The sequence below is a fragment of the Rattus norvegicus genome, chromosome 17 (genome assembly GCF_021556685.1).
Source record: "Rattus norvegicus strain SHRSP/BbbUtx chromosome 17, alternate assembly SHRSP_T2T, whole genome shotgun sequence".
NCBI lineage: Eukaryota > Metazoa > Chordata > Mammalia > Rodentia > Muridae > Rattus > Rattus norvegicus.
The window spans coordinates 20,969,755-21,041,843 of record NC_141550.1 but is presented as its reverse complement, the minus strand read 5'-3'; the positions used below and the strand labels follow the sequence as shown (position 1 = coordinate 21,041,843).

General features: G+C 44.4%; 1 protein-coding gene across 1 annotated transcript; it reads left to right on the top strand.

Annotated features, from left to right (window-relative positions):
• Positions 1-15,252: 15,252 nt before the first annotated feature.
• On the top strand, positions 15,253-71,056 carry Rnf182 (ring finger protein 182). The gene is given in 2 exon segments (NM_001109117.3): positions 15,253-15,342; positions 63,473-71,056. A coding segment is annotated over 1 exon segment (744 nt). The 5' UTR covers positions 15,253-15,342; positions 63,473-63,681; the 3' UTR covers positions 64,426-71,056.
• The last annotated feature ends 1,033 nt before the right edge of the window (positions 71,057-72,089 follow it).

Below are 72,089 nucleotides of genomic sequence, written 5' to 3'. Positions count from 1 at the left end.
GGGCTTTGAATGTGTTCCCAGGTCCCCTAAGGCTGTTAAGGCTTTCTTCTCCTTGTTATTCCAATCTGCATTTACTCTTATTGGAGTCAGAGCCAAAAAAAAAAAAAAAGTCTCCAGTGCTGGGGTGTTCAGTGGTGAAGCCCAAGAAAGGAAAGATATTCCCAACAACAGAAGTGCTCATGAGTAACTAGAGGTCCTGGGAAAGCAAGCTCGAATTGCAACAGTGTTGAATGGCTGCCTTCAAAGCAACTGGGCAAGTTAACTTTCATACCATGTGTGACAAACTGGCACTTTCTTGATTTGTCTTCGCCCCAGATCCCACCCAACCAACTATATTCCCCACTCAGTCTAGAAAGACAAAACCATCCTTGGGAGTGTGCGCACTTCAGTTTGACAGTTCCACAGAGGGTTGACACGGGACCCTAATGGCATTCATACCTAGAATGAGGCTCCATGCTTGGGGCAGGGTGGGATTCTGGGAAAAGACATCAAATTCCATGTGCCAGAGGTATTCATTATTGGTCTGCACATGTATTACTGTAGCATAGATTGTGATGTTGCGAACTTTACAGGAGAGAGGCAGATGTATGTGTTATGGGAGACACCAGACGAGAGAGTTTTGGTTTCACCCAAAGGAAGTTTGGGTTTTGAGGTAATCTTTGAAAGGTAGGTAGTGTTTGAACTTCGGGAAGCTGGAGAGAGAGGACTCTCCAAACAGCATGGTCACGTCACCAGAAGGGAACTCTGTGCTTCTCTTTAGTCTAGACATGAGGATGCTACAGTGGCTGGTGGAGTGGGGGAACATGCTAGCACCAGGTTTAAAGGGAAAGATCTGGCTGAGGTTGTCGATAAGCAGCAATGGCAAGTATGGGGGCATTACGAAGAGTCTGAAGTGTTTGAAACGGGGCTCTAGGAAGATCAAATCTACCAATCAGCACAGACAAAGAAATGGTGTGACCAGTTGAGAAGGTATCGTGATATCTCATGTTAAATGAAGTCCTTACTAGGGGTGTAGGTCTGTTTTCTATTGCTATGACACACACTGGAGATAAATCAGTTTACAGGTATAACTGCTTACCTCATGGCTGGGGTGTAGGAAAGAGATGAAGAGGACAGTTTGGGCTTCACCACTCCCTTGAAGGGCAAGCTCTCAGTCACCATAAGACCTTTTATTAAACTCTGTCCCTTAAAGGTCCTACACCTTGAAATTATACCCAGCTGGAGGCCACACACATGGGTAGGCCTTGCAGGGGAGGGGCATGAACATCCATATCCAAATGGGACTAGGGATAGAGACATGAACCCTAAATGTACAAAAGGAGACTGGGAACCTAAATGCAAAGGTAGGAGTTGGTGGGAAGTAGGAAATGGCAGGAATAAGGAGGAAGACAAAAGTGTCTTCCTCCTCTCCTCCGAAAGGGTTAAGGGAATCGTTGCCCTGACTGCCTTCCAGTTAACTGAGTTACTCAAAGTCCCTTGTGGCTCCAAGCTCCCAGTGGGGTGACACAGCAGGCATCTTTGGAGGATGGGGTGGCGGGGGATGGGGGAACAGTGCAGCTCTCAAGATGCTGTCATGGAGAAGGCAGACAATGGCGTGGGTCTTGGCAATCCTGGATACCTCCATGGGAACCTGGACCAGGACCAACAGCCTTTTAACTTCCAAGATGCTTCATTACTAATCACACACTGCTTTAATATTGCTTGGCTCTGTCCAGTGCCAGCTTATAAAGATGGTCACAGAGCATGCGCAAAAGGGCGCGCGCGCGTGTGTGTGTGTGTGTGTGTGTGTGTGTGTGTGTGTAGGGTTTCCTCAGGGACCAAGTCCTCGATCCTTAGCTGCAAGGATGAGGGACCTCTGAGGCCAGCATGGGTTAATACTGAAAGACTCTGGGGCAGAGGGGGTTGGGGGAACTTGAACCAGGAGGAAATAAAGTTGGACTCTTGGATGACCAAGAGAAAACTAGTTTTCCGGGGCTAAATTTTGCTCTCCTGACTTGTAATCTTGCTAAGGAGCATGCGTTTTTCTCACAGGACTCTATGAGCTCTGGATTTTGTAGTGTCTCAGGATTGTTTCCTGCCTCCATAAATGCCCTGGCTCCTGGCCCTGTGGAACAAAGCTCTCAGAACCTGATCTGCTGATTCTGTCTCTCAGCGTTTTACAGCTATCGCTCCCTCTATCTGGAAAGAGCTCTGCCATTGTTCCCTCAGGACCAAAGGGACTACTCCCTCCTGGGTGCTTCTCTGGGGCCCAAGCATGAGCTGACTGCCACAGAGCACTGTGCCTGTAGGTTGTCACTGGCTGCTACTTCTGCAGATCACCAGGGCTTGGGCTAGATTTTACTCATGTCTAAATTTCTGGTCTAGCCCATGGTTGCATATGGAGGGGAGAAGGAATAACATCTTTTAGTAAGCTGCTGTGAGCCAAGGGAAGCTCTTCCTTTTCATGATCTGTTCTCTCCTTTGGAGAGACTGACACAGTGACCCACTTGTTGGCCTTCATCTGCTGACTTAGATTCATGGACCTCTTCTGGCACCACTCTTTCTTCAGTAAGGAAAAGACGCCACTCAAAGGAGACGGAAGGACGACAAAGTTGTCAGGGTATTATTTTCTCTCAGCCAAGAGAAGGAAATGAAGGAAAACTGCTGCTCGTGACCTAGTCCCGGGGACGGTCTTTGCTCTGTTTCGTCCCCAGGAGGCTGGCTACCAGGGGCCCACTAGGTGCTGCTCTAGAACGTAAGAGATCCACATGAGGAAGGCCAGGTGAGTCTCTGTGGTCCAGGAACTCATACTCCAAGGGGCTGGGGACATGGACAGTATATAGGTGAGCAAGTGATAATTGCAGGATATTAGAAACAACCCAGAGGGTCGTGTGATCGCAAGAAACGGGGTGCCAATGCTGTCTTTGAGAAAGTATTGTTAGAAGGAAGAATGGAGAGGCACAGGGAGGTCGGTCTTGTGAGCCACAAGATCATACCAAGTTAAGAAGAATGGGGACTGGGTGACTGAGGAAGAAGTGCTTTTGATGGGCTCTGTATGGGCTGGTTTTGTGTGACAACTTGACACAAGCTGCAGTTATCACAGAGAAAGGAGCTTCATTTGAGGAAAAGTCTCCATGAGACCCAACTGTAAGGCATTTTCTCAATTAGTGATCAATGGGGGAGGGCCCAGCCCACTGTGGGTGGTGCCGTCCCTGGGCTGGTGGTCCTGGGTTCTATAAGAAAGCAGGCTGAGCAAGCCAGAAGCAAGCCAGTAAGCAGCACCCCTCCATGGCCTCTGCATCAGCTCCTGCTTCCTGACCTGCTTGAGTTCCAGTCCTGACTTCCTTTGGTGATGAACAGCAATGTGGAAGTGTAAGCTGAATAAACCCTTTCCTCCCCAACTTGCTTCTTGGTCATGATGTTTGTGCAGGAATAGCAACCCTGACTAAGACAGGCTCCGAGAACAGAAAGTAAGCCCCTGTAGGATGCATACAGGCTCTGGAGCTCTTGAGTTAGTTCTTGTAACTGTTTATCTTCCTTGCTTATGGATTGGTTGGCATAACAGGTTACCTCAGCTGTGTGTGCTAGGACACCACCGCTCTGCTCTCGCTCTCTCCATTTCGACCCTCCGAGGTAAGCCTCTTGTCTTGGGAGTGATGACCTAATTAGCGCTCTCTCTTCTTTCTTAACACAGTATCCTCATGACAGGACAGAGCCTGGATGGGGCTCTCAGTACTTTGCCCTTCCACCGCCCTGCCCCTCCCTGCTTCTCCCCCCACCCCTCAAGTCTTGGAAGAAGTTACTCACGAAGAGCCCTCTGCTCAGAGCGGGAGTGTTTCTTTAATCTTCTCATTCATCTTAACCCCCAACCCCACCAGCCCACTACCACCAACCCACCGCCATTCCTTACTTGATCTGAGGAATGATTTCATGGGTTTTTCTATTTTAACTGGCTGTTACAGACTCATTGCTTTTAAAAGGACTTTTAAAACTTGCTAGTGGAGGGATGGCCTCTGCTCTGGTGTGGATGTGTCCCCCACAAAGTTCTTTATTTATCAATAAAACAGTGTTGAGATGTTGGGTGCATAGGAAGTGATTAGGCCATAAGGGCTCTACTCCCAGAAATGCCTTAATGTTACTATTCTGAGAAGTGGGCTCCTAGTAGGAAGATGACTTTAGCCCTGTTTTGTTCTGCCTTTTACCATAGGAAAATGAGTAATCATCATCCTCCTCTTTCCCCTCTTCCTCCTCTCCCTCCTCCTCCTCCTCAAAAGATATGGGCTCTTAACCTTGGACTTTCCAGTTTCTAGAAGTGTAAGAAAGAAATCTATTCTTGACAAATCACCCAGTCTTAGACATTGTGTTATGGTGGAATGAAAGGAACTAGGGTATGGTAGGAAATGTTATATCTTGAGTTTGGAAATATAAAGCGAGAGTTCTACTGATGGCATCCTTTGGTTTTGTGAGAAAAGCACTCTCCTAAGCCACCGTCAGTCTGCTCTCTGTGAAGGTTTTCTGGAGGGTTAGCTTGGCTGGATGTAGAATCACGTGGGAGCCAAACCTCTGGCTGTGGAGAGGATCAGCTAAAGAGCAGAGACCTCCTATGGGCGTGGTGGCGCTGTTCCGTGGGTAAGGGACAGAATAAAAAGGGGAAAAGAAGCAGAGTTTCATCTTTCCTTTCTGAGCTCCCACGTGACCAGCAGCTTCATGGTCCCACTGCCCTGCCTTCCCCACCAAGATAGACAGCTCCTTTGGATTGTCAGTCAAAATAAACATTTTCGTCACAAAGTTGCTTTCTTTGTCAGACATTTTGTCATGGTTAAAAGAAAAGTAACTTATCCATGCTGGCTAGCGCATGCTCTGCCTGACAGGCTGGAGGCAGCCCCACTCTAGGTTGGAGGTGGCCCCAGGCAGCACAGTAGTCCTGGATCCGAGACATCAGGCTGCAGTTAACAGGTGTATGTATGGCTACTTCTTGTGGCCAGCGCCCATCTATCAAAGCAAGGTACACCATCACGTGGATGGCGAGACGTCAGTGGGAAACGTTGCATGTCTTTCTCTTCTTTATGTTGAGCATAAGGAACCTGTCTGGTTACAACACCCTCAGCTTGCTTTTGATGGTGAAGAATGTGCTCTTCAGATCTAGTCACCTAGAAGGCCTTTGAACTAGTTTTTACTACTGTAACCATGCATATAACACGTGACTCTTCTTTGATACCTGCTCTGGCCTCTTACCCCAATGGTATTATGACCTTAGGGACGCATGGGATCTTCTGATCAATATGTTTTATGAAAATGCTACTGGCCTCAACGCTCCTCATTTAATAGATGAGGGAATGAGCTAATTTGTGGCTGTGTGAGGATCAATAAGTGAACGACTTAAATAGCTAATATTGGAAGCAGTTCACATCCTGGCACGCTTTTGCAGGAGGATGAGGTAAAGCTGTGAGTGTGAGAATGTTGGGCGCTGTATTAATTACTTTTCGGTGGCTGTGTCTAAATGCCTGGCAGAGATGTCTTAAGGAAAGAAAGACTTATTTTGTTCCTGGCTTCAGAGACTTTAGCCTGTGGTGACTCTGTCCTAATGAGTTGGAACAGAACAACACAGCAGCAAGAACAAAGGGTAGAGAAACATCTACCCTTCCTTAGGGACAGGAAGCAGGGATCAGGAAGCAGAACAGGATGGTGTAACCTTCAAAGTCCGCCCCACTCTTCTCATGAGTGACCTACTTCCCTACACGGGGAGACACACGGTTGGGCTCCTCCTTAAACAGTGCCACCATCTGAGGACCAAATATTAGTAGCACAGCCTGTGAAGGGGCATTTGCTAGTCAAACTGTGAGCCGCCCAGAGAGGTGGCGAGCAATGGTCTGTGTTTCACTTACCACTGAACAGGATAGAACTAAGTAAACACCATTTTTCCAGCCCTAACACCTAAAGTTGATTTGTTGCCAACAAAATCTACTTGAACGAGATTAAAGCACACCAAAACTTTACCTCAACGAGTTCTTATCAATAGCAAATTAGTAATTTGGCTGTGCTTTACCGTATTGACTCTTGTCGTGGGAAGCTCTTGGCAGAGAATTACAAAGTATTTATTTACCTTTTTTTAACTTTGTTTCCATACCGTTCCCCCCACTGGCAAGTGTTGTGTCTGTGCTTTTAAGTAGGCTGCATAATAAACTCGAGGGGTAAGGAAGGATGAGTAGGACTCTGCTTCTCCGTCTGCTTTACTTTTATTTTCTCTTCAGAGTCTTTAGGGTCTGTGCTCCTCCAGTCAGCAACAAGGCTTCTCACACTATTATAAGCCAGACAGCTCCAAGGTTCAGTGTTTAGCCAGTATTGATTATTATCTAGTATTGATTATTATCCAATTCTGTCATCCTATCTGGTTTAGCAGAAGAGATATTTCAGAGCCTAACTCATCCTTTTTTGGAGTGGGTTGCGGAGAGAGGGGATATTTTCAGCTGTATAATTTTTTGTGAGACTGTTCAGCACTGATGAAAAGGCTGGCTGTCTCTTTCAGCTCTCTTCCTCCCTCCTTCCCTCCGTCCACACTCGCCTGTGCATATGGACATAGAGGTCAGAGGTTAACTTCCGGTGTCTTCCTCAGTCACTCTCTGCCTTATTTTTTAAGACAGGGTCTCTCACTGAACCTGGAGTCCCTGTTTTCACCAGGCTGGCAGGCCAGTGAGTCCCCTGGACCCGCCTTTCTCTGAACACCTCTCCCCACCCAGCCCTGGGATTAGTGGCATACACTGCCATGCTCAGTTTTTCCATAGGTGCCGGAGATCCGAACTCAGATCTTCATATTACTCAGCGAGTCCTCATCCACCGAGCCCTCGTCTAAATTCTTCTTCGTTGCCAAAGAGGCAAGGGTATCCCAGAGTCAACGCATCATACAGAGAACGCAGGTCAAGTCAGGCAAAATTCTTGTTCTTCAGCCTGTTTCTTTTTTCTTTATTTTTCCTGGAAAATCGCTAAGATGGGGGGGGGGTGCTAAGAATGTTAATGGGGCGCCTCTTTGTGGCATTTGAAACAAATTTGAAATGAATTGCTCTCTGCCGTTTTAGGTTGTTGAGGTCAAGAGGCTGACTGGTCCCTTTTGGTGAGGATGTCCACACCCCTTGGGAACGGTGTGTGAAGGCACGACTTTCCCTTTACTTGCCAGGACACGAGGGTTAATATTTGCTTCTTAATGTCTGTTCTTTAGGGCAGCCAGAGAGGACTCTCTAAGTTCTGAATTTCCAACTTTTTAAGTGTTAAACGCTTCCTCACTCTCCCTGCCAGCCCCCACTTCTCAGATGAATTAAAAAAAAATGACAGAAGAAAGCAAACGTGAAGGCCTAGATGAATATTTTAGGATAAGATTTAAGATAAAGACAAGTGTTTTAAAAATGCATTTTGGATGGGCTGGAGAGATGGCTCAGCGGTTAAGAGCATTGACTGCTCTTCCAGAGGTCCTGAGTTCAAATCCCAGTGATCACATGATGGCTCACAACCATCTGTAATGGGATCTGGTGTGTCTGAAGACAGCTACAGTGTACTTGTATACAAATAAACAAATCTTTTAAAAAAATGCGTTTTGGATGCGTTCACATCACCTCGTTAAAAATGTCAGAACGAGGCTGGAAGGCAGGCGTTCAAATAGCGTTCACTAAGGTAGCTCCTGTGTTTTTCACCGCTTTGTCCAAAATATAGAGCTCAATGAACCATGTTTGGACTCAAACTTTCAAATAATTTAAAGATTTATTTTTAAAAGATAGTTTTTCTTTTAGTTTTTTTAAAATTGTGCATAAATTGGTATACATAGGTAGGTGGGTGGGTGTGTGCGCTTCTCTGTGTGCAGGTGTCACAGGATACATGTGAAGGTTAGAGGACAGATTGTGGGAGTCTGTTCTGCTATGTGGGATCCAGGGATCTGACTCAGGCCATCAGGCTTTGCCAGCTGAGCCTTTTTGCAAACCTCTCTTTTCATTTTTGGTTTTGTCAGGAACTAAAAGCGAACACATGTTTTTGGTTTTTTGTTTTGTTTTTTCTTTCTTCCCCTTTTGTCAAATCTGTGCTGTGAAGTCATTTAGAGTCTGGCAAGTCTGCTGTGCGGATGTTGTGACCTTGGACATGGGAAACAATAAATATGGCTTATAATTGAGGGAAAAAAATAAGGATTTTTGGTAGACAAAATCTACATTGTTGTCCAGGAAGATTCTTGTAAAAATGCTTCAGTGGGGAGGCTCCCCTGATTTTGCCTGTTGGAGGTTTTATGAGAAAACACTGTTTGCAAGGCACTGAAGGTGTCAGATGTGTTTTGTTAAATCTGGAAAGGTTAATATTTATCAGGATGAAATTACCATGATGCTTTTCTGGTAATTGAAAATCTGGTTTATTTTGCCCTCTCAGAATGAATCAAAATATTTGTTTAGTGTTTTTGGACAAATTTATATCCAGTTTGTGGCGGGGGTGTGTGTGTGTGAGAGGGAAGAGTTAAAATTTGATGGCTCTAAAAATCTAGAACGGCAGTGCTCAACTTGTGAATTGTGGCCATTTGACAGACCTCTGGCTCCAAAAATATTTATGTTACAATTCATAACAGTAGCAAAGCTCCAGTTATGAAATAGCGGTGAAATAATTTTATGGTGGGGGGGGTCACCAGAATATGAAGAACTGTATTAGAGGGTCGCAGTGTTGGGAAGGTTGGGAACCACTGGTCACACTGCTCCACTAGCCAGAACTGAAGGCTGATGAAATCCGAGAGAGTGGTAACAGAGAGTACAAACAAAAACACAGAAACAGAAATCATTCTGCTTCACAATCCTTGGAGGGTAATGCTCAGGGCCTCTATTCAGCAGCCCATGGGCACTCCTCCACCTCATTATGTGTCCTATTTATAGGCGCTAAGTTCAGATCAAATAATCTGACATTCGTGTCGTGGCTGAAATTTTTCTAAGATCTAAGTGCCTGAGCAAAATCTTATGATAGATTTCTAATAAAGAGGAATTGTTTACTTTAAGTTATCCTTTGTAAGTTGAGGAATATTAACGAGGTACTTTTATTTATTTTGTTTTAAATTTTCTGGTAGCACATCTCACTCCGTGTATAGCCTAGGCTGGCTTGATCTCACTTTGTACCCCAAGGCTGGCCTCGAAGTTGTGGCAACCTCCTGCCTCAGCCTCCCAAGGCCAGCTTTTTTAAGTGAAGATTAAGATCTGCAGAGTAGTGGTGGCACACATTGTCCCAACCCGTGGGAACAGCAACAGAGATCCTGGAGACAGGAGTGGAATGATTGAGACAAGAGGCTCGAGAAATAGAGACAAGACAGTATTCTGATCAAGTCTCATTTAACCAAGCAAAAAGCACTTGCTTATTAGCAGAAAAATCAGACAACACCACAAACTGGTTGTCAGGGTAACGATAAACATATGTCACATAAAAAACCAATGGCATAAGTTTTGATTTCCCAAAAAACTTCTTACCTACAATAAGTTTCAATTTTCTGAAGTCTCTCACTAAGAATAGAGTGAAACTCATTCTTGTGTAGAAGCAAGCGACCAGAAAGCCTCCAGTATTCTTGGCTGGTGGTAACCCTAACATATGCTACTTGGAAACAAGGGCCCTTTCTAGCTCAGGCCAGACAACACATGTTTCGATTCCAGCACTTGGGAGTCAGAGGGCAGAGGGCAGAGGGCAGAGGGCAGAGGGCAGAGGGCAGAGGGCAGAGGGCAGAGGCAAGAGGCAAGAGGCAAGAGGCAAGAGGCAGAGGCAAGAGGCAGAGGGCAGAGGGCAGAGGGCAGAGGGCAGAGGCAAGAGGCAAGAGGCAAGAGGCAAGAGGCAAGAGGCAAGAGGCAAGAGGCAAGAGGCAGAGGCAAGAGGCAGAGGCAGAGGCAGAGGCAGAGGCAGAGGCAGAGGCAGAGGCAGAGCTCTGTGAATTTGAGTCCAGGTCTACAGAGAGAGTTTCAGGACAGCTAGGCCTACACAGATAAATCCTGTCTCAAAAAAAAAAAAAAAAAAAAAACAAAAACAAACAAAAAAAACCAGCTGACTTTTGAGTTCTTAATTATATTTTACTTATAAGCATGAATTTTTAAATGCTGTCCAATATGCCACATAGAAAATATTTAAAATTTTAGTAAGCATGTTTGAAATAAAAAAGAGAAACAGATGTTATAATCTTTTAACACAATTAATATATTCATTATTAATTTTATTAATATATTTATTAACATACCAATATAAACATATTTTATTAACATGTGGATGAATTATATAAAAATTAATTAATATATCAATATAATCAGTATTATATTGATTATAATATATTAATTGTATATATCTAAAATATTATTTCAATATGTAATCCATATAAACATTATTAATGACACAGTGCTTTAAAAAATCTTACTGTTCCAAGTTTTGAACACTTGGCATTTTTCACTTTCTTAGCATGTCAGTTTGGAGTAGCTAGTGGCTAGCTCACACGCCCGGCTAGTGTGTGCTGTAACCGAACTGTTAAACTTCAGAGGATCATTTCCGGAGTGGGAATTTATTACTTACTCTCATTGAAAAAAAAATCATGTGACTATGAAAGGCCAGTTGTGTTGGTTGCATTTGTCGGAAGGAATGGAGCTGGTGGAATGAATGTACACATATTGGAATGTGTATATTAAAAAGGGATTTGTTAGAGTGGCTTATGGGATGTGTTCTGAGTAGCTAACAATGGCTGTCTCACTAGAGAGGATGAGGATCCTGCGGTTGTTCTGTCCTGGAGGCTGACTACCTTAGGAGTCCTAGTCTGGTGCTGAAGGCTGGAGGGTTTCAAGAGAACTGCTGACCTTTAGTCTCTAATGGGATCCCAAAGAAGTGTGTTCTTACATCAATGAAGGAGTGTCTTAGCAACAAGAGAGCTGGACGCGAGAATGAGGGCAAACACGCAAAAGGCAACGTTTCCTTTTACCATGCCCCTTTAATTCAGCTGCTACCAGAGGGTACAGCCCACATTTAAGGTGGGTTTTCCTGCTTCAGATAAGCAAGAAAATCTCTCACAGGCGGTCCCTACTGCTAGTGCTTTAGTTGATTCCAGATATGGTCAAGTTGATAACCAGTGGTGGCTGTCACGGCACACATAGACACACATCATATCACTTTAAAGATTTATTTATATCTCTGTGTGTGCTTGTGTGTGTGTGCTCGTGTGTGTGTGTGTGTGTGTGTGTGTGTGTATGGATGCTGTGTGTGTATGTGTATGCCCACAGAGGTCAGAATAGAGTAGTAGGCTCCTTGGAACTGGAGTTGCAGGTGGTTGTCAGATGTGGGAGGCAGGAATTGAACTTGGGTCCTCTGGAAGAGCGGCAAGTGCTCTTAACCTCTGAGCCATCTCTCTAGCCCTGTGGCAAGTGCTCTTAACCATTTGCTGTCTTTCCAATTCCACAGAATGATTTTAACGTCCTATTATAGTACTTTCATTTTCGGGTTAGATAACTGGGTGAGAGCTACCCTTTAATCTGTTCCCATGACCCACCCAGCAGGAACCAGGGCACAGTGTGGAAGGATGAATTTTTCACAACTTTTTAATTTGATCAGAAGGATGAAATGGAAACGGAGCTTGAAAAGGAGCTAAGCCTCCCAGTTAAATATGAATGTCTAGGCCAAAGGTTCTTAAGCCATACATTGTGATCCTGTGCCTGAAGGTGAGGGTCACAATAAAAGGTTTTGGAATACCAGTGACAAAAAAATTAATTCCAAAGGAAGCGCTGAGTGGATCCAAAGTGTTGCTGGTGGCACCTGCTCACGCTACATCCCAAGATGTCACTGCAGCCTTGGTGCACTTTGTTCTGTTCATGTCACCCTATGCACGGAACCAGCAAACACTGCCTAGCTTGGATTCGAAACGATCACATGCTATGAACAATGCTCTCTGCTCCACTAACAACATAACGATTTCACTACCGGAGACCGAGGCTTCAGATAATTTCCTGATGTCATTCCTTAGCACATGAGTATAGAATAAAGCGTATGTTTGGGTTGTATCCCGCTAGAGTGTTTGCTTTTAGAACTGTCCTTTGATATTTGATATCCGTAAAAAGAAAATTGGAGTGAATTTTGTCTGGGGAGTAAGAGAGAATCAATGTCCAGGCATTAATGACGTGACTTTAGACATACATCTGCCATACTTTAGTATTATGTGTTGATGAGAAGTGGTGTTCTCAGTACTGATAATTATAAAATCAAAATATCACTCAACTCTGAGCCACATTAAAGATGTCCTGTCTCGCAGTATTCAGCCATGATTTAATTCTTCATGAAAAAAAAAGCACATTCACCTCAAGAGTATACAGCTTTGCTTTTGTCTCCCATAAAAGGTAAAATCGCAAATGTTAAAGAATTATTTTTGAAAATGAGTTGCAATTTATCATTAGTAAATGCTTGATTAATTTGTATTCATTTCTCATCTATCTGATATGGCTCATGTGAAAATGTCTTGAGGGTCACTAATGGGAAGGGAAACTCAGGCCGGAAGAATCTCTCATATCTGAAGGCAGAACCAGGCTCCTCAGAAAGTAGGGAGCCAGTGCAGAGTTTTCTAAACGCCTGCCTGATATTTGAAGGTAGGATCGCCCCCTTAGTTACTCTTTTTTCTTCTGTATTTAATCTCCAACCAAGGCAATATTGCATAGGCCCATGAATGCTCAGTGTCCAATCAAGATATTATATTGGCCCGTTAATGTCTTTGATATTTATAAATTCATAAAGAATCTCTGGTGTTAGTTCTTTGAATATGAATGCTCGTTTAGAAAAACCATCACTAAGAATCTGCATTGCTGACTTAAAGTTATATGATTATCATTGATGTGTTATGGTAGCTCTAGTTCCTTTCGCTCCTCTAGTTATTAGGGAACTACTTCCGTCCCCTTTTCCTGTTCTTGTGCCCTCCTTTCCTCCCTGTCTCCCTTGTTTCCTCTTTCACCTCTTTCCCTTGTCTTTCTTAGCTCATTTTGTATCACTATAACAATATATCCGAGGCCGGCAACTTTATAAAGGAAAGAGGTTTATTCGGGGGCCCAAGGTTTTGCCAAGCATAGTGCTGGCACGAGCCTCTGCAAGAGCATGCGCACAAGAGAGATTACCTGCTATTGTGAGAGAGGAAGCATGAGAGGGGAGGGGCCAGCCTCACTTTTTTATTCAAATTAATCCGCTCCTCTTTACCCTATTCCGGAAGCACTAATCTCTCTGTGAAGGGCAGTTAAGACCCACTCACCTCTCAGGCTTCACCGCTTAAAGGTCCTGAAATCTCTCAATGCTATTACATTGTAGACCAAGTGGTCTTCATGGAGGTGGGGAAGGGGGTGGGGGTGGGGGTGGAGGTGGGGAACCTTACCCAAACCACAGCACTCTCTATTCTAGATAGCTATGGAGCAACTTTGTACAGGCTAGGATCACGCTACGCACATATTTTTCTTTGAGGTTTTTGATGATGGAAAAGAGACCGATAGTCACTTACAGTAAAAACAGCAACTGCAATACAATCTCACATCCACTATGGCGCCGGAGTGCAGGGTCCACAGCGTCGTTCTTACAACAGGAAATTGAATATGTATTTATTGTATGTTTTACTATTTATTATGGCTACATAGTATCGCACAGTGCAACTGTACCACATTTATTTAACCAGATCACTGTTGGTCCGTATACACTTTGTCTTAAATTTTGGTTGGTAGGAAAGTGGGGGAATGTTACAATGTTTCCGTGTAAGCTGGGAGAAACATACAGGTACTTTGAGTTGTGATACATGTCTCCAAATGACTTAATGGCTTGTCAGAAAGATTTCGTTCTTTTGACTTCATCTGGAAGCGCTGATCTTTTTATTGAAAAAAAAAAAAAAAAAGGAGGCAACCTTCCTTAGGAATGAAATGTTTTTATTTTAGGACATAAAATGGACCTTCCGTTTCCATTAGTTAATACACGGGGACTCCTCTATTGGTAATATTGATTTTTTTTTTTTTTTGCTTTGTTTTTCAGTAGTGTCATTGTTTTGGTGTGTTCTCAGACAGCTAGTGAGCCCAGAAAGCAATAGCCCTCCAGGGGTCAGTATGTTATTGGGACTTCTTTGGCGACTGACAAATACCAGGAAAGTCAGTGGCCTGCTCACTGAGGTCCAAAGGAAGACACTGCAGAATTTTGATTTAATCACTGAACTTTCAAGAAAACATAGCATAGAGGGGTGACTCACCCAGGGGATCTGCCCTCCAGCTCTGTCCTTTAAAGGAAGCATGACCCAAGGCTTGCTGGTATTTTTCCCTCCTTCTCCAAAAATTTCCTCGGGAGAGGATGCCTAGACTGCCAAGGGAGCCTAGCTGCTTTCCTAAGGGTCAAGGTCTGCAGTACATGGCCAGTCCCAGTCGGTGGCACTGTCACTTGGTGTCGGGGTAGGTGTTTTAGCAGTTGTAATCAGTCCCTAAGCAGTGTGGCAGTGTTTCACATTCACACTGCAGCCTGTGTGTGAAAGTTGTTGTTTAACATCCTGTGTTTATAATCAGGAGTCAAGGCCCCCTTTCCCTTCCTATGGAAGCCCCGGGTCAGACAGGTGCCTGGCTTGATTGGATTGGCGGGAGACCAGAAATGCCACATTGGCAAAGGTTGCTGGCAGGGGTGGTGGTGGTGGTAGGGGTAGGAGAGAGGGAGGGGAAGGGGGGTGGGGAGGAGGAGGGAAGGAGGAGGAGGAGGAGGGGCAGCATCCTCTCTCAGAAGCTTAGGGTCTGCTGCAGCAGCCGCAACAGGGGCACTGAGTACTAGTTGCTCAATAGTTTATCACTTTGCATTGCCCTTTCTTCTCCATTAAGTGAATTTCCGTTTCGAGGGCAGAGCTTCATAGGAGAAAGGTGTGGTGGCGATGGGAACCTCAGGGCTTTCGAAGGTCCAGAGTGAGAAAGCAAAGCCGTGCCTGCACTGCAATAAGATCTGGCTCTGGGCTCAGGGCTCTCTGGAGCCTTCCTGTTCTCTCTGGCAAGGGACTCTGAGACCCGGGAGTGTCTACACTGGAGGTGGCTCGGGGTGTTGGGGGGTGGGGTCCTTGTCTTCTGGGTACTGCCCAACTGCTGAGAAGGGCGTAGGTCTCGGGGCTGGCGGGGTCCCGGACCGCGGTGCCTTAGGGGTTCAAGCTCCCGGCCGGCCCAGGCACTGGCGGTTGCCATGGTGACGTAGGGTCGGCTGTGTGCCGTAGAGACAAAGCGGCCCGCCCGCCCGCGGCTCTCGAGCTCCTCCTCCTCCACCGCGCCTCCCTCAATCGCCGGCGCCGCCGCCGGAGTGGCTCTCGGTCCTCCCATCGATCCTCCGGTCCGTCCTCCCGCGGCCCCCGCCGCCGCTGGTCAGGTAAGGCGCGCGCCAGTACGCGCGACCCAGGAAGGGTCCCCGGAGCGCGGGGTCCAGCCGCTGTGGGGATGCACCGAACGCCCTGCGGGGCTACCCTGATGCCAACCCACCGTCACGGCCTCCCGGAGCCCCGCGAGCCCAGCACCCCCGGCAAACTTCGGGCCGCGCGCCGGGCTGCGGAGCAGAGCCCTCTACACCGCCTGATCTGTCCGGACCAAGTTGAGGGGCGGGCCGAGCCATACCCACCTGCCGGGTATCTCTCTTTTTCCTTCCACCTCTCTCCTTCGCCTTTAGGAGGAAAAGAAGGAAACAGAATTACCCTAGGACTTTCGTGTTTCATGGTTAATTCCTTACAGAATAGGATAGGAGGTGTAAGGAGCAAATGAGAGATTTTTTCTTTTTCTTTTTTTTTTAATTTAAGACAAATCTTTGAAAAGTCAGCTCCTTCTGACGCTTGTGGTCCACGCATTTAGAAGTGGTGTCTGAAGTTCCTCTGGGTTTTGGATCTGAATCTGGAACTGCATGGTGGGAGAGAGAGCCCAGATTTCTCATCTAGCCTTTCCAGAGCTGTTAGCTGGACCAATACCTTCTGGAGGAGATACTTGGCACAGATATCCTTGCTATTGTTTTTGGAAGATATTGTGTTCACGCTTTAGGCAAGTGGAAAATGCCTTGTGTTTTTTTTTTTTTTTATGCAAGGGAGCCATCCAAAGCATCCTCGGAGGCAGGTATCCAGGCAGCATTTTCATCGGTGTTTACCAGTGTGGTGGCAAGGACTGAGCTGCAGTTGCCAAGGGCATTGGGGTACCCGACAGGGAACTGCTCGAGTTGTGGGTACCAGTCCTTTTCAATGGCCCCAAGCCAGCAGGTCATTTCGTGACAGTTTGTTGCAGACACAAAGAATACAATTTAAAATGTGACAGTGAAGACTTTTAGGGAAGTACTAGAAGTGATATGTATTATTATGAGAGAAAGAAAACATACTTTTCAGGGTTATTGGTGATCAGTTAAGGATATTATACATGTGCCAATGTTATTTGTATTAATTGGGGACAGATGCTGTGTTGATAACTGGAAAATTACCCACCTGATTAAGTTGTATAACTCAACTTAGAAAAATCATGTTTAACTAGGTTAGAGAATGTTTTATGGAATGAAAGGAACTGTATTTTCTTTTTTTCTTTCTTTCTTTTTTTTTTTTTTTGTTAGCTCATATTGTTTAAATGAAGCAGTAGCACCGATCATTCTGAGTTGTGGCTGAGTTGATTAGAATTCTGGGTATTAGAGCTGTAGGAGGTGCCACCCCAGAGTGATTATTTAATATCCCTCCCCCCTTCTTTGGGATTCCAACACCTGTTAGCTTGCTGATTGCTGGGTTCCCAAGCCTGTTCTCTCTCATGTGCCAACAATTTTGAGTAATGCCACTTCATTATAAGACTGTATGGGAAACTAGAGGGTTTACGTTGCAGCAATTTTCAGATCATTCCACAACTGGGCTTGTTTTTAAACTGAGGTGTATCTGCAGAGTGGCTCACAGATGCTCTGCTAACCACTCTTTGATGAAGGTAATGAAAAGGAGCCTGATTCGAATGAAGTCGAGCGGGGTTGAGAAGGGGAGCCGAGGAGGAACATCGGCGTTTTCTCATTTCAGTCCGAGAGGCAATCAGACCATCAAGAAAGACGAAGGCGCGTTATATAGTCACAGGATGTAGTTGCTTGGTATTAAAAATACAATTTGAGTTCTTTCTAAGGTACCAGGAGTGCAGCTTTATTTAGCCCTTTTTCAGCAATCCTAACGTTCAAGTTCAAGGACTCTCTGTACCTGTAGCTGAATGAAAGCAACACTGGGAATTCTAGCCTGGGCAGTTGTGGCTCGCAATTAGAGTGTTGAAGCCCAGAGCTGCTTAATGTTACTATAGCAAGATAAGCGCTCTTCTCCTGTTTGTCCTTCCTTGCCAACTCTTGCAGGTACCAGATCCAATAGTCTGGTGTCTTCAAACAACACCCTGTCTTTTTTGTTTGTTTTTTTGTTTGTTTGTTTGTTTTTGCTTCCTTCCGAAATAAAACAAGTAAATAGAAGTAAACAGCCACGGATTGAATACACTGCCCAACTGTCTCGGTTGACTTACAGAAACGTGGTCTTACGATCACATATATATCATTGGCTTTCTGGAGTGTGAGTTATCACCAGGTGCTAAAGCCACCCTGGGAAAGGGGATGGCCATGCTATTGCAGTAGGAAATGTAAAAAAAACATACCTTAGGGACTTGGAACTCAGATCAGTCACTTGGGAGAAGCAAGCATCCCCTTAGGTGTGAAAGACTGGTCATGACTCTCCAAGATTCTCAAGGGTGCTCTCATCTTTTTCCTGTACGTCCTGGTTTAATAGTCTGAATCTTACTAAGTAAAAACTGGCCTTAATTTTTGGTCTAAGTCGTAGAACACAGTCTGGTAATTGGTGGGATGGTGGGCCCACCCGAGAATTCTGTATCAGATGTAACAAAGACACCAAAGCAAGCCAAGGAATTTTGTTTAACTTCAAACTGCTGTTACCTTCGTGGGGTTCAGAGTCAGCTATCTGCAACCAAAAAGCCTACCCAGCAGCCTAAAGCCACTTAGCCTCCGTCCATTTCCTGTTCTGGGCCCTGGTTCTTTTGCAATTTCTGGTTGCCCTCTGATAACACGATCACATCTAGTGCGGTGTGTGGTAGCATTTATAAAATCCTATTGCTGAAGGGCAATCGGTTCTTAATGACCTCCTTACCCAGACACTTAGGCTTAGATATGTGGCTGGAGAGAAGGCGACCCTGAGACCTCGAGGAGAAATGCTATAAATACAAGGTATCATTTCCTGAGCCGCTGTGCACGGTGGGTATTGATCATAACTGCTGTGAAGAGAACAGGTGGGGAGAGGCTGGCCATGGTGACAGGAAGGGGTATTTGGTGGCATAGACTATTAGTAATGACTGATACGGTAGAAAAACTATTGTGGCTATTTTCCAGTCTTGCGCTTTGAGTGATGGTAACGTACAATAATTTAAAGCCATATTGTAAACTCTAAGTGCTGGGTGGAAAACATATATGCTTATATTTGTGAGATAGAAGTGTAGTTCCAAGAAAACGACTGATTTCTCTTCCCTACGTGTATAGCACTTAGTGTCGATTCAGATACAGTTAACAAATGTGAACCAAGTAGTCCCTTCTAACAGACAAAGCTATCGGAACTCTTCGGTTGAAGAATATTTGTTTTATGTAGACTCTGGTTATTTCTTTGATTTTATTTCACTTTATTTCTTGACCAGCCATGTCATATTAGAACTCAGCGCGTGATGGTGTGCATTGATGAAAAACTACATCACAAGCCTTCCTCTTCATTGTGGTCGTCTACCGTGGTGCTGTGGTGGACAGGAGCATTTTGGCTTCTGTTGGAGTACTTCTGTCACACACATCCTCGAGTGTCTTAGGCTAGATTCCCGCTTCTTCCCTTAAACCCAGTCAAAGGTGAAACTCCAGGAACTGGGCAGTGAGGGTCCAGCAGGTGAGAAGGAGGTCCATTCACACCAAGGGCCCTGGGTGCACAGTGTTCAGGCAGCAGGGAGGAAAGACTCTGGTGCTTCCAAATGTTTTAACACTTCCTGGTTTGGATTCCCTGGCAATTAACCAGGGTCATTTCCCAGGGGTTCTGAGACTAGACACTCTCACATTGGGGGGCGGGGTGTGCTGGTCCCGGTGGCTGGGACCCACCTTCCCACTCTGACTAAATTGCACATTTGGCTTATCTGCACTTTGAACATTGCAAACCACAGGAAAGCCAGAGAACACATTCTTTTTGTCTCCCCATATGGCCATAGAATCCACTTGGCTCTGGAATACAAGTTACATGCTCAAGATCACAGCGAATCTAAAATGCTGTGTTTGTCCAGAGTGTTGGGTACATCTGAAAGGGTTGCATTCTGAGTATTGGCCCCTCGTCAGCTGTCTTCCTTAATGTCGAACTATAGGCATTCAGGCCAAACATAGCCCTTTATACAGCTTGATCACAACACGGTGCATCAGGTAGAGTTCCATTGAAGAATAATAGATATTTACTCAAGCTTTTGAGTTATACATTGATTGGGAAAGGGCTTCTCTGTGATCTTATCTGACATGTTCTCTGGTTATATATTGATTTTTTTCTAAGCCCCTGTTTGATGGTAGTCATTTGGATTTCCATCTGTTTTTTTTTTTTTTTTTAAAGCAGTCAGGTAATCAATCAATCTATCAGCCAGCCAATCAATATCAGCCAGTGTGCCTGGCACTATACTAAGTAGCTTAAAAATATGAACTCATTACTTTCTATACATGAACCTTAGGTGACAGGTACTGGTCATTGTCCTTATTTTATGAATGGTGACGCTGATGGTTTTTCTCTGTTAATTTAACTTAAAGGCGCACAAAAATCTACCAAATTTTAGCTTTCAGTCAAGCAATGCCTCAAGCTTTATTTTCTATTCGGCAATATGCTAAGTATAGAAATAACTATATGATTACGTGTGGACATTTTTCCTTATTTTTTCCCCATCTCTTTCATAAGAAGAAACAAAACCTGAGGCCACAGAACAAGACACATGCATTGTTTTCCTTAGGGTGATGACGGGATTGTTCTGGACCTAAATACGTAGTCTAGTCTGACCTAAAACAAGTGTCCAGGCTGGACTGTCTCAGCCTCGTGAGTGTCGAGATTATAGGTGTTAACGAAAAGTGTCCCCCAGCACATGATTTAAAATTTATTTAGTTTTTCTTTTTTGGTGGGGCCAGCAGGGTCTCTACATAGCCCTGGCTATCCCGGGACTATGTAAACCAAGCAGGCTTCAAAGTCCCAGAGCTGTGCCTACCTCTCTGCCTTGGGATGCTGGGAGGAAATGCGTGTACTGCCACATTTTTTTTTTTGTTTGGTTTTGAAATTGGGTCTCACTCTGTAGCCCAGGCTAGACTAGTCGTAAGCTTACTATGAATCTGAAATTGACCTTGAACTCATATTCCTCCTACCTCATTCTCCTTAGTGCTGGGATTACAGACATATGTCATCTTGCTTGGTTCTATTAGTATTCTCTTCATAGACTCTGGAATACATTAATTAATTAAAAGAAGAACTTCTGAAGGGGTTTGATGTTTCATTTATTATGTGAATTCATATGCTATAAGAACACGTATTTCCCCTGGGGTTGGCTTTGCTGCGTTCATGTAAATATGCCACAGAAGCACAAGTGTCTTATTCCCACTGTCTCATGAGGGGGCCTCACTTTGGATCATTATCCTTTCCTGGGCTGTCTCTGACTCATCCTAAGGACTCTGTGGCTTTTCTTTCTTACTCTCTTTCTCTTTTAACAGAATTCCCTGTCTGCCTCCCTCCTCTAAGAACTTTACAGGCTGTGTTTGGAAAACAAAACAGAACAAAAACAAAATCAAACAAAACAAACAAACAAACAAAAACCCCTCTGTCAACTTCCTAAGAACAAGAACTGGGCGTTACGTGTGCTTCAGGCAGGCAGAAGTCTGTTCTCCTTAGTTAGATTCTTCAAAGACTTCTCATGTCATATAAACTTACAGTGTTTCCATCTAGTTCCAAAGTCAGCATTGTTCTAAGGCAAGACAGAACTGGCTGAGGTCCCGTGAAGTATTAGCTTCCTATGTTCCGAGGGCATTATGATACTTGAAGTTTTAATCACTTGAATCATGTCATTAGAAATCAAATCGTACCATCCCATCTTCAACCTGTTTGGATCTGGAGGTCCATGTCTGACTGAAGAGATTGTGGGTGAGAGACAGGAAACAGTAGCTGACTTAGTTTTATGGCACCAGCTGTGACTAAGCTCTTGATTCTTTTAGTCAAAGAGAACAGAGAGTGGATCTTCCACAGTTTACACTTTTGAATGTTCATGTCTTTTCCACTGCCTCCTGTCTGCTCCTCGCCCAATACACGTGTCCCCTTGTTCTCAATAGAAGAGTGATTAAGAGTTCCAAATTCAGGGGCCTTTATTCTGTAAGCTAGGTAAGAAGTGGGATTAAATAAGAGACAGGTATCTATAAAAGCAGCAATTATTCCTAGTTTGTAGATACATTTTCTAAACAACAAATACTATTTTAGTTTTTATTTATGGAGCGTTTACTTGGTGCCAGGAACCCTATTAAACATACTGTAGAAGCTCTCTCTTCCCATCTCCACTTCTTGTCTCCTTAACACAGTTTATCCAACATGCAGTTGTTAAATGGAGAGCACATGACATGTGTGACTAACTCTGACAATGACTAGGATGGCTTTGTTAATTACCAGCAGCCCCAGAATGTCTTCCTGCTGCGGGGAAGGTACGGTGACATTTTGCTTATGCATACTCAGGAAAGAGTTGGCACTCAGGGCAACCTAGTGGGCAGATTGGAGATCGCAGGCACTCTCACCTCGGAGTAGGAGCTGACACCTCAGGAGGTAGGCAAGAGAGGGGCCATCATTGTTAAGATGGCTACAGATGACTGGTGGACTCAGGGAGCAGAAGGAGGGAGAGGACTTATCATAAAATATGTTTCTAGAATTAAAGGAAACAATAAGTAGAGTGACCATTAATCCTCTGTTTTAAGCCGGGTCCTAGACTGGCGATTATTTTGGAAAGGGCGCAGGATGAAAAGAGAAAAGAAAACTGGGGCTGGAGAGATGGCTCAGTGGTTGAGAGCACTGGTTGCTCTTGCAGAGGGCGGGGCTTTGGTTCCCAGAATCCACATGGTGGCTCATGACTACCTATAACTCCAGTTCCTGGGGATCTGATGCCCCCTTCTGACTTCCACAGCACCTGGCATGCATGTGCCACACAGACACACACGCAGCAGGCAAAGCAAGTACATCTAAATGATTAAAAAAGAAAATAGACTAAAACCACCCGTAACCATTGGGCACTCCCGGCTGAGATCTGCGCTCAAAAGTCTTAAAAAAAACCCAGCTTCTATCTGGGTCATTCCAGTACCCAATGGGGTTTTCCTGGAATTCCTCAAGGAAAGGTTATAATTATGGAGAAAAAGAGGAACCAGAAATTTGGTTACACTCTCAACTGCTTATTAAAACTCACTGTTTTTTTTTTCTCCCGTGCTTAAGAGCAGTCAGAGAAGATGGCTTGGATTTGAATTCTGACTGTATCCCCTTTATGGCTTCATGATCTTGGGAGAAGCTCCTTCGTTTCTTACTGCAAATGGTCCATATACTCTTGTTTTTTTTTTTAAGTTTATTTATTTTATGTATATATAAGTACACTGTAGCTGTCTTCAGACACACCAGAAGAGGGCATCGGATCTCATTGTAAATGGTTGTGAGCCACCATGTGGTTGCTGGGATTTGAACTCAGGACCTCTGGAAGACCAGCCGGTGCTCTTAACCGCTGAGCCATCTCCCCAGCCCCCATATACTCTTGTTATCCCTACCACAACATATGTTGAAATTCTGTCTCCTAAGGTGATGGTAGCATTGGAGGGCGGGGCCTTTGGGAAGTGATTAGCATACATCTCACCGGTAGAATTGGTTCTCAGAGGGCTTGTTAATCTTTTCCCCATCTGAGGACCCATTTGGAAGGTAACACTTATGAACCGGCAAGAGGGTTCCCACCAGACATTCAATCTCCGGTGCCTTGATCCAGGGCTTCCAACTTCCAGAACCACCACAAGAAAATCTCTGTTGCTTATATGTCAGTCAGGCAGTTTTACAGAAATTCGTTATAGCAATCTGAATATATTCCGATAACTATCTTGCAAACTGGAGAGACTACTACCATGTGGAATTTAGTTGTAAGGATTAATTGAATACATATTAGGAAAGGACTTAATCGAATCATTATTTGTTGAAGGTTTTATGTACAGAAAGGAAACTTACTAAGTAATGCATCACAGGCAATCTCAAGAGAAACAGTTCTCTTTAGACCTGGGAGTTCAACTTAGATGTCGTGTAATTTTCCTTATATGTCTGGCGAGTGTAAATGAATCACATTTCACTCTGCCATTGACTTCAATTCAGATCGCACAGATTGAATTCTTCAAGTTATCAGCTTCATCTTAAAACCTTAACTCTTTCACATTTATATATAAATTCAATATACCTGAACTTTTATTTTAAGGAGTCAGATAAACGTTGGGTACATTTCTGCCTCCAGTAAGTGAACTCTTCCTGAAAATTAGCTCCAATTACTTTGAATATTCTATCACTTACAAAATTAATATCATCTAGACTTAATCAAACACTCTTAAACATCTCAATCTAAATTAATCGCATGTCTAAAACTCTGTCACACATTTTAAATTAGAATCACAAGACCGAGCTGTCAGTTTGTCATTGAAAATGTGACAATCATTCATAGACTGTATCAAAAGTATCAACAGACACCAGCTTCCTTTTCTAAATAAAAGACGGATTTATTTTTATTTTATACATATGAGTGTTTTGCCCACATGTATGTCTATGCACTACACATATGGCTGATGTCTATGGAGGTCAGAAGAAACATTGGATATTCTGAAACTGAAGTTACAGATGGTTGTGAATCAGCATGTGGGCACTGGGAATTGAACCCAGGTCCTCTGCAAGAACAGCAAGTGTTCTTAACCGCTGAGCCACCTCCCCAACTCTGGGACCCGTTTCTTTCAGGTCGTTAATTCTACTCTGTAGATTGTAAAGTTGCTTCCTCACTGAGAAGGGAGTGAACGGAAGGTGCTTTCCCAGTTGAGTTCTAGTTGTCTTACCGCTCCGTGCAGAAGCTTCTGCACGACCATTTTCCCTAAAGTGTGTATGCCCATTGACCACAGATGTACAAGTTGAGCATTGTACCCGGATTGTATCAGTCCTGGATAAGTCTTCCCCTGACAGTGATGGACAGCCTGTCTTTTATAGACACCACAGCAATCGGTAACCGAGAGTCATGCTTTCAGATCCTATTGATGTCTTTTAATACTTAGAACAGCACTGTCCAATATGTAATTTAAGTTTCAATAGCCATATTTTAGAGAGTAATTTCCATAATGGATTTTAAAGCCAGTGTACCCAAAGATTCATCATAATTTCAACATGTAGTCGATATAAAAATGATTAATGAGATAATGAACGCTGTTCTTTTTCAGCTTTAAAATCTGCTGTGTAGTTTATTATTTCTAGAACATCTGGATTTGTGTCTCAGGAGTTAAAATTAAACTTACTCCTTCCTAAACAGTAAGGTTGTATTTGTAGAACAGACACTTTATATGGCTCCAGATCCTTAAATGTGAGTGGGTTGAAATAGAATAAAACAAAAGTTTGGGTTCCTTAGTCGCATATAAGTGACTCAGTAGTCCAGTTAGTGTCGGCCATGTTGCATGACATAGCCCCAGGCGTTGTGTTCACATTTACTCCTCGAGATTCTTCCTCCGACTTAGGCTATGGCACTGCTGTCTTTTACTCGGTTGGAGTCTGTACCTCCTTAGTTGATAGCTACTGTAGTTTTCATGACATCTGATTGGCGGCATGGGTAGTTGAAGGTCATCTCGATAGATGCAAATACTCCATGGTTTTGCTCATTTTCCTAAGAGATCTCTTCAACGTTCTTTGCTTCTTTCTAACAGCTGAGTTGGTTCCAGGGGAGGTAGAGTTCTGTCAGCTTAAATGGTCTCTGTTTCATCATATGTAACTTAGTGGAAATTCGAAGACCTAAATATAGTCTCTGCGTGAGGTCACATACAGTGGACCATCCTGCCCCATTTTCCCAGAATGCTCAAAGCTGGCTGTCCTAGATAAACATTTGGTGTCTTTCTTCATTCTCCTGTACTCTGGGTCACCTCCTCCTTCCTCATCCTCTGTAGATGGTCTTACCCACAGACCACCTCACAGCCTCTGGTTAGTGCATCTGTCATTCAACCTGTCCATAGAAATCATCATCCCACCCAACTCTGAATCATGTCCACCCATTTCAAATCCAACATCATGACATTGCTATCTTAAGTCTTTCCTGACCACTACATTTTTCTTCAGTGTTTGTATCCTGTCTCTTCTCTCATATGTAACAAAACTTGAGTCATAGATACTGCTTCTTCCTCTTTTCCTCCCTCTACTCCACCCCCCACCGCCACCCCCACCCCACCCTCCTAGAACTAATACAAAATGCTCTCTTCCTTGACACATCTGGGATCAATTCCCCATCCCCGTTTCAGTCCACCTGCTAGTAACATCTGACCATTGGCCATTTTTTTAATGACAGTTTCTTCAGTTGGTTACACAGTGGCTGTTGCTCAGAAGTGCTGTGGTACCAGCCTCCTTTAAGCTCGGGGGCTTACACTGACTCTGACTCACTGGTTCAGGCCAACTGCATTTCGGCCAAGGAAGGTGAGCTTGGTTGGTGGCTGTGCTCTAGACTGTGACTCATTTGGCATTTACTCTGGGCTATGGGTTGTGCTAGATCTGTTCCCTGTGTGCCGGATCTAGGACTTGAGCTGAAGGGACTGCGGGCATCCTGGGACTGTCCTTGTTGTGGCAGCTTATAGGAACGTTGGGGGTTCCTTCGTTTATTGTACCTACTAGCATTCCTGCTGGCCAAAGATTTCACACAGCAGACATAATATAAATCAAAACTGCAGGATGGCATCTTCCCTCCACCATGGGGCAAGGAAAGAGAGCAAATATTGACTGAACAGCAACTGGGCCATCACAGTAGCCTCTGGGGCACCTGACTGTCTTGATTCTCTGTCCACATTGCAGCTCTTTCCACAGCCTCATTTGTGGATTTCCTCAGACCTTGGAAACAATGCCATTGACCTGATTCTAGTTCCTTGGATCCCCTCCTTTCTGGTCTTACCTTGATTTTTAGGTAATCCCCCTGTGATGGTTTGTATATGCTCGGCCCAGGGAGTGGCACTATTAGAAGGTGTGACCTTGTGGAGTAAGGAAACACTTGTGGGGAATGTGTGTCACTGTGGGAGTGGGCTTTAAGACTCTCATCCTAGCTGCCTGGGTGCCAGTATTTGGCTAGCAGCCTTCTGATGAAGATGTAGAACTCTCAGCTCTGCCTGCACCATGCCTGCCTGGATGCTGCCATGTTCCCACCTTGATGATAATGGACTGAACCTCTGAACCTGTGAGCCAGCCCCAATTAAATGTTGTCCTTATAAGAGTTGCTTTGGTCATGGTGTCTGTTCACAGCAGTGAAACCCTAACTAAGACACCCGCTTTGCTTCATGACTTTAACATGTTGACAAAGCTCTAATTTGTGTCTCCACTGGAAGACTCTGCCCTTCACTCCACACCCTTTTGTCTACTGTTGGCACTTCCAGTATATCACATAGGGAACTGATTACTGAGTGCCCGAAATGGGGCCCATTCAGCCCATTTCTTCTACCTGCTTAGAGAATGGTTGCTTCGTTTGTTCAGCTGTTTAGACTGAAACTGACCTGAACTTTTTGTTTTTCCTTCTTTACTCCTTCTTGGAAAGCGGAGACACCACAAGCTACATACTAACAAGTAGGAGGTATTTTCAGAGATATTTGATGATCAAAATAATAATAATAATAATAATAATAATAATAATAATAATGTCCTAGCTAGACCCACTGGAAGTCACTGAATCGGTTTAAATTGTTATGCTGTCTTATGACGATGTATGGGTGGGAGGTTACTCAGCTTATCCACGGTGAATACAAATACAAGATGACTCTGGCTTGCGGGTTCTGCCACCAAGGTCCTATCATTTTCTTCTTTGTCACCACTACTGCTCTCCTGCCATTTCCCTTTCATTTTAGGAAACTTCTAACTGGTCCTCCTGTTCTTAATGTGATACGCAGAGTCTGTTTTTCAGCACGGTTTCTTTGAATTTGAAATTTGGTATTATCACTTCCTCGCTCAAAAGACCCCAAGATCAGAGGAAAGCACAGACAGACAGGGGACATGGGAGTAATTTTCCATGTTAGTGAATGGCTAGTAAAAAGCCAAGAACAGTAATGGGGAGACCGGTTCAGAGCCAGTTACAGTGGCCCAAGCAAGAGATGCTGCACTTGTTACTATTATAGCTTTGTATTTATGTGATTTAAAAAAACGATAACATCTTCACCAGACTATGAGTTCTAGGAAGGCAGAGGCAATGAACACTTGTGAATACTGTTTTTGCTTCTGATTCTTGGTATGTAGCCCACAGCCTTGGTTATCTGGCATTTGGACGACTCACTGAGTTTCACGAGAAACAACAGTTAACAAGCTGCAGTATGTGTCTGTGCACTTAGCTCTCCATTGAGAACTGGGCTAAGCTCACAAAGACTTCGTAAATGCATGCGATGTGGCCAAGGAAATGGTTATAACCGACGGGACAGGAAGCATGTGTTTGTCTCTGTGGTACTGCAGATGGAGTGCAGGGCCTTACACATGGGAGGTGAGCACTTCTCTTCTGAGCCATGCCGCAGCCAGGAAACATTTCTCTTTATTTTAGTTAACTATTTTTGTCTGTGGTATGTGTGTGTTTACATGTGTGTGCATGTGCGCACACCTGTAGATACCACCCTTGTGAATACCAGAGATTGACATCACGTGTCTTCCTCAACCCCTTTCTACCGAATTTTTCGAGGCAGGATTTCTCTTCAAACCTGGAGCCACACCCGTTTGGAAAAGCTGGCTTGCTAGAGAGCTCCAGACTCCTCCTCTCCACTTGCATAGCACTGAGATTACAAGTACATTGTCCGCAGACATGGCTTGTCTTGTGCGTGCCGGGGATCCAAACTCAGGTCCTTGTGTTCGTGTGGCAAGCTCTTACTTGCTGAGCCATCTCCCAGCCCAGGGGAGCACTTCTCAAAGTCTGATCATCAGGCTTTCATTCAGACATTCGGATTAGTATTTCCCTGCTCCGATTCTGACAGCGGAGCCCATGCAAGGCACATATTAGGAGGTGAAAGACATCTTCAGGCGGAACCCACCGGAGCGTTGGATCGTGGAGAAGGATAACGTATTAATTAGAACTATGTGAAGTTACTGAAACTCGTCCTTGTTATGATCTCTCACTCATGGTAATGCACTTACTCAGTATGTCCTACTGAGTACAAACGAAAGAGCATTTAACAATGTCTGAGTAAAGAAAAACATTTGTGATAAACCTTACTTATTATAATGGGACATTAGGAATGGACAACACTATCAATTGACACCATTTGGTAAAGAATTGGCAACATGACAAATTCAGTGTTCTCTTTCTCTGTCTTTACAGGCAAGAATTGAAGAGCATGAAACCTTCAACCGTTTTATGTTTTAAATTTCCACAGCGGGCCAGAATTAGAAGATGCTTAAAACATTTAGAGCTCATAATCTTATCTGGACCGAGAGATTCCATTGTTTGGTGGATTTCAGTAAATTTCACTGGTTTGATTATTAACTCTGGGTCGTGGCTGATTTCTCTGCCAGATAAAGTGACTTCAGAAAATAGGAGATGCCCTTAGCGCAGGAGAAAACCCACACCGTGGGGCTGAGGAAAATTCTCAAGCAGACATGGTCAGGGCTCCCTCTAACTTTATTCGTTCAGTCAGTCTGAGTGTCCGCATGTGCAGTCGTGACAGCACTGGTGACCCACAGATGAACAAATCCATATGGCCTCACCATCCTGAGCTAGAGGGAAAGAGAATTATGGCCAGGCCTTTCATATGACGCTAGGTGTGGTTTATGGGATGTGGTGGTTGCAGAAGTCAGCGTTTGAGAGACCTGGAATGATTAGGAAGAGAAGCTCTGAGGTGGCTGGAGTGAGGAAGCAGGGGAGAGGGAGCAGGGGCCTGCCTTGAATTGATCTAGAGGATGGGGCTGGAGGGGTAGAATTCCGTGGGGGATAAAGCAGGGGTAACCAGTGTGGCTGGTGCGGGGCAAAGCCCAGGTTAGGAAGAGCTTAAGATATTCGAAACAGGAAGTAAAAGCTCAGATTTGAGTTTCGGAAAAATCTCTTCAGAGTCACTACATGCCGAGCCTGTCCTGTGTCACATCTGTTATACTGAGACGCCGTTAGCAAGGCGTCTGCTTTTAGCTAAATTTTGTTATTAAAGATTAATGTTCACCCGGGAAGTGCATTTCCACATAGTGAGCTCCCATGTTACTACTCTTCCCACCCAAAATACCAAGATACTTTAGCCCCGTATACGTCCTTGGCCCTTTCCAGTAACTTATCCGCTCCTGAAGGAGTGCCAGTGTCCAGGGCTGGAGAGGTGGCCCATCAGTTCCCAGCACTCGCTGCTTTTGTGGAGCACCTGGGTTTAGTTCCCAGCGAGCACAGGGTAGCGCATACCCATCTGTAACCCCAGCTCCAGGCACCCGATATCCTCCGCTAGACTCCTTGGACACTGTGTACACACGTGGCACACACACACACACACACACACACACACACACACACACACACATATGCAGGCAGAGAACTCATGCACATGAAACAAAGATAAGAATCTTAAAGAAGATTGCCAATAGGGCAGATTCCAGAGCTGTAGAATAGTCTTACTTATTTTAGAGCTTTATATGAATAGAATTGTCTCTGTAGAGTATTTCATATTTGCATATCGCCATTTTCAAATCTATGATGCACATTTGGTAGTTCTAGTTTTTCATTATAGATGGTGCTGTTATGAGTGTTACCCCCCCCCTCTCTCTCTCTCTCTCACACACACACACACACACACACACACACACACACACACACACACGAGACAGGATCCGATTATGGAGCCCAGCATGGCTTTGAACTCATGATCCTGTGTCTCAGCATATCAAGTTCTAGACTTAAAGGCATGCCGCACCACTTGTGGCCTGTAAACCGTCCTTTACTTCATTGCTTCCTTAGGATAAGCATCTTCTAGAGGTGGAAGGGTCATAGGTTACAGGCACAATTTAGCTTTGATGTTGAACAGTTGATTAAAGCGGCTATGCCACCTGCCGGCCCAGAATTGTGTATGGAAACTCTTTTCATCCACGTTTGGGGTTGCTGTCTATAGTGGAGAGTAGAAAGGGTGCAGCCATCCTACTGTATTTACCCAATAAATGATGTTGAATGCTCTTTCACGTATTTGATTGGCCATTTGGATAACATTACCTATTTCTATAGATAACCGTCGATTTCCATGCTAGTTAAGACAGTGGTTGTTCGTTCAAATAGTGGGGTTTTTTTCTTAACAGCCTTCTGTTTGTTTTGAATGAGTCTTATTAAATTCTTCATATTTTCTAGTCGGAAATTCCTTGGCGACACACGTTTACAAATGTCTGCTCCTATATACTGCTCTTCAGTCTCATAATTACTTTGATGTACATAAGCTTTTCATCTTATGAGTTCTATGTGTGAGTCTTTCCTTTAGGGCCAGTGTTTTCTGTGTCCTGAGGACTTTTTGACTGACTTGGGGTTTCAAAGATACTCCCCTGTGCTATCAAGGAGTTTTATCATTTGACTTCCCCACAGATCTATAACCACTTGGAATTGATTTTTTGTGTGTACCGTGAAGTTATGACTTAGAGTGATGGTGGGATTTATGTATATAAATATCTCTTGATTTAGGATTACTTACTTAAAATACCCTTTCCCATCAAATTGCAACCCCTTTTCGTAGACTCATTGGACATTGTTGGGAATTTTCCCCCTTCTATGCTCTGTCTTTTTGGGCTATGTTTCTAATAAAATTGTTTGTAGCACTGTTACTAGCTACAGTATTCATTTTTTCCCCTCTTTTTGGTTCCTTTTATCCTATTTCTAATGTCTGGCATTTACACGCACATCGTAGAATCACCGTGTTTGATTGGCATTGCTCTGAGTGTGAGAGCTCTGTTGGAGAGTATCAGTGACCACATTACTTAGTCTTCTTCCCAGTGAAGCCAACACAGCCCTCTATCCAATTCCGTTTCTCTACGTTCTCCATGCAGCCCTCCTGTGCGTTTCTCAGACCACTGACTCTGTTTTCTGAGTCGCACCTGCGAACGTTTTGCTTTCTAATTGTTCTCTGTGTATAAACACAATAGACTTTTGTCAGCTCTGCCCGACTCTGGGGATTTTACTAACTCAGGGCTCAATCTTGACAGTTCCAGAATCCAGAATCACTGTCTTTTTTGGTGTGTGGCTTACCTTGCACATTGAATCTGGAGTTTATTTATTTTTTTGTATCCAGTCCTTACCTCTTCTCTTTGTTGCCTCCTTGTCCTAGTTGGAGCCTCAGTTATGATTTTTGGTGGCAATGATCCTATTGAGTATTTAGCTGGGGCATTGTGTATGAGCATTATTTTCATTTGATTAAATAGTTTTGGGGCTGGGGATTTAGCTCAGTGGTAGAGCGCTTACCTAGGAAGCGCAAGGCCCTGGGTTCGGTCCCCAGCTCCGAAAAAAAGAACCAAAAAAAAAAAAAATAGTTTTGTTTCTAACTTGATCCTAATGGTGTCTCCTCATGGTGAGCATGTATTACAGTGGCCACACGATTGTTTGCCCCTCAGTGTGTATCCACATGGTAACTACAGGGAGCAACTCTGGAAGAGGCAGTTTCCCATTCTGTCACCAGTCCAACTTGGGCGCTGTCATTCATGTTTCGATTAACTCAGTTTTTCAGCAACACTTTCCTGGGACCTCTGTTTCTGTGTGTTGGGAGGGATTGGTCTTTTATGCCCTCTCCTCCCACCGTGACTGTTTTGGGTATGAAGGATGTGTGTGGCTTTTGTACAATTACTTGGGACGTCTGCTCTCTTTTGGTTTAGTTCTCTGGGAGAGATTCTGTCTCGGTTCTCCTCAAAATGTATGAAATAAATGAGGAACGAAGCCACCTTTTCTAGAGTTGTCTTGGTAAAGCAGTAAACACAGGGTGAGGTATCTCGAGGGATCCTCCGTGTCTTAACTGTGTGGTTGATTTATCTTTTTAAGGGGTTTTGCCACTTGATTAAGTCTTCAAAGCTCTGCATACAAGTTGGTAATAAAACCTTCTCAAGCTTAATGGAGATGCACATGACACCTTTTATCCCTGGCATCGACAGTTGGTGCCTTCTTTGCCCTTCTTTGGTCTAGCATGAGAGACTATCGAATTTGCTATTTTCTCAGTGAGGCTCTTTTGACCATTTTTCTTGCCTGTTTTCCCTCTTTGTTGCTGTGAATTTCCGTGTCTGGCTCATTACTTTCTCCAGCTTTGCGAGCATGCTGTATACATAGCCTCTGGTCTCCTTCCTTTTCTCGACCGCACATTCAGAGCTCCACACTCTCTTCTGGAGCCTGGATATGGAAGCACCCTTTGCGTGCCGCGACAGGTCTTTATGTTTTCTACCCAGCGTGTTTTGAAATGGCCATACTGTTTTTCCCTTTGGCCTATGGGCTGTTTGTTCATTAACCGCTTAGTTGTCATTAGAGGGCATTCTAAGGATCTATTTGCTGACCTCTGATACAGCCAGACAGCTTTTGTCTGTGAGTTTTGAGTTAAGCAAAGCCTCTCACTTGTAATCTCTGTGATAAAGACTGTCTATTTCTCCTTTCATCCTGTCATTTTTCATACTTGGCTAATACTCTATTATTAGATATACACATATTTGCAATGGTTCCTCGTATGCTGGACTCCTGTGTTATGAACTCCCAGTGGTTTTGACCTAATAGTCTCTAGATCTGATCAGCGTACACCTGCCTTCCCTTGTTCAGGGTTTGCGCAGGGTAGCTTTTTCCTGTTCTTTGACTATTATTTCTTTTACGAGCAGCATATAGTTTGTTAGTTTAGTTACCCATCTCTTCTGACAATCTTCACAACACCCAATAGTCCATTTACATTGGCAGCAGCCAAGAGCATGTTCAGGTTTTAGTTTCCATCTGTTTGATTTCTAATTGTCCCATGTGCTTTTGTTTCCCTTCCTCTTCGAACTTTTTGATTAATCAAGAGGTGGTCCCATGTTTATTTATGAGCCACCCACCTCATTTTGTTCTTTCACCAGGGTGCAAGGAGCTGATCCCAGCATCCGTCCTTCTCTCTGTTCCCTCTAGATTCAGTTTTAGCCCCTGGTGTTGCAGGGCTCCCACAGTACCCCAGTCCGACTTTCTTCTGACTTCCTATCACACAAGTCGACTCCACAGGTGGTTAAAAAACATCACAGGCCATGTTATTGTTATAGCTAAAATTTATTACTATTTGTAACTTCTTTTTATTCATGTATGTGAGGGTGTGCTTCCCCCTGGGGTTATCTTCTCACTAGAGGAAGAACTCATTTCTATGCTAATTCTAATTTTATTTTTTGAAAATTTCTTCATTGTCGCCTCAATATTTGAATCTTGTTTCTACCGAGTGTAGAACTCTGGGGAGTCGATTTCTTTTTCTGTTTTAAAGATGTAACTTTATTGTTCTTGGTCATCATTGATCATTGTTTCTTCACTTATCCTCCTCCTCCCCCTCTTCTTCATCCTCCTCCTCCCCCTCTTCCTTCCCCTCTTCCTCCCCCTTCTCTTCTTTTCCATGGAGAAGTCAGCTGTCAGTTTATGGTTGGTCGGCTGAAGGTGCACACCCTTTTCCCCCTGTGCACACTCTCTTCTTGGTTTCTGGCTTGCAGCATTCTGTTGGAATATTCCAAGGCACATGCCCTCCTTTCTCCTGCTTGGGGGATCACGGAGAGCTTCTTGAGTCGTTGTGGACTCCTCTTGGCTGTCATCCCAGCAAACAGTGCTTTGTCTCGTCCCATCTCCCCCCTCCTTCTGGACGTGTGCGTGCCCATCTGTCAGACCTTTCTACTTTGTCTTATTTGGCACAAACTCTCTTCCATATTTTCCATTGTCATTTTCCCTTTTGCCTTTGTTATGGAAACTTTCCAATGATCTCTCCCAAATCACTATCTTCTCTTCAGTGTCTTATTCAGTACAGTTTATGGAGCACTGGCATCCATAACATATGGGATATCCATTGAAAGGGTGCAATCAACTCACTGATCTGAGCTCCATTTGTAGAGGTCTGCACTGTTATCACTGTACAGCTTGAGGGCATTCTGTGCCTTCCCAGGATGCTTTTGCTTGTATGATCTCTGTTTCCACCTCTTACCTCAGACCCCACACCCAACCCCAACTAGGACTCTATGAATGCCAGTCAAGTACTCTACCATAGACCTACATCTGCCTTTTCGCCTGTAGCTTTTCTTTGCTTAGGGTAGTGATTTTGAGACTTGTACACACTGCAACTTAAATGATTTTCCTCCTCTTTTGCTTTTAAACAGCATTCAATTAGATGGACAGACCGTTGGATACCTTGAAGAATATTTTCATTAGCATTCATATAAGTCATCAAATATGTATTTTAAATTTTTCTTGGCTAATCCCTACAAATAGGATTGCTGGGTCATATGCTGGACGTATATTTAACTTTATAAGAAATTGTCAAATTATGCTCCAAGTCTATATTCTCATTGACAGAGTATGACGGGTCTAGTTTCTTTACAGCATCTTCAACAGCCACCAACCACAGCCACTCTAATGGATATGTAGATTTCTTTTTAAATGTAGTCACTCATTTTTATATTGCGGTGGCCACACAGTGTGTACATACAATAACCACAGTGGGAGCGAAGCGGGAAGTGGCAGTTTTCAGGCTTGGTAGCAAATGCCTTCGCTTACTGTGCCATCTTGCTGGCTGATATTGACTGTTTAAAATTTATATCCTCTAGACACAAAGTCTCTGCTAGATCTATGACTTGCAGTTGTTTTCCTGATTCTCTGGTTCGCCTTGTCATTTTCCTGTCTGTCTACACAGAAGTTTTCAAGTGAGTTCCAACCATTAAGGGCCCTAGGGCTCCTCTGGGACATGGCTTGGGTGTTCCGTCTAAGACCCGATGCCACTGAGCCGACGTTTTCCATATTCCTTCCACAAGCTTTACAGCTGTTACTGTAGCATCTGCCTCTGTGGTCCACTCTGAGTTCGTTACTGCAGTAGGATCCGGTGGTTTTTACTTATTACCATTGGTTTGTGTATAGGCGTGGGATTTTCCTGTAGTCTTTTTCAAAAGGAATGTAATTTTGCCATTAAATTGTCTTAGTGCTTTTATAAAAAATGTGTTGACAGCAAAGTATGGTGGTACAAATCTGTAATAATTTCTGGGCTTTCAATTCAGATCCATCCATCCATCCATCATCATCGTCTATCTATCATTATCTATTAATGTTTATCTATATAATCTATTATCTATCCATCCATTCTCATAACCTTCTTTTTTAAAAAGAATTATTTATTTTGTGTATATAAGTACACTGTAGCTGTCTTCAGACACACCAGAAGAGGGTATCGGGTCCCATTACAGATGGTTGTGAGCCACCATGTGATTGCTGGGAATTGAACTCAGGACCTCTGGAAGAGCAGTCAGTGCTCTTAACCGCTGAGCCATCTCTCCAGCCCTCCTCACAACTTTCTTTACCGTGTATTATGTCATCACTTTATCTAAAATTTGAAACTGGTTAGTATAAATTGTTCAATTTAGGTTTTTCCCCCAAATTTCTTTAGTTCTCCTAGATCCTACATATTCCCTATAAATGTTAAGATAAATTTACTAATTTATACTAAAAAAATTTCCAACTAAGGTTTGATAGTGGCTGTGTTGACGCCATAGGTGAGCTGGGGAGGACTGAGTCTCTCACAGCATGCACTGGGTCTTTCGGTTCTTGACTATGGAATGCCATTTCCTGACTTAGATCTCAACATTTCATCAACGCTAATCCATCACTTTAAACATGTAAGCAATGTAAATGTAACGCTTCTTTCTTCTCACTGCGTTTTCATTCTCTTCCTGCTGTTCTGACTGCGTTAGGATTGTGGTTGGTATGTAGCATGTTGAATAATCGAAGTGCTTGTTGGTAATCTAAAGAATTCTACATAATCTGTGGACCAAGGGAGTTCCAGCTTTTCTTTTCAAGTCTGGATAGCTTTTTTTCTCCTTCCTTTCCCTTTCTCCCTTCTTGTCACATCTGCCCCACTTTCCCCACAGTTAGAGTGACGTGAGGACATCCATTCCCTTGTTCAGTGGTAAGAAGCAGGCATCCTAAACCGTACTCTTGACCCTGAAGGGAAAGCATTTAGCCTGAGACCTCGCAGCTCTCCCTTCTTCGTGATGCTCATTGGCTGGATGGAGGTGGTCCTGTAGAAGTCTGAGAGTTGACCTTATGGTGGGTGTGGATTTCGCTGCCTGTGCATGTATTGGATGGTGACACACACATCCTCTCCTTCCTTGTTAACAGTTTATCGCACCGATGGAGTTTTCAGTTTTAAACCAACGTCCCTTTCCAGAGTTAAATCTCTCTTGTTCCATTTGTAAAGGATGTCTACTTTCCTCGTGGTGCTAAATTTTGCTTTTAATCCATTCCAAAAGGACTCTTTGTGTCCCTGTTTAGGAAGGATGTTCTGCACTTCTCCTTTGATATCTCCATGTGGCTTTTGAAGTGCTCTCTCCTTTGTAATCTGAAAGCACTTTGTAAGAACAGGTCTCATTTTCTCCTCAAATATCTACCAGATATTTCCCCCCTAGAGAAGCCTTATGAACATGGGATTGTTTGGGGGAGACTTTCTTTTCTTTTCTTTTTTTGTAGTTCATCTTTTTTCTTTCCATAGGTCTATTCAGATATATATCACTTCTCAATTTGTGGGTTTTTAGGAAATTGCCCATTTCATCCATTTTCTATAAACAGTAGTGATACTCCAATTTTATATGAATTTGATAATCTTTTTATTCTCTGTTCACCAGCTTAAATAAGAGTTCATGAGTTTTGTTTTCCTTTATAACTTGAAGTTTGCTGGTTTCTCTGCTTTCTATTTTCTATGCATTGACCCCCTCCCAGTATTTATTGGTTCCTTTCTTTGCCTCCCTGTGACTTACATTTATTCCTTGTCTCTGCAAAGCTGACCCTTGGATTTCTGATTCCAGGCGGCTCCTTTTTACTTAGGCATTAAAGTTGTAAAATGTTATCTGGGTATCATTTCTTATACCTTAAACTTTAAGATATTTTCATTCCATTAAGGGTGTATTTAAAGCTTCATTTATTCTTTGATTCTTGGGGCTTAAAAAAAGTGTGCAGCCCAATTGCCAGACTTTTGTTCTCTGTCCAGATTTCCTTTGGTTTAGGTCTCTAATGTGATTCTACTATCACAGCAAAATATACCTTGGATACTTTTTTTTTTTTTTTTGAGACAGGGTCTCTCATGTAGCTTAGGAACTCTCTATGTAAACTGGGCTAGCCTAGAACTCACAGAGATGGACCTGCCTCTGTCTTCCAAGTGCTGGGATCAAAGGTGTGCACCACCAGGTCTTTCTTGTTAGTTTAACTTAACTTTCTTGAACCTTCTGAGGCCCTGCATGTATTTTACCTCAAACAATGCTTCTGTTGGTTTGGACTAAGCCCCTTGCCAGGCGTTGAAGTCTCTGCTGTTGTCTGTGCCTCTGTTTATCACATTTGTCAGATACTGCTTTCCCAGTTTTAATGTTCAGTTATTAATTACATATATATCTGTGATTATTGTGTCTTTTTTATATAGTTACGGATTCATTGTTACGGAAGTTCCTTTTGCCTTAGTATTACATCTTTCCACAGCATGTTTTATTTTGCCATTAGTGTAGATGTCTCAGCTCCTACGTTTACTGTTTACCTGGTACGTCATTTCCTGTTAGAAGTAGGATGGACCTCTGGGAGATTCTCTGGGAGATTCTCTGGGAGATTCTCTGGGAGATTCTCTGGGAGATTCTCTGGGAGATTCTCTGGGAGATTCTCTGGGAGATTCTCTGGGAGATTGGGTTTAGTGCGGTATGTTCCTTTATCCAGTCGGACAACCTCTTTCTTCTGAGGGAAACTCATTCACAAATCCATTGATAAAACTGCCTGCCATTCTGGTATTTCTGTTCTATACATTTTCCATCTATTTTGGACTATTTTCACTTCCTGCTTTCCTGTTTTCAGAGTCTAGAGGCTATTTTAATGGTCTCTTTTGTTTGTTATTTTCTTAGTGGTTGCTATAGAGGTTACAATATATATTTTAATTTACAGTACTATACTTCTGACAAATCAATAGTAACTTTTCCTCTTGCTCAAGATTGTGTGTGTGTGTGTGTGTGTGTGTGAGTGTGTGTGCATGTGTGTGTGCGTGCATGTGTGTGTGAGTGTGTGTGTGCGTGCATGTGTGTGTGAGTGTGTGTGTGCGTGCATGTGTGTGTGCATGTGTGTGTGCATGTGTGTGTGCATGTGTGTGTGCATGTGTGTGTGTCTGCATGTGTGTGTATGTGTGTGTGTGTGTGCGTGCATGCATGTGTGTGTGTGTGAGTGTGTGTGTGAGTGTGTGTGCATGTGTATGTGTGCATGTGTGTGTGCATGTGTGTGTGCATGTGTGTGTGTGTCTGCATGTGTGTGTGTGTGTGTGCTTCAGTAGTTTAGCTTTTGTGTGCCTTTGTGAGGATCTCTGTGTTTATCTCAATTTGAGTCCTCTTAACTTTATAACCCTTAAATTAATTTTTATATCAGTTTTGGGAATTTATCACATAATATGTTTAAAAGATTCTTTCCCCTGCCTTTTCTCCCCCTTTAGCTCTCTAGCTAATTAGATTTCTTTCTTTCTTTTAAAATTTTCTCTCTATTGTTCAGTTTGAATTTTTTTTTTTGAGATGAGATCTCTATGCAGTCATGGACATCTCTAGAACTTTCTGTATAATCCAGGCTGGTCTCAAACTCACGAACATCTTCCTGCCTCACAATCCTTCCCACCGGGATTAAAGATGTGCCCTACTATGCTCATCATTGAAGAGTATCTCTTCATATTGATAGCATTAATTATATTGCTGCCCCAAATGTCCCATTTAGTACCACTGCTGAACTTTTTTGTTTCAGTTGTTATTTTTAACTTTCTAATTCCCGGATTTTGCTTTAGTTCTTTTAAATGGTTGCTTTTTGTCAAGATCTTCCTATTAGTTGAATCATTGTTGACATGCTTTTGTTTAAACCTTCTAAAAAAGTTCTATAGATGTATTTTAATACTTGTATGAAATTGTTGCTAAATCCAACATCTGGAGAGATTGATATTTTTTGCTTTCAAGACAGGGTCTCTCTGTGTAGCCCTCTCTGTCCTGGATCTCACTCTGTAGACCAGGCTGACCTTGAACTCAGAGACATACCTACCTCTACCTCCTAAGTGCTGGGATTAAAGGCATGTGGAACCACACCTGGATGAAACTCATAGGTTTTATGTTTTTTTTTTCCCTTACTGAGTATAGGTCCTATTTCTTTGTTTCTTTTCATATTTTATTTTTTTCTTATTATTGAGTGATACATTATTCAGCTAGTAAGAAAAGCAGAATACTGACATCTGATGACTGAGAAAAAGTCATACGGAAACCTACTGCTTCTACTCTGTGTGTGTGTGTGTGTGTGTGTGTGTGTGTGTGTGTGTGTGTGTTGCACATAAATGTGGAGTTACCCTATAGCAGGGCAGCAGCATCTGGACTAGACACCTCAGGCTAACAAGTAAGAAGCTCATTGCCAGGAGTGGCTTACGTCTTTTGGAACTGTTGGGCAGTGAGGCCCCACCAGACCCCCAGCCATCACAGGTCATTTCTAACGGTCTTGATTATTTCCCAGAACATGACAGCAAGACTGTTGTTAAAGGTGTCACACACTTGAGTCACAGAGCGTGGAGACGCTGAGCTATACCTGAACTGGATGGCTCCTCCTTATTGGCCATTTTTCCTTGTTTCCAGAAGGCCCAGCACATGCTACTTGGGAAGAAAAGTAACTGCTAAACTTACCTAGCTACTAACCACGAGGACCTCAGTAACTACTAGGCTGACAAGACACAGCCCCGAGTGCAACAGTGAATAGATAATGAGAGTAACCAACCACTTTCTCATTGGGTTTGAGGCCTAATCCATAAGACAAAAGCTATACTCAGCATCATTGGGGGGATTAGAACCTGTGGCTTAATGCGTTGTAGGCCTCATGGGAGACTCTACTGCTATTCTGTTAGATGGGCATAGTAGTAAACCAGTTCCGAATGGGGTATCATTACACCCTTATATTAGTGAATCACTCAGCCATCCTCGGAGAAGCTTGTTTTTATAGTAAGCAGTGATGGGGACCCTGAAACCCACAACAGGTCAAAGTGCAGAGAATCTGATGCTGTGCAGTGCTCAGCCCTAAGGAGGCAAATACATTTTAACAACTCCATATTGGGATTTAGTTCTCAACGAGGAAACTGTGCGCGTGTGTGTGTATGTGTGTGTGTGTGTGTGTGTGTGTGTGTGTCTGTGTGTGTGTGTTACATTTAAGTTTATTGATGGTTTGTAGAGGTTGGCAGTGGGCACACACATGCCATAACAAATACAGCTCACAGGAGTTGGTGATCTTCCACCATGAGTCCCAGGGATTGAGCTCAGGGCCTCAGGCTTGGCAGGAAGGACCTTCACCCACTGAGCCATCTCCCCAGCTCTGCCCTGAATTTCGGACTCTATTTTCCCGTAATGATCAGCTGTTGATGACTCTGCTCAGTTATTTTTCTCATTTTCAAAAGTATTAAAGCCAGGCTGCCTATGTATCTTGCCTGCCTGCTAGGAGGGTGAATTCAAATATCTCAAGTCATCAAGTCTTTGATTCTCTCTGAATGTATCAGAGTGTGAGCTGGGGCGTTCCTTCCGGTGAGCACACATATGCATTCTCTGTGCTTATGTCAAGCTTCGTTTGCCTTGCATATGGAGTGGCGAGGATCCACTCTGCTTTCTACTTTATATATGCCCACTGTCCGGTAAACCCTGGCTACCTAAGGAAGTTTCCAACAGTCTTAACATCTAGAACACCCTGCTCAATGATTAGTCTTTTGCTAGAAGCCTATGGCTAACCTCAGTGCCTCACCGACACTTCCTATCAAAAGAACTCCACTGTCAGTGCTGTTGATGCTGCCGGTTCTGATGATCTGTGACACCGTTGTTGGGCGGTACATCAATGCCTGGGAAGTGTGGCTTCTTGGGAGCAGCTCCAGGCAGAGTCACTGCTGACCCAGAGCTCAGTAAGCTTATGAGTAAACATCACTTAGTTTCTTATGTATGAACTTTCTAGATTGTTGAAATAACCATCTCTTCCTTTTACTGAGGAGTGAACCCAGGGCTTCGAACATTCTGTAAGAACATTGCCTTCGGTGAGCCACGTCCCCAGCCAGCCGTCCTTGACAGGCTTGTCTAGGTTTATAATTGCTTCATGTGACAAGGGAGTTTATAGCTGCCTTACTCTGTTGTGCCAAGGCCAACCCGTCTTAGTTATTAGGGTTTTCAGTGCTACAGTGTTTATTCAATTCTATTTCTCTCTCTTCTTTTTTTCTTTTAAAAAACAGATTCCAGTTCTCTGCTGGCATCCTCCTCCCCCTCCCTTCTTCCCTTCCTTCCCCTCTCCCCCTCCCTTTTTCTCTCCCCTCCCTCTCCTCCTTTCTTCCCTTCCTCTCCCCTTCCCTGTTTTTCTTCCCCTCTCCCCTTCCTTCTTCCCTCTCCCCTTCCTCCTTCCCCCCTCATTCCTTCTCCCCCTCTCCCCTCTGTCTCTTCTTTCTTTCTTTGGAGACAGGGTCTTGCATGTGACCAGGCTGCCATCATACCTGAGATTCTCTTGCTTTAGCTCCCCATATGCTGGGATTCTAGATGTGCATCATCACACGTGGACAATTTTGGACTCTGCTTATTTGTTTTGAGACAGAGCCTCTCTATAATGGCTCTGGGTGTCCTGGGACTCACTGTGTAGGGTAGGGTGGCTATTTGTGGGTTGTCCAGAGGACACCAGGAGATACCTGAGAACACTGCAGAGGCACTGGATGTCACCTCATGTCAATGTTCAGAGGACATTGGATTTTCTTCTGAATGATGAGATAGGGGTCGTTTGAGCTTGAACATAGATTAAAAGGATTTAATTCCATATTTTATTCTTTTAGAGGGATATTTTATCTTGGTTTTGTTTTATTCATTGGCTCCCGACTGAAAATCCGAGGTATTTGGGGGCCTTTCTGTCCTTGCTGAAGTCTGCTGTCTCTTTGCCCAGCTCTATAGATCCCCGAAAGCTCTGATTCGTTTTTTAACCTCGTACTTCTGCGTTTCCTGCTTCCCCAGCCCATTTTGTGTTGCCTTTTAGGGCTCTTAGAGGGAAACACCATGGTCAGATTGGTCTTGTCTCCCACTTAAGCAAAGTCTGGAGCCTCCTTAGTGCTGTGGTGAGCAAAGGAGAGGTTCTGCAGGGCGCTAAGGGAGGCTTTGCGGTCAGGTGATCTGGGCTATTAGTTGGTGCTCATTTGGAAAAGAAATAAACGTCTCCTATCATTGGGCAAAGGTAGTTTTGCAAATTAGACCCACGGAAGGAAGCTGGGCCTTCATGCTCTAAGGAGAGCCGGGAGACCAGGGGGACTTTCCTATAGGTGTGTGAGCTGCATGGTGCTGGACTCTTGACCAGTGCTACTGGGGGTAGAAGAGCTCAGCCATGGGTTTTTGTGTGTTTGTGTATGTGTGTGTGCGCGTGCGTTCACACCAGTGTCAGCGCCAGAACCCAGTGTTTCACAAATGCTTGGTGAGCACTGTACCACCCAGCGTCATCTCCAGTCTAAAAGAAGGGGAAGGGAACAGTTCATAATTGCAAGTTAAAAAGGAAAACACGGGGCTGGAGAGGTGGTTCAGTGGTTAAGAGCACCCGACTACTCTCCCAGAGGTCCTGAGTTCAATTCCCAGCAACCACATGGTGGCTCACAACCATCTGTAAAGAGATCCGATGCCCTCTTCTGGTGTATCTGAAGACAGCTACAGTGTACTTATACATAATAAATGAATAAGTCTTAAAAAAAAAAAAAAAGGAAAACACAACACAGCAGGTGTAGAGAGCCACAGTTAGGGACCTACCCACGGGTGTGGGCTGTTCAGCAGTGAATTGCTTTGACAGTATGGGCTGTCTCAGGCAGGCATTTTAAGAGGACGAGGACATGGCTCTGAACTGGTAGAAAAGATGCTGTTGTCACGTAAGTCTCAGTGTACTCGAGCAAGGTGGCTCACGCTGAGGTCGAGCGAGAAAGGATAGAGGGGCCTCCTTAGAGTTTGGTGCAGGATAGACCATGGGGCAATAATGGTGATTTTATAAATGAAAATCCAGGGTAAAAACAGAAAAGGGAGAGATCATCGAACACATCGTAAAGAATTTAATGTCCAGAACCAGCCATGATGGATCTTTTGTTCGGATTCTCTTCTTCCCACAAACCTGCAGGGTTAGTACTGTCTACATGTTCCCAGCAAGGCACAAGGCTCAAATAGTTCAAATAACACATCCAGGGTCATTAGTGAGTGAATGGCGGGAGCGGACTCAAAACTTGGATCTTCTGAACTTCAAAGCAGCATTTTCTGTCTTCAGCCTGTGTTTTAACATGATTACATGGTGGTTTGTTTTCCTTAGAAGTAATTTCTGTAGACGACAGTTAACACTGATAAGCTGTTCACTGTGCAGGATTCTAAGAAGGAAATTCAAGGGGGCCACCAAGCACTGAGCAGAGAGACTGTGAGGGAGGCACCATTCATTGCTTTTTTCCTTAGCGAGGAAGCCCGTAGCTATCAAGTACAGAGTCTCAATTCCTCAGATGAGAAGCTGTGACCCAGAAAGGTAAAGTGATTTATCCAAGTGATTTACTCAAGAACCCAAAGCCTGTTCATTAGAGAGAGGCTGAGCTCTGTTTAGACAGAATTACTTCATTCCAGTTTGGGGCATGCCCCCCTCAGAGGTTATAGCACAGTGTATTTATCTGGGTTAAGCAGTCACCGTGTGTTGACTGGGTGTTTTTTCCAAGAACGCTGTCATGATGAGAGTTACCCCTGGGGGCTACATGTAGCTCAGCAGTGCTCCTAACACCCCGGACAGCTGCCTCAGCAGGGCTTCCTCCTTCAAACCCTGCTGTCAGAATCCACCAGAACATCCATGCGCCTGCCCCTCGTACTGTGTTAGACAAAAGCATGACAACCATCAAGAACCAACATAGAGAAATCATATGAACTCTCTGTGTGTGTACATGTATGTGTGCATGTATGCACGTGTGTGTGCATGCATGCATGTCTGTGTGCATGTGTGCGTATGTGGAGGCCGAAGGTCAGTGTCTTTCATCTTCCCCAGTTAGTCTTCACATTGGTTTTTGAGACAGGGTCTTTCCTTAGAGCTCAGCTGTTAGGCTAGACCAGATGCCAGTGAGTCCCTGGGATCCTTCTGCCTCTGCTTCTCCAGTAATGCGATTATGGGTTCGTATGCCCAATTTTTCCTGTGGGTTTTAAGGATGGAGCTAGAGTCCCCAGTGCTTTGCCCAGCAAGCACTTGACTGAGCCGTGTCCTCAGCCCCAGATGAACGAGTCTTTTAGAAATGTCTCCCTAAAAGCAGCTACTGTATGCGAGGGACCTCCACGTCCAGCTCTACAGCTACTTATGTAACCGATACAGTCCTACGTGGTAGCCGGGAGCCAGCAAACTGCCACCTCTTTCCTTCTCTTCTCATCTTCTCCCCTTGTATGGCTAACCCTGAGTGTCTTTTTGATGTTTTTCTCAGCCTGTTTGATGTCCCTTTCATTCAAGCGACACTGTCAGATCCTGTGGTATAGAGGCGATGTGTGGCCCTTCTTGGGTGCACACGCAGGGTAAGCTCCCAGTTAAATGCCCAAAACGAAGCTCACAGGCAGCTCTGTGCTCTCAAATCTGTCTGTCTGCCTGAGGCTGGCGCTCCACAGCCACGAGGGGCCACCAGTGGGGAACCGAGGTGGGCAGAGTCCTGTCTCACTGTCAGGGCACAGGCAAGAGGAAGCCTCCAGTTTTCAGACGGGTCAATCAGGGCCACTGGGGGAAAGGGAGATTTTTCCTTACAAGAGAAAGTAGAAAATCAGGAGAGATCAACCACACTGTCTCCAACTGTTACAGCATGTGGCAAAGGAACACAGGAGTTGCCCACTCCTGTTTGCCTCTCCTCAAGCCCTTTAGGTCCTCCTGGCCTTGCAGGGATTCTTATAAGAGCTGTAACAATGAGTCACACTCCTCCCCCACCTCCCAAACCTCCCTCCCCCTCCTCCTCTCCCACACCCCTCCCCATCCCATGCTCCCCACCTCTCCCACACCCCTTCCCATCCCATGCTCCCACCTCTCCCACACCCCTCCTCCTCTCCCATTTTCATCTCTTGAGGGTTAAGGCCACTGCTAGTACCTAGCCTAGGGCTCGTGTTTTCAAAAGCAGTCTGTAAACATTCTGCTCACAAACCAATAAGAATGTACAGGGCGGGTGGGCAGAGGAAGAAATGGAGAAGAACTCAAGTGTTGGCGAGCAGGCAGAACGCCTTGCTAATGGCTTTTATTTTTATCTTTTTATGATGAATACTTTTAAACATATTCAAAAGTAGAGAAAACGGTGTAATGAATCCCTTTATCCTCAAAAATGATTAACATATGGCCGATCTTGCTTCATTTATCTGCCCCCTCCCCACTGGATTATTTGAAACAAAGACCAGATGTCATGTTATTTCATCTGCGAATACCGTAATATGTTTCCTTAAAGAGAAGACATGGTTTAAAAAAAAAATACAGACCTCCGTCACCACCCCAGAAAACAATGTAATTCCTCACCTCATCAAATGTAGGACTACTATTGACATATCCCTTATGATCTTGTAACCAGTCCCCCCACTTGGTGGGCTAGAGTCAGAGTCTAAACAAGGGCTACTCATTTATTTACTAGGTTATCTCACAGGGGTCTCTCAATCCATTCATTCTCTTTCCTGTTGTCCCCTTATATTCTGTTGAATTGAGAAAACCAGGTCCTTCGTCATGTGAATTCTAACCCTCTGTAATCCCACGGCCTAATTTAATTTCTTTTCCTAATCTCCATCTCTCCTCTCACTGGGAAATTAGAGAGAAGGTTTAGTAGGTTTTTAGCGTCTTGGACAGAAGACTTCAGAGGTGGCAGATGACCCACCCTTCCCATTGCCTTGATGACACTTGTTTCTCTTTGTCCTGTGGGACCAACACTTACCATGGGTGTCACCAGACAGATTTGTATATGGACCACTTCCCCACCTGCTTGCTGTGCCTAGCGTGTGAGCAACCAGATAACTGTTACCTCGAACAGGTACTGGGAAACTTCTAGAAATTTCCACATAGTCAAAGTTTTGGTTTTGAGGGTCATATAGTGATTGCCACTGGAAGATTGGAAAGCCTCAGGCACTAGGTAGAAGAAATGGCCTACGTGAGCTTACACACTAATTCAGATGCAGCCCTGGACGCTGGCATACTGTTTCATCTAATCAGGGATATCAGTAAGGTTTGTGGGATATCATAATCCTGCCACTTTTGCTTATTTTCTCTGTGTGTGTGTGTGTGTGTGTGCATGACTGTGTGCAGGCCAGAATTTACATGTGTACATGGTTGTGTGCATGACGGGGGACATACCTGTGCAGAAGTCAGAGTTTTGTAACTATCAGGTGTCTTCACCCATTGTCCTCTACATTATATTTTGAGGTAGGGTTTCTGTACTAAACCAGCAGCTCGATGATTTGGTTAAACCGGCTGGCCATTGAGCCTCAAGAACATGGTTGTCTCCATCACTCAGAGCTGGGTTACAGGCATGTACTTCTGTGACTGGTGCACACGTGCACGTGTGTCTGCACATGTGTGTGTACTTGTGTATTCTAGTGATTTAACTCGGGTCCTCGTGCTCCTGTGGACTTGGCCAGTGGAGCCATTGCCTAGCCCTCTTTGTTTATTGATGGAAATGTGTCCTCTGTGAGGAAGAATCATCAGTAATTAGGTCACATTGGAGGTACATGGAAAGCAAACTGTGCCAAAGAAAGGAGAGGAGAGAGCGGGGAGGGGAAGGAGGAAGGAAGGGGAGAGGAAAGGGGAGAAGGAGAGGGGTTTGGGGAGAGGGAAGAATGAACTCTTAAGCCTTTTACTTTGCTTGTCCATTTTCAGAATGAGCTGCCCTCTGAGGGGTGATCTTCCAGGGATGCTAGGCTGGGTTTGTCTAAGTTTCATCCTGATGCTACAGCTTTAGGACATAGCTGATGCTTTAGCCTTCCAAGGCACCGTGGGCTCTCTGGCAAGGTGGTTTCCACACTGCAGTTGTACGGTTTTTAGACACTAAATCAGCAATCCCTGTCTGCGGCCCTAAAATCAATGTCACTACAGTTTCAGTTTCATTAGGTAATAAAAACATGTTTTCCAAATGAAGGGAATTGATTTTTTTTTCTTCTCAGTTTTATCCAGTGTTAGAACCCTGTTAACATACGTGTCGCTGTTATACAACATTGGCACTTAAAATTTCACGATGCTCTGTTGTTTGGTTGCCTTGCCATCTGCCTTTTGGCTTAATGACCTCTGATTTTACATTAGTGCCAAGTGGAAAAGATCGCTGTTTCCAAGAGCCCAAGTCTAATGCGATCACTCGTCCGAGAATGCTCTCCCTTGATTTATCATCCATAGTTCATTTAACCCAACAGGCTGTTCTCGTGCCCTCCTCCTTTCTCTCCTTGGTTATTGTGTCTGGTCAGATTTATCATGGACCCTGCCCTGAAATTTATCATTTCTCTCTGTCCTGGCCAAAGCTCTAAGCCCTCAGCCACTGTCTTCTCCTCCATGGGTGTCTTTCTGTGACTTTTAAGCACTGGAATCAGTGACTGCCTCCTGTTCTCATGCGTCCAGCTTCCCCATTTTCTCTTGGGTTGAGACATGACACTTTTCTTTCCCTATCTAGCCAGCTTTTACTTCTCTCGTTCCCAAGCTCATGCTGCCAGCCTCGGCTCAGCATCCTCTGCTCAGCTCACTTCCTCTCCAGACTTCCCTGCCTCCCTCCCACAAGCCTCCCATTCCTGATTTCTGTTATTCCCCCAGGGTTGATAACATTTGAATTCCAGCTCTGATGTTCTCGTTTCTGTGTTTATTGCAAAAAGACAAAATGTGTATGGTTTGATATTGCACACCTGAAAATAAGAGCCAAGGGAAGAGAGTGCGCTTCAAGCTTCTACTTAAAGATATCCATGTCGCTCGTGCACTCACTCCTGGATGCTAGTTGATCAATACCAAAAAGTTTAAATACGGGTTTAATGGTTTTCAAAAAGCTGTCTCCCCTCCATTAAAACAAACAAACAAACAAACAAACAAACAAGCAAACAAACAAACAAACCTGTCTTTGTGCTGTATCTAATTTGGCCTAATAATGGTGGCATCTTTCTCCTTAATCTATAGTTACACACCATGGAAAATGGCTTCCATGATGGTAGTTGTGTGGTTCAGAAGGTAACGGTGTCTGCTGCCAACCCTGAAGAACTGAGTTTGATCCTGGAATCCACATGGTAGATAAGACAAGTGACTCCTGGGGGTTGCCTCTGACGTCCACACTTGCTCTGTGGCCCGTGTATACCTCCCTGCCTTCTCTAAAATAGATAATGAGGCTGTCTTGGTCGACAGTGACCATATGTACCCTAGTGGTCCCACAGATGCTAGCGGAGCTGAGAAATCCTATTTCCCAGCGACATCCCAGCCATCCTGATGTCCTAACAGTGTGTGACTCCTGTTTGTGGTGATGCCTGTGTCAGCAAAGCTAGCATGCTGCCAAGTGTGCAATGGTACTGCACAGGTTGGGGTGGTGACATCCAGGAGTCGGTGCCAGGTAGGTTGAAGGCTGGGGGCCAGCCTGGACTAGGTGGTTAGACCCTGTCTCAGAGTAACAGTACAGTACAAACAAAGACAGAACAAGCACTTTGCTATACAGCAGGAGCGTCCCATACTTGGTAATAAACAAATGACCTCATTCCTGGTTTATAAATTTGTTACACTGAAGCCTTAATCATTTTAAAGTATGTATAAAATTTTACTATACAGCAGTCTGCCACGCTGGGCTGGCTGCAGTCTCATCTAGCTCATGCCAATAGTGTCCCTTAATGGCCCGAAAGGCCTTGCGAGAGACTGACTGGACCATCTAACTCTAGGTGTTCATATACTAAGGCAAACCTGGGTAGGGACACTGCGGACCGGCACTTGTTGTTAGGTCACTGGTGGTCTTGTCTCTTAACACTTACCTCGCTGCCTCTCGTTTGGCTGTGAGCCTAGGCTTGAAGGGGGAGCCATTGCTCCAGCTGCCTCAACTCACTACAGAGCTGTAAATTCCACTTGTTTCAGTGAGTATATTTCCTGACTAATCCCGGCCGTCAGAGGATAACAACAGCGGGGCTGTTTACTCCCGGCTATAAAAATAGGAAGAATTTTTCCGTTAACTTAAAAGCTTAGCTCAAACCATTGTTTATTTCCTGAGCTGATGAGAGAAAAGTGTTTTTCTGGGCTTGCCTTTTGGGAAGAGAGCATCCAATATGTCAGTCCTACAGCAAAATGACTTCACCTCAATAGCACATCTTTTTTTTTTCAGTCTTTTTCTTTTTTTAAAATACAAGTATCATTTTTTGTTCCATTAAAAAAAATCACGGGGCTGGGGATTTAGCTCAGTGGTAGAGCGCTTACCTAGGAAGCGCAAGGCCCTGGGTTCGGTCCCCAGCTCTGAAAAAAAGAACCAAAAAAAAAAAAAAAAATCACAGTGTTTACTTTATCCTCACCTTCACAGTTGAATGAATGTGTGTCAGTCAGTCAATACTGACGCTTCGTGTGCAAAGTGACACGTTCGCCGGGATCGACTCTAAAAGGCCAACCGAGAAGAGGCAATTTGGGGCAAATGACTTCAGTACAATTTAATGATGTGTATTTCTTTTTCTTCCCGTCATCTTAGAGTAGGCATATATATTAGATATGCTGGAATTCAGAAAGTAATGTTTGTCCCTCGTCAGGATGTGTTTGCCCAGTGTTAATTGGAGCAGTGCGTTGATTAGATGGCCACATTCTGCTGAGTCAGAGAATCGCTGGACTCAATAGCCCAAATCTGCTCCCTCTCAGTGGGGGTGGCGGACCCATCTTTATTCATGCTGGAAACAAAGGAAATGTTCTCTGGAATTATGGGAACCGAGAAAAACAGTTTATGAAGTTCTGTAGTTATATCATTTCTCCCCACATTCCCCCCCTCCAACTTGGGATTAGATAGACTACCAAGAGGCTCATCCTTGGAGGAGACTGATTCTCCGTCTCTCAGCAGCCATTAATCAACAATTAGTCCTTCCTGGGGTCGGGGCCCTGTGAGTTTTCCCCATCCACGTTGCTTTTTCAGAAATGTCAATGGCAGCTGGAGATGCCGTTCCCAGCGCCCACTCAAGCACTCTGAGGGGCGATCTGCGGTTTTCAACCATAGCTTCAGGAGTTGAGTTGTGTGCTCCATTTGACGAATAACCCAGTGACCTCTGCCTCCGAAAGGAAAGGCAGTTCTGCTGGCTTGGAAGAGGAGCTAATCTGCGCGGCACAGGCATCACAATAACCAGCTCTTCCGCGTTTGAAATCACAGAGACCAAATCACAGAAACTGCAGAGAACCAACGCTGTGCCCGAACTTCCCACCATCGTAACGAGACTCCTCAGGTCTTTGGCCTAAGGAGAGGAGACTCAGTTTGGCTCACAGTGCTTAAGGTTCCAACCATAGGTTGCTTGTCTTAGCGTTTGAGGCAAACATTATCGTGGGAACCCATGATGGTGCTGACCCACTTAGCTCACAAGCTGGGAAGCAAAGAGAGAAGGGAACAGGTGAGGGTTTCTTCTTCAGGGCCTTACCCGGGGACCTACAGGCCTCTTACTCAGGCCCTCCTCCTAAAGGCTCCTTCTCATAGGCACCATGAAGACCAAGGGGTTAGCAGGTGAGCCTTCCTAGGAGGCGCCAGAGTAGCCAATTTCTTTGGGTTTCTTTTCTTTTCTTGATAAGGTTTCAAATCTTGGCCAAGGGAAATAGTAAAAGAAGGACTTAATAAAAATTATATTAATGAGGAGATAGGAATCAGTCAATTTCAGTAGTGTAATTTTCTTTCAAGCTGTGTTCCTACTAAACCCTCTCCCCTGTGTGTGTGTGTGTGTGTGTGTGTGTATGTGTGTGTGTGTAGGTGTGTGTGCATATGTGTGTGTAGGTGTGTGTGCGTGTGTGTGAGTATGTAGGTGTGTGTGTGAGTATGTAGGTGTGTATGTGCATGTGTGTAGGTGTATGTGTGTGTGTGTAGGTGTGTGTGTGTGTGTAGGTGTGTGTGTAGGTGTGTGTGCATATGTGTGTGTAGGTGTGTGTGCGTGTGTGTGAGTATGTAGGTGTGTGTGTGAGTATGTAGGTGTGTATGTGCATGTGTGTAGGTGTATGTGTGTGTGTGTAGGTGTGTGTGTGTGTGTGTGTAGGTGTGTGTGCATATGTGTGTGTAGGTGTGTCTGTGCGTGTGTGTGAGTATGTAGGTGTGTGTGTGAGTATGTAGGTGTGTATGTGCATGTGTGTAGGTGTATGTGTGTGTGTGTAGGTGTGTGTGTGTGTGTGTAGGTGTGTGTGCATATGTGTGTGTAGGTGTGTGTGCGTGTGTGTGAGTATGTAGGTGTGTGTGTGAGTATGTAGGTGTGTATGTGCATGTGTGTAGGTGTATGTGTGTGTGTGTAGGTGTGTGTGTGTGTGTGTGTGTGTGTGTGTGTTGCTGGAGGTTGAACCAGGAGCCTCATGCATATGACGGAAGTGCTTTGAGCTATGCCCCAGGCTAACCTTCTTAAATTATATCTTGTTTGCCTTTTCAAACAAAAAATAAAGTACCGAGCAAGCCAACCTCTGAAGAGGACTTATTTATTATTCATTAGTGTCTGACATAGGTGCTATAAGCAAAAGAATTGTGACATCTGCCTCTGCCCTAGTTACATTTTTGTCGCTGTGATGAAAAACCTTGACCAAAGCAACTTATGAGAAAAAAAATCATTTAGTTTGGGGCTCTCAGTTCCAGAGCATTAGAGTCCATGACCGTCATGGTGGAGAGCACGGCAGCAGGCAGTCTGGTATGGTGCTGGAGTAGTAGCTGAGAGCTGAAATACTTATCCAAGATGGAGGGATGGAAAGGGAGAAGGAGAGGGAGAGAGAGCGCGCTCTAACTGGGGATGGTGTAGCCCCCTTCCCTGTTACATGCCTTCTCCAACAAGACCACACCTCCTCATCCTTCCTGAACAGTTCCACCAACTGGGAAACACCATTCAAACATATAAGCCCATAGAAGTCACTCTCACTCAAACCACTGTGGTATCTCAGTTCATCAGCTAGCGGAACAGCATTGCAGAATGGTAGGTTGTGCTTTACTTGAAAGTGGGCTCTTCTGTTCATAGAAAGCCCACAGCCCTTCTAAGACTGAGTTCAGTGCATAGTCTTTCTACTATCATTTACAATATTGATGCGCTTAAAATATTTCAATGTATATATTCTAAATTTCTAGTATTTTTTTGGGGGGTTCTTTTTTTTGGAGCTGGGGACCGAACCCAGGGCCTTGCGCTTCCTAGGCAAGCGCTCTACCACTGAGCTAAATCCCCAACCGCAATTTCTAGTATTTTTGTATAGTTATTTTTTGCATGCGTATGTATAGTATGTATGTGTGCTTGCATCTCCCTCTCTCTCTCTCTGTGTATGCACGTGTGTGCGTGTGTGTGTGTGTGTGTGTGTGTGTGTGTGCGCGTGCACGCACGTGCGTGCTTACATCAAGGGTTGACACTGGCTATCCTCTTTGATCTCTCTCCTTCATATATTAAGACTGGGTCTCTAACTTGAACCTACAGGGAGCTGATCTGGCTTGCCAGCCAGCTTGCCCTGCGGGATTTCTCAAACTCAGCAGCATGGATTTTTCAATTACTTGGCACTTCCCGATGAATAGATGATGTCTCTCCATTATATTAAATTGGCTTGATCTTGGGTGAATGCCGAAGTTAAAGTTTTCATCTTTGAGGGAGGCTTTCTGAAACCTTCCATATGTTGCTAGGCAACCATCGGGGTATTATGGCGTTGCAGATTAAGTACTTTTAGGGGCAGCAGCTGTTGATCCTTCAGGAATGAGTGCTTAGCATCTGTTGAGTCTACGCTTTTAGGATTTTCCAAGTTGGATCCTGTTACTTGCTGTTGAGGAAGGATTGTTTGCGAAATGGAAACGCATAGCAAGCATCTTAACTCTGAGGTGGTCACCTGTACAGAGTTAGAGGCCACCCATGGTCCGTGAGGGAGAACTCGGATCATTAGGACTGAAAACAGAGGCTGATGAGCAGCCAGTGCAAGTCACAGGCAGGTGGCTCTTTCAAGCCCCAACTGGAAGTCAGTAGCTGACTGCACTTTCTTGGGGGTAGGTCACCAATCTGTGGCTTGAGCTCAATTTGAGACTCGAATGCCTTACATAATAAGATTAGGAGCATAGGATTTTATGAAGGAAAGAGATGGCATCAAGGAAAAGTCGCCTCTCTATGATTTATTAATAGCTTAGATTAAAAACCAATGCTCTGCCATGCTATGTGCAGAGGGATAGAGTTATTAGTCAAAGAACTTAGGATGTCATGAAAGCTGGTGGCCAGGAAAGGAAAATGTTTGAAGAGTGATCTTCCACTTGGTACGAAAGGAACTGGAAAGGAGCGAACCTTCAGCACTGCCACCACCATGGAGAGGAGCAAGCTTTGGCACTGTCACCAGTGGTAGTAGCCACAGATAATGAACATGACACTTGCATCCATTTGAAATACATCATCCCGGGGGTTGGGGATTTAGCTCAGCGGTAGAGCGCTTGCCTAGGAAGCGCAAGGCCCTGGGTTCGGTCCCCAGCTCCGAAAAAAAAAGAACCAAAAAAAAAAAAAAAAAAAAAAAAGAAATACATCATCCCATCATCTTCCAGCAGTGCTGATTATATTTTTATTTTTATATCTCTGTTTATATTTATATAGTGACCTTTGTGAGCATAACTTGGGCTACATGAACCCTGTCCCTGAGATATTTTGAAGAAACAGAACACACCCCACTGCCTCTCAGTTAATTCACTTGGAATAACACAAGTCACACAGAAAGAGCCCCAGAATAGTAAGCAGTATGGGCTCATTGATCTCGATCTTACAAGTGCTCCCTTGTATCTGAACTTCTGTCATCTCGGGAAGAGTCTTACGTCATAGCAGAACCTTGGGAATTAATACCGAGCTCATTTGATGTCTCTAAGATATCGGAGTTCTGTCTCGAGATTCTCTTTAATTAGTGAACATCATTATAACAAGAACCATAAAGGCTTATGTCCAGAAGAATACATTGAAGCTCTATTTTGACTAATCATTTCTAACATAAGAATCACAATAGCTGCAACCCAGGGAGCTAAAGCTTGCAGTTAGGAATGTTCCCCATTGCTAAGTGAAGGGAAATTTACCTTGGTTGGATAGAAACTGACTTTGGATCAGTTTGGAAATGGGTTAGCATACCGTGGCTCTCTGTTGTCATGAAACACATAATTTTGAAAGTAGAATGGCTAAGAGCAACCAGAATCCTTCACTCTTGAGTTAGCATGCTTTACTGAGTCAGTGGGGTGTTTAGGCGTGTGTGTCTCGGGGCCACTTAATGTAAATGAGGTGGTTGGCCCAGGGGTTAAGGCGGTGCTGGATGGACCATGATGGTCTTGTTCTCTTGACTGGTGTTGCTTCTGGGTTTTGTTTAGGCTTCTGTTGTTTCTGATCTTCAGGAGTCTGACCTGGGATTCTTCAAGGCTGAAAGAGACGACAGCAGAAGTGTGAGGCACCTTGAGGTCAGGCTTCTGAACTCCCACAGGGCTGCTCTACTCTCAGATTGTTGGTCAGAAGGAAGCCTTGGTGGTTTGAATAGGTTTTGGCCCCCATAGATTCATGGGTTTCAATGCCTACCATTAGGAGGTGTGGCCTTGTTGGAGGTAGTGTGGCCGTGTTGGGGGAAGTATGGAACTGGGCTTTGAGGTCCAATACATGCTTAAGCTCCAGTCTACCAGTGTGGAATCCAGTCTCCTCTTTGCTCCCTTTGGATCAAGGCGTAGAACTCTTGGCTCCTCCAGCACCATATTTGGCTGTATGCTGCTATGCTTCCCGCCATGATAATGGACCAAACCAGCCCCAGTTAAATGTATGCCTTTATCAAAGTCCATTGGTCATGGTGTCTCTCCACAGCAATAAAACCCTAAGATAAAGCCCGTGCCTGTTGATTAAAAGACGAGGAAACAGGTTCTTCAACCTGTTGGCGACTTAAAAGAAGACTATATTGTAGAGGGTGTTTGTCAGCATTGTGGAGAATTGCTATGGAGAATTGCTGTGCAGGCAAAGGGTCAGGGTAAGCACTATTAGACAAAGTGACTTATCTACCATGAACCCATTTAGAATTTGGCATAGAGGAGTTACATAATAGAAATCTAGAAAAGAAGCTCCAAATGGGAAAGATTCATGTGCACGCGTGTGTGCATGTGTGCGTGTGTACATGTTGTGTGTGCATGCGCCTGTGTGTATGTGCGTGTGTATGTGTGTGCGCGAGTGTGTGCACATGCACACACGCACATGTGTTTGGGGGGCATGTAAAAGCCAGAGGATATTCCGGGTGTCTTTCTATTTTGCTGTTTGAGGCAGGGTCTAATTGAACCTGAGCCTGGAGTTCAGCAGTTCAACTTGGATGAACTTGCTTGAAAGCCCCAGGAATCCTGCTGTCTCCACACCTCTAGGGCTGAGATTACAGGCACAGTTGCAGAGTTTGGCTTTTACGAGGTCAGGTGCAGAGGACCTGTCCTCAGCCCTTTTGCTTCTATGCTGTCCCCCAGCCCTGCAAACAGTCCAAGTTCTAAAAACTATATAAAAGTTTAAAAAGGAAAAGCATGCAGAATTCTTATCTACCTTTTCATCTAACTGGCAGTTATAATAGTATAATTATTTGAATTACAGTGTAAAACTTGAAAGGAATAGTTAAGAAAGATGCCACAGGGCTGGAGAGATGACTAAGAGGTCAAGAGCACTGGCTGCTCTTCTGGAGGACCCAGGTTCAATTCCCAGCATCCGCACGGCAGCTCACAACCATCTGTAACTCCAGCTCCAGGAGTTCCAACACCGTCACACAGATACATATTTAGGCAACACATTAATGCACAGAAAATAAAAATAAATAAATGAAATAAAAAAGAAAGGTAGCCAAGTGAACAGTGAAAGGATTCTTATTTATGGGCATCAAATTATTTGCCGTCAAGGAAGAAAAAATTTTAAAAGTACAGAACATTTAGAAAATGAATTTTAAGCATAAGTTATGAACGAGGGATGGAGATCAATTTATTACACACATTTATGTCATGGGAAACATGGTTGATATTATCAATGTTCTCTACAAATTCAGTTTTCATCACAATTTCCCTTATGAATCAATACTTGTCCAAGGAATTACATTGGCGAGGGATCCGGGAGCCAGCGAGCTGAAGCAGCTTGCCCCCTTCCCTCTCCCGTCTGCCTCTCCCTTCCCAAGCCTGTCTTGGAGTTAGAGCTCTACAGTCTGCTGCAGCCACAGGCTCTGTAAGAGCTGAAGGTAAGGAGGTAGGCACAGATAATGGCTTTCTTTTTGGGCCAGACTGGCACTAAAGCTGAAGCCTAATGGTTCCACAGGGGAACAGGAGCACAGAGGATAGAAGACAGACTGAAAACTCTCCTCCTCCTCCTCCTCCTCCTCCTCCTCCTCCTCCTCCTCCTCCTCTTCCTCCTCCTCCTCCTCCTCCTTCTCCTCCCCCTCTTTCTCCTCCTCCCCCTCCTTCTCCTCCTTCTCTTCCTCCTCCTCTTCCTCCTCTTTCTCCTCCTCTTCTTCCTCCTCTTTCTCTGCCTCCTCTTCTTCTTCTCTCCTCTTCCTCCTCACCTCCTCCTCCCTTTCTCTTCTTCTTCTCCTCCTCTCCTTCTCTTCCTCTTCCTCCTCTTCCTTGTCTTCCCCTCCTTCTCTTCTTCTTCATCTTCCTCTGCCTTCCCTTCCTTCTCCCCTTCTCTTCCTCCTCTCCTCCCTTCTTTCTCCTCTTCCCTTCCTCTACTTTTCCTTTTTCTTCTCTTTCTGTCTCTATCTTTCTGTCTCTGTCTGTTTGTCTGTCTGTCTATCTATCTATCTATCTTCTATCTATCTATCTATCTATCTATCTATCTATCTATCTATCTTCTATCTATCTATCTATCTATCTATCTTCTATCTATCTATCTATCTATCTATCTTCTATCTATCTATCTATCTATCTATCTATCTATCTATCTATCTATCCTGCAAAAGACCAAGGTGTCACAAACATTTTGGCTGCATTCTTCCTGTCTCCCAGGCTTTGGAGAAGTGTAGGCTTAGATTTTTCTTTTTTCTTTTTCTTTTTTTTTTTGGTTCTTTTTTTTCGGAGCTGGGGACCGAACCCAGGGCCTTGCGCTTCCTAGGTAAGCGCTCTACCACTGAGCTAAATCCCCAGCCCTAGGCTTTGATTTTTCAAATCGTACTTTTAATATGGGTTCTTTCCTTCCATGCTTTAACCTCACTTCTAGCCCACCACATACCAGAAGTATTAGAAAAGAAAGGTTATTAGGACATGGGGGATATGGGAGAAGTGAACCCGTTTAGAAATTGTTCTTTGGAGGAAATCCAATCTGCCTTGTCAGGATATGTACCAGCTGTCCAGTTCAGTCCATAGCAAACAGGAGTCAGCAGTGATGGCATGACACAGCAGAAACAGCCAGGTCTCTGCAGAATCAGCAGGAGTCAGCAGGAGCAACCAGGACCAGCAGGAATGCCAGGAGAAGTTCTCGGCCACACCTCTCTCAACGAAGTGAAGATCAGCAAAGACGAAAACACAATACCAACAAAGTGTTGCAAAGCCAGCTATGCAAGCCCCAGTCACTGTTGAGTCCTATTTATATGCCCTCCAAATATCACATGTCCTCACACAGGTCTTGACTCACAAGACACCAAGTGAGTCTGTCTTAGCAAACTCCACGTGAGTTGGTTTCAGCTGACGTTACTCTGCCAATCTGCCTGAGTCCACGGAAGTGGCAAGAAGCCACCAGAACACAGAAGCTGTTTGGTGCATTTCTTTCAATGAAGTCATAAAAACGAGGACCATTAAGGAATGGCAAGGCGTACCAATACCATCCAGCACTGCCCACTGTCTGTTGGGTCCTTCTTAGCATCATGCATTCTTTCACACTTTAGAGAAATCCTTTCACCAGGAAAACACTCCTTCACGTGACTGCCTCAGCAAGACACCATCCAGCACAACTGACTTTACAAGAAAACCACCATAGGTTTCCACTTCAGAGAAGGAAGGCTCTCTCCTGTTACTTGGCTGTACCTCAGCTGTACCAGTAACCCCGTGGTCTCAGGACATCCCATTTTCTACCTCTCACAGAACTGCAAGCACATGGGTCCCACAGTAGTCACATCAGGATCCCAGTCATGTAACAGCGAGCATGGTGTCACTGCAGCCAAAGGAGAGGCAGTCTACAGGAATGGCTGGAACCATGCTTCACAACACAGAGGGGCAGCTGCAGACAGGAGATTTAAAAACAGCCTAGAGAGACATCCAGGTGGTGAGCTGTGTGACTGGCCCATAGGCAGTTCAGTCGCTGAGATGTGGAACAGGGATCTGAAGCAAAATGTAAAGGGACGGGCTTCCTGAGAGGATGTCTGTCTAGGAACCAGAACATGTGCGTAACTGGAGAGCCACAGGGGGTGATCAGACAAATACAAGGAACATGTTCCCAGGGGTGATGCGAGGCACTTTTGTATCTGTTGGAGCTCTTGAATGCCAAAAGAGCAGAATCTAAGCTGCTTCCAGCCAGAGCAAGTGACCTTCTGTGAAGAAGTGTTGGCTAGCTGCGACTGTCTCCCTCATGGCAGTGGAGACTGGAGATGGAGGAGGAATGGTGATGGCAGAGAGAGGAGAGACGGAGGAGGAATGGTGATGGCGGAGAGAAGCAGCAGCTGCATACACTGCACACGCTGTACATACTTCTACACTACATGCTGCACACCTCACACTATATGCTGAACATACTGTAAACAACACATGCTGCACATGCTACATACTGCACACTACATGCTACACGCTGCACATGCTGCACACTACAAACACTGCACATGCTGCACATGTTGCTCACACCATTTACACCACATGTTACACATGCTGTACATTGCAAGCACTGCACTTGCTACACACTCTACACATTACATGCTGCACACACTGCACACTGCAGATGCTGCACATGCTGTACACTAGATGCTGTACACACTACACCCACTGTACACACTGCCCACTGCAAAGAGTGCACATGCTGTACATTGCATGCTGCACACACTGCAATGCTGCACACGCTGCACACTCTGCATACTACATGCTGCACACACTGTACACACTCTACATGCTTGTATGCTGCACACAGGCAGCTGGCTTTTTCCCTCCTGGGATTAAACTTTGTTATATAAGGTTGTAGGGATCTCGTTACTCATCTATGACAAAGATGCCCAAGAACAGAGTACTAAGGAATGACTTGCTCTCCAGAACCATAGTCCTCACAGTGAGGGAAGATCTCAGGAAGGAAATGACAGGTTCCACTGAGATTTGAACTCAGATCACTGGATCCAAAGTCCAGAGGGCTAACCATTACACTGTATGGTCATATCTAGGCTTGTTTTTTTTTTTTTGTAATTTATTGTTTTGATACTTTATACATGGACACTGCACCTATATCCCTTTGTCCCTCCCTCTCCTTTCATGTCCTGCTGATTCCCAAACTCATGATCTTGTCTTTTCAAAAGTAGTGTTACATGGATATATATGCATATCTATGCGTGTGTGTGTGTGTGTGTGTGTGTGTGTGTGTGTGTACAAGTAAATGTAATGTATTTTATTTATTTATTTATTTATTTATTTATTTATTTTTATTTTGGGACCGTTGACTAAGCTAAAAAGCACATCCCAAAATGGGCTTGGTGGTGTCAGCATGTAATTACAGCTGCTTGGACAAGATTATGAGTGTAAGACTGGTCTGGCTACAGAGTGAGTTAAACGGAAATTTGAATAACTTAGTGGAATCCTTTGTCAAAATGAAGTGTTTTAAAAAGTGGGGCCAGGGTGGTGGCTCAGTAGTAGAGCATTTGTCCAGCATGTGCAAGGCCTTAGGTGTAACACACACACACACACACTCACACACACACACTCACACACACAGACACTCACACACACACACTCACACACACAGACACACACTCACACACACACCGACACACAGACACACACAGACACACACACACACAGACACACACACACACTCACACACTCACACACACTCACACACACAGATACACACAGACACACACTCACACACACTCACACACACACAGATACACACAGACACACACACTCACACACACACTCACACACACACTCACTCACACACACTCACACACTCACACACAGACACACACTCACACACACTCACACACACTCACACACACACTCACTCACACACTCACACACTCACACACACACAGACACACACTCACACACACTCACACACACACTCACACAAACTCACACACACTCACACACATGCACTCACACACACACACAGATACACACAGACACACACACTCACACACACTCACACACACAGATACACACAGACACACACACTCACACACACACTCACACACACACTCACACACACTCACACACTCACACACTCACACACTCACACACACTCACACACACTCACACACACACACTTACTCACACACTCACACACTCACACACTCACACACAGACACACACTCACACACTCACACACACACTCACACACACTCACACACATGCACTCACACACACGCACTCACTCACACACACTCACACACTCACACACACTCACACACACTCACACACACTCACACACACACTCACACACACATGCACTCACACACACGCACTCACTCACACACACTCACACAATCACACACACACTCACACACACTCACACACACTCACACACACACGCACTCACTCACACACACACTCATGCACACACACAGACCCACACACTCACACACACGCACTCACTCACACACACACACTCACACACACTCTCACACACCCAGACACACAGACACACACACACTCACAGTACTCTCATACTCTCTCTTACATACATATAACGCACACATTCACATGCACACACATACTATCTCATACACTTTCACACAGGCACACACATTCACATGAAAACTCACTCTCTCTCCTTGTTTCTCTCTTTCCATATACATAGTGTTCAATTACTGGATAAAGAATTTATGTACTCAGATGAACTAGACTTTTTTTTTTTTTAAATCAGATATGTGTCCAGATTTGACCAGAAAGAACCCAACATTTTGAATTGGATAGTAGCCATACGACAGGTGGGAGAGCAATTAAAGAACCAGCTCGGAAAGTAGCAAAGGTGGGCTACGAGGCTGCAGCGGGGTTCTGTGTCACTTTTAAAGAGCACATTTTACCGTTGCTCACACTAGGTCAGAGGCCTCAAAGCTCTGAATTCATTTACAGAATAAACACACATTTGATCACCAAACTCCACACTGGACAGAAAAATCCCAGAGACCTATTTCAATATAGATGAAAAAGGCTATTTTTAATTTTTGGCTCATCACCAGAGCCCATTGATTGGCATTGCCACAAGCACACTGCTTGCTGCTGACACCCATTTTACAGCCATGTAGAATAAGAAGTCCTCTGAGAATTAGCAAAATTCATAAATAAGAAGAACGACAATATGTGCTCTTGATTTTAAAAATCCTGAGTTTAATTTAGTTCTCCGCTGCCCGTTCCTTTAAGGGTGGTGCGATCCATAGCAAATTTTGAATTGCAGACAGTTGCTGTCTCTCCTCAGAAATGCTGTAACAGCTATGTTGCTTGGAGGGGTGCGCTCAGAAATTCAGATCCATTTCAAGACTTTCCAAGCACAGTGTAACTCAAGACAAACCTACTCCCCCAATATCATGTATTAAAGCCAACCAAAACAATCTGGAGATTTTCCACGCCGCTGTTCTCTTTCACGGATGCTCACTACAGATGCCCCACTCTGCGTGTGAATAAACCTTCTGCCTTTTGTCCAGAGCTAAGGCCAGCAACCATCACTGTTGCTAATGGCAGGCCTGCAGGTTGCACAGTGCCTTCTGCTTACTGTAGGCCCTGAGAATTTACATAACACACAGTAGGTGCAATGGTGGATAGCGAGAATATGTGGAGCATTTACATGACATGTAGTAGGTGTGATGGTGAATAGTGAGTATTTCCTATATTCATAGGTGATAGCTACCTATGAATGACTTTTCCTGTGTTTATGGTGTGTATGTGTGTGTGTGTGTGTGTGTGTGTGTGTGTGTGTGTGTGTGTGTGTAATTGTATGTGTTTTCCATGTCACCTCTCTCTCTCTCTCTCAGGATTTGGATGTGTTTATAGTGCCTCTATCAGAGGCTCTGCATTTTATCCTAGTTTGTGTAGATGTGTATGCACAAGCCTGGCGTTGAAACAAAAATCGGAATAAACCAGTCAAACACGAAGGACATTTGCAAAACAGATAAAGAAGTGAAAACCATCTGTTTCCTTTACCAGCACTCTTATCTCCAGCAAAATGTTTCCTGAGAACACATTCTTAATGCTCATCCTTAAAGCTTCCCTTGGGAAGCTGGGCATGGTGGGGTGTGACCCCCAATCTCAGCGCTGATCAGCCTGAGTCATGGGCTTGTTGAATTCAGTGCCAGCTTGGGCTATGTAGTAAGTAAGACTGACACAGACAGACAGACAAGTAAGCAACAGCAGGAAGATTCTTGGGTGTGTTTGTGAGCCCCTCGGAAGGTGCTTATTAATTAGCTGTTTTCTACGATGGTACTGTGAATGAGTCCCATGGTCAAAGAGACCAACATTTGGTACAAATTTCAAAGATAATCTGCCCTCGTTACAGCAGACCCTGTTGTACAGCACTCGGTACTGAGGTGTTCCTCAGTGCACTGTATGCATGTTAGGCTGAGTTCCTTCTTTTGATGTTTGTGGACCAAAGCATGGACAGGACACCTTTCTGTCCCAGGGCCAGAGTGGGGAAAGAGGAAGGGATTTAATCTGTTAGGTCTACTGCTCCTGATCCTTGGAACTCAGAAAACGCCATGAAGCAGTTCTCAGAAACACCTTTCCCGTGATCCGTTTGCTCTATTACAATCTCTGGTCTTTCTTTCCTTTGCAGATCCTTCAGCTGCCCCTTTAAAATATGTGTCAGAGACAGCACTTTGCAGGAGCTGAAAATGGTCAAAAGACTTCTGGATTTTCTTCCTCCCTTTCCAGCCCTTCCAGCCTCCTTGCCTGACTCGGATGATGTGATATTCAGAGGGATTCCTTAATCCAAGTCACCGCTCAGCCAGGCACGTCTACAGAAGATTGCGTCCATAATTCAAGATGGCCAGCCAGCCGCCCGAAGAGCCTGCAGAGCTTCAGGTCTCAGATGAGCTCGAGTGTAAGATCTGTTACAACCGGTACAACCTGAAACAGCGGAAGCCCAAGGTCCTGGAGTGTTGTCACAGGGTTTGCGCCAAATGCCTCTACAAGATCATAGACTTTGGGGACTCTCCCCAAGGTGTCATCGTCTGCCCGTTCTGCAGGTTTGAGACGTGCCTGCCGGATGACGAAGTTAGCAGTCTGCCCGATGACAATAACATCCTTGTAAATCTGACTTGCGGAAGCAAAGGGAAGAAATGCCTGCCCGAGAACCCCACCGAGCTGCTGCTTACCCCCAAGAGGCTGGCTTCCCTTGTCAGCCCTTCCCACACATCCTCCAACTGCTTGGTGATCACCATCTTGGAGGTACAGAGGGAGAGCTCCCCGTCTCTCAGCTCCACCCCTGTGGTAGAATTCTACAGGCCAGCAAGTTTCGACTCTGTCACCACAGTGTCCCACAATTGGACGGTGTGGAACTGCACCTCCTTGCTCTTTCAGACGTCCATCCGGGTCCTGGTGTGGTTGCTAGGTTTGCTGTACTTCAGCTCCCTGCCCTTAGGGATCTACTTACTGGTGTCTAAGAAGGTCACCCTGGGCGTGGTCTTTGTTAGCCTTGTCCCCTCTAGCCTTGTCATCCTTATGGTATATGGCTTTTGCCAATGCGTTTGTCATGAATTTCTGGACTGTATGGCACTTCCTTCTTAATCAATATGCAGAATCGGAAACTCGGCACATGTGGCTACGTTCAACCGACGTTCGTGTGACCTGCTTTCCTTTGTATTCCCTACGATTAGTGTCTGCAGCCTCAATGAAGCCCTCGGCCATGCGTCTGCGGTCCATTTTCCATCCAGAGTTTGGCTTGATGGGTTTTCCTGGATTCTGAAAAAAAAAAAAAAAAAAAAAGTTCACTTCTATATAGGGGCGGGCTGGCCAAGAGGCAAAGCTGTGTCCGCAAACAAAGGCATAGGCCCAGGGAGTGCTTTCATTCAGGTACCAGGCAAGGTGTGTTACAACGAGGCAGGTTCTTTGGGCGAAGGTGGGGATGAATGGAGTCCTCCTTGAGGTTAGGCGCGTCCCATGATTGTGGGTAGATGTCAGAGGCAGGCTGCTCAAAAGCACGTGGGAGCACCCCCCATTTTCCTGGCGCTGGAGCCCCTCATCATCAGGTGCTTTCTCTCCTGAGGTAATGCTTCTCTGAAGTCAGCTGCCTCTTCTCAGATTCCTTTTGCGTCTGTGCAGCCCCTCTCCCCCTCCCCCACACCCCAGGGTCCTTCAGTCTCATCTTCTTGGGTGGTTTCCTGCAGGATTCCTGTTTTGGCTGGTGGCCGTAGAAGACAGACATCGCTGAGAGGTTTGCACAAGGAGTTAGACCTCATGCCAGGGCATGGTCATTTATGTTCAACACAGGCCTTTTCCTCCACCCGTGTTTTTCTCCCAGGCTCCTCTGGGATGATCTGAACAGTTTTTGCATGTGGAAATATTCACCAGAATATTAAAATGTGAAAATGCTTCGTTTGATTTTTAACCATAGTCCCCAACCAACCTCATCCCTTATCCTGAACAAAGTTCCATTTAAAGTAGTTGCAATCAGTTTCTGGAGGCTTGTTTTAGAAGTTTGCATAGGGTGGGCTTTGCTGCCCCTGCAATGCTCTGGAGGGAACCTGTGATCGTGAAAACCCAGCAACAAGCCACCAGCTGCCCTAGCGCCTGGCACTAAGAACCACGTGTTCTGCTGAGTAGTACAAGTTTATGTCCTATGAAGTCCACACAAGGGGAGAGGTGCAGCCCCGCCAAGCTGATGCCCTGCTCGAAGTGGAGTGGAGGTGGTTAAGTGCAGGCTCCCTCGAGGCTGCTTGCTATTCTGTCAGTTTGGGGATAGATTTGAGACTTTAATTTATTTTCTGTAAAAGCATAAGCTGCGTGGCTTGGGTCTGGACGCCTTTTCATGAAGTGGGGGTGGGGCGGGGGTGACGCTGAATGTATATATTTATGGGAGTAAGTTGCCCAGCAGGCTTTAGGTGGCGGAATAGAATGTTCGCAGAATGTTCACTAGTCAGAAAGAGGAAAGAGTGCTTCTTAGTCTCTGAGACTTATTACTGACAACTTAACAATATTATACCCACATTGCTTAGCAAAGGGCTTTACCAGGGTTTTGTTAACTTGTTTGTGATGAAATATTTCTTGTGTGATATAGTTGCAGGGGGCCGGTTCTGATCTCCACATTGAGGGAAAATGGATACTTAACTAGAATAGGAGTTTTAATTTCGTTGTATAACTACTGACTTGGAGAACATGTATGTCCAAGGTACAAGTAATGAGAAAATACACGTGGGATGTGGTCCAGTGAAATTTAAACCCCAACTTAGAGCTAAATACATTTATGATTCCAGAAACCCTAGTTTTAGGTAGTGTTGTGGATGTGGTTTCCAGAATTCCGTTTGTACTTTGAGTAAATACAATATTTAAGAGGTTTTGTGGTTTGGATTTATATATTTATAAGGTTTCCTTTTTAAAGATGCACATTTTGTCTGAACTGTAACACTGAGTAAGCTGTCAAGTGACCACAGGAAGAGATTTCCAGAAGGCTTCGGACCCACTCTGTGTTTTGCTAGTTCGTGTGGTGTCTGCAGTGCTGAAGTCGTTTCTGTATGTGCTGTAGCAATATTTTTCCTAATGCCAGTGTGCTGACCTGGTTTTAAAGAGTTTTGAATGTATGACAACAACACAGAACAACACAGCTCTCCATGCTGTCGAATGGGAGGGGCGATCCTGTAATGTTGTAATCTCTATGCTAATGTTCTCTTGTCTATTAAATTTTATGATTTCTAAGTGAGATGTTTGCTTTCTCTGATTTACGGTCGAGATGCCGTTATCACTTTAGATAGTCCCAAGTGCGAACTTTCGTTAAACCAAGGCCTTTATCATCCACATGGAAATCTTAGAAGCTTCCTACAAAGCTAACCACATCTATCTCATCTCTACAAAGGCCCTCATTTTTTTCCAAGTGGAGCAGAAGGTGAAATAAGAATATGATCTTTATCAATGAAATGTTCTATTTGATTTGATGTGATTAATTCTCCCCAACTGCTTAACAAGATAGAATCCAGTGTGGTGAAGACATCCCTTACTTGTAGAGTCTGGCCAAACTGGAAAAAAGCACAAAGTTTACTAGTCATGATCCTCATTGAGTGATTTAAGAGTATGCAGCAGCTCTGTGTTCGTATTAGTGAATTAGCACCACACATCCATCAAGAACAATGGTCTAACGTGCTTCAGAAATCTTTGCACAAGTGAGCAAAGAAGCAGGTTGTGGAAGATGATCCCCTGGTCCCCTGTGATTATACTGTGAGCTCCGCCTTAGCTGCTGAGAAACCAGGAAGCAGTGCACATTTGCAGGAGTGCGAGCATTGTGGAAACCGTGATGAAACTTCTCAGTGCATTAACCCGACAGATGCAAAGGCAGAGGAATCCTGACGGTTGCGAGGCAAGCAGAAGGAGTCAAGAGGGGACCTTAGAGGAAGGAGCTGTGAGGGACTTTGAGGACCTCAGAGGGAGGGGCAGCAAGGGAGCTTGGGATAGTACAATGGAGATGGCTGTGTTCTTTATTCTTTTCTTGCTGACACAGTCTTAAAGGTTGCCTTGACCCGTTGGAATATTTTCAGTCAGACTACATAATATTCTAGAACTTTCCTCAAAACCAATAGCAACAGCCTCAGATTCAGGTAAAATCCCCGAGTTTAACCATTTGTGTTGCAGCTTGCATTTTATATGTTTTCCACATCTTTTCCCTCTTCCGATGTAATTATATTTCTTTATTTCAGTAACCATCATGGGGTTTTACACATCTTGTAGGCTTAGTGCTGGGTCTTTCCTTGTAAGTTTACTTTTGTCTAAAATGTTTCCTTTTAGGAAAACGTTTCTTTATGATTTTATGTGTCGAGATGTTTTGCCTGCACATATATCTGGAAACCCTGTGTATGCCCGGCGCCTGAGGTCAGAAGAAGGCGTTGCATTCCTCTGGGATTGGAGTTATTCATGGCTGTTGCAAGATCAACAAGTGTTTTTAACCACTGAAACATGTCTGCAGCACCTAAAAGATGGTGATTTCGATTGTGGAGGATGAACGTTGAAATATGAATAAATTCTAAATGAGTCTCAGATACATTAACGAATAAACCCACTTTCTTATATGGCTTAAATCCCTGGAATAATCCCAACCTAATTGCAATCACTGTGTATGGTCAGGAATTAAATTCCAGCCTCAATACTATGATACTAAGTTGGGGTATACGATAACTTACTTTTCAAAGTGGTTGGGCCTTGATTTAATTCAAATATTTATACAAGACAATTACCTGGCCAACATTTTAATTGATCAGATATTTGTTGACTGTACTGTTTATATGAGTTCCAGGCGAAAGTGTCCTGGATGGGCAGGTTGCCTGTGACCTTGTTGTTCCTACGAAGTGTAAAGAAAGTCGTTTTGTGTGTTTGTGTCTATGCTCCTCAGGGAAGAGCAGCCTGAAGTCCTGCCTTTGCAAAGCAACTGAGTCTGTGGAAGTGGAGAGATGGATGCCGAGGCAGAGCAAGAAAAGCACTGACCCTGAGCGCCCCAAACCTGGAACTCTGAATACCCCCCGGGGGGGGGCGCTGGAGAGAAGATTCTGGAACAGCCAGGGGGAAAGTCAGATGGAAGCCAGAGACCGTATGCTTGTCAGACCCAAGAGGGATAAGGTGGAATTAGCATCATTTGGTCAACCCATGTAGAAAGAGATTTCAGATTGGTTTATAACAAAAACCAAACCAAACCAGCCCAACAACAACAAAAAGCCTAGATAAGCTTTCCCTGTGGAAACTTGCAGAAGCATGGAGCGAAGTTGTTTGAAACAAAGCAATTATTGCCGGTTTACTTAGCATCCAGCATTGGCATCTAAACTAACCGTGTTTGTTTTCTTTGTTGGGTAAATGTATGACATATAATTTTCAGTTTAACACTTTCCCTAATTCCTCCCAACACGATCTCACTGTAGTTGAGCCGATCAAAAATCATCTTCTTCTGGGTCACTAGATGGTTTTTGGACCAAGATAAGGTGATTCTGGGAGCTGGCGTCATCCAGTTCCATCTGGAGACTTTGGGATGCATTAAACCTTTTATCGTCAGTCTCCAGATTAAAAGGCTTGTCTTCTCACAGAATTCTTAACAAATCTTAGTTATTTTAGCAACACATGTGCTCGAGACAGTGTTTTGCATACTAAGGAGCTCCATTAATAATAAATGAACATCTATTTGTGATCTGTGTTGAACCCAAACTTCCTACACTCTTCCCTTTTAGTCCCTCCCCATTCTCTGATGTTTAAAATGTCATTTTTAGAAGAACCCCATGCACCGGTTATCATCCTCCTGCGCACACATGCACAAGTACAACATGCATGTGTATCTACATGAATGCACACACACACACGTACATGCTTATGCATTTTAGGAAACAGCTATGAAAGAGAACCATGTAAGTCTACCAACCTCTTTTAATTACCCAGGTAAGTAATATTGAAAACATCATCATCGTCGTCGTCATCGTTGTCGTCGTCGTCGTCATCATCATCATTATTATTATTATTATTATTATTATTATTATTATTATTATTATTATTATGACCACTAACTGCCTGCCTTTTCTTCCCTGCTCATGGAGTGATGCTCTCAGCTGCTCGCCTCAGAGACAATTCCTTCCTCTTTTCCCGTGTTCTACATCATCGAGCACTGGAAATCATCCTAGCCAAGCAATGGGCTTCTTCGTTGACATTGCTTCTGTCTGATGTGCTTTTTCTCACTACTCCGGCTAGAACTAACTGTATAGGTAATGATTAAATTGGTGGTCATAAATTGTCTTTGGCTTGATCTTCAGATTGTACAATTATTTCCAGCTTCCTGTGGTCTGAGCAGCTGGAAACCACCAGTTAAAACGGGACAGATGATGACCTGATTCTATGGGCCTTCCTTCTGCCAGAGTGGAGTGTGGGGTACAGAGTGATCCCTGGAGGCCAAGGAATGCTTTGGAATGGGGAGGGAAGTACACTAATCACCCCTCCTGTTCCCCACTGCAGCTCCATGTCTCAATCGAACCTCACCAGATGTTTTGACCGTAGCTTAAAGATCATTGTTTTGACCCACATTCAAGCAACTTACAGTGCATAATATAAAAAATTTCCTTGGCTTTTTGACAGGATACCTGTGCCTTTTATGGGTCACTGGGAGAATAAGAAGACAATCCTAGTTTACTGTTTTGAAAAGCAGGATCTTACGATGGAAATTACTCTATAACATACGTTGTGGAATGTGTCAGAATGGCTGATCCCTGAAGGGCCACGTGAGTAGAAGGAGATGAAAGGCCATGGTCTTCTCAGACACTCACTGAGAAGTCAGTCCCTTGAAGTCTGAGGCTTAGACAGACCTGCTTAGTACTGTAGTCCTTAAACTTACTTATCTCGGAAGCCTTTCTTACAACACCCCTTAGCAATAGGGTTAGTTGGATGGGAGACACTTGGTGAAATCTGCCTTTGAGAATGGGAAAAAAAAAAAACCCCAAACCAAACCAAACAAAACAAAACAAAAACAAACAAACAAACAAACAACAAACAAGCAAGCAGCCAAACCCTGCTATGGTGTAGAATCTGAAATCGAATGTAAGTCACCGAGCCAGCACATGAATTTACAGGACGGCCAAATCAAAGCAGTGGTTCCTAGGGGGTCCCAAGTAGAACGGCAACACGGGAAATGGGAAGGAGAGAGGAGCAGGCTGCCAGGAGCGCAGACTGTGGCGGGCGGTTGAGATTCCCACTTGCTTCCAACTTGATTGGCCCCCTTGTCCAGATTTCACAGCGTCAGCCCTAACATCTGCATCTGCATCAGCACCAGCATCTGCATCAGCATCAGCATCTGCATCAGCATGAGCCTTCTGAGTCACTCTGCACAAAGGAAGTCCTAAATATACGCAGAAGAAAGTCTCAGGTGGAGCGATTCCTCTGGTTATTTGCTTTGCCCGTGAAACTTCCGCTGTGAAGTCCTCGGAGTGGAACCCGGTCTCCCAGCTTTTGGAAAACACGCACCAGATGCAAAATCTTGATCACAGTGTTAGTGCTTGAAATACTTAACGGCTCAGAGTGTGGCTGCCTCATTTAACAAATGAGAAACCAACCCGTGGGAATGACCAAAGGTGTCACAGGCGCGGACTAGAAACGTGGGGGACTTGACTTGATTAGGGGGTGTTCTCAGTGTGTCTTCTTTGATGTAATGGTTTGCTTTCTCTGTAATTAGATGGCCCCATTCTAAAATTTCCTTACATGTCTTTGTTTCTTTAACTAAACCCCAGTATCTCACAACTAAAATCTCACCCTTTCCAGCCAAATGTGATGATCATACAATAGTACGCCAGCTTGCCCCTTGCAGTCAGCCTTCTTCAATTCTCATAGTCCTCATGTAAACCACGTTAGTCATAGTCATTCCGTACACCTGCCATCAGAGGAGTCTCTTTTTTTGTGTGTGCACACATGTGTGCGTATGTGCATGTACAAGTGCGTATGCATGGGTGAGTGTTGGGTACATGTTTGTGTGCAGGTATGCTCACCCATGAGGACACGCAAAAAGGCCAGAGGCTGACACCATCATGCTCTGTTTGGTCACCTTTCTACTTTATTTTCTGAGACAGTGTTTCACTGACCATAGAGCTCATTGCTTCTGTTAGACTTCCTGGTCAATGAGCCCCCAGGACCAGCTTGTCTCTGTCCTCCAGAGCTGGGATTACAGACACGAGGTGCCATGCCTGGCTTTTGAGATGCCGTGTATTGAGGATCTGAACTCGGGTCCTCCAGCTTGCAGAGTAAGCTTTACCCAGTCTTCTCCACAGGTTCCATTATTTCTTTTAAGCGTTTTTTTTTTTTTTTGGGGATGTTTATTTTATTTTATGTGTTTGGGTGTTTTGTCTGTGTGTGTATCTGCACACTATATGTGTACACTGCCTGAGGAGGCCAGAAGAGGGTATAAAAATCCCCCGACACCAGAATCAGATGGTTGTAAGCTGCCATGTGGATGCTGGGAATTGAACCCAAATCACTAGGAGGAAAAGCCAGTGTTCTTCACTGCTGAGCTATCTTTCCAGACCTCCCCCCACTTTCTCTCTTTTGGGAAGAGGAGTGCACAAAGCACATTCTCCAACAACCTGATGGGTATTTTCAAAAAGTCAAAACGGTAAATCTTTGCAATTTAGAAATACCTCTCTTCTTTCCCAAGCCTGTTTGGTGGGGTTTTGTTTGTTTTGTTATTTTTAACTGTAGAGCGTTTTGTTGTCCTCTGAAGCCCTCTCTCCTCCTTC